The following is a 61,848-nucleotide window of genomic DNA, read 5'->3' as shown; positions in this document are numbered from 1 at the left end:
ACTCTTTTGTTTTTAAATAATTATGAAAAAAAAACAACATAAAATACCATTCGCGTCAACTTCTGACTGATTGACTAGACAAACATTGATGATCTCAGAGAGAGACTATTTCCCAGATGTGCACGGATTTTTCATGCAATACAAAATGTCATGTCCTAATTGCTGACAAATATGTTTACAGGTTCGTAGCAAGTTGGGCATTATGTTTTATCAATAGAAGCAAATAAATTGTGACAAATAATGTCGTGTTCTTTATTCTAACTATTTTTATCATACATACACGTTACAAACGATCTTCAAATCCGAAACCAATCTGGACTATGTAAAACAAAAGAAGCATGTAGGTAAGTCAGTTATCATTCTCGGAATAGGTCTGCATTGTGTTTATAGACCTGTGAGGAGATTTGAAAATCTCGCTCGCTACGCTCGCTCGGTTCACAAATCCTTCACAGGTCTATAAACACAATGCAGACCTATTCCTCGAACAATAACTTTTACTTACAGTGAGGATGGAAATATATACAAATACTGTATTCTGTAAGATCCAGAATATTTAAAAACAATCCAATTATTCTTTTCAGTATTAGGATAGCCATTAAGTAAAAATGTAAAATAACTTACCAACACACTTGAGAATCCTTTTCAGATACATATATGAGCAGAAATGTTGAAGTAGTAAATATATAGATACTTTAGATTACTAGGTATTTACTATTTTGACGTAAGAAAGTAGTATATACGGAAGTAAATGCGATTATCTTTTGACAAACATGGCTGACAGAAAGACGATGTATGTAGTTAATTTCCTTGTCTTTTTTCATGTTTTTATGTGAGTATGCAATGTTAGCGTAAAACTTTTGATAGTCATAATATCCTGTATTGATAACATGTTTTGTGTACTAAATATTTCAATCGAAATGTCACATTATGTGGCTGGAATTCATTAAAATGTACTCAAAAAAGTCTTCAAAATGAACATGTTTTATGTTTCTAACTGTTTTAAAGTACCAGAAATTGCAGTAAGACCTTAATTATTAAAAGTATTAGTTCCATAAATATCTCTTTGACAATATTTAACAGTATCAAAGTTTGAAATTGATTTTTATAGCTTAAAAATTGTATTGATTAGGAGGTGGTTTTAAATTTGCGGATAATTCCTAACTGGATTAGGAAACAGTGCTGGATAAATACGAACTTAGAATGGATAAACACCTAACCAAACGAAAACGGCTGTTCGTCTGTGCTTTGTTTTTTTATGGACTGTTGATGCTCAAAGTTCCTTGATCTACCCACCCCTGCAGGGATGTGGAATTCCTATGTCCAACTTATCCGACTCGTGATTTTTTTGCCGGCGGACAAGTGCATTTTTCATTCTGTGTGTCCGCGGACAAGCATACTTTTTCAGGTATAAAATAAGAAAACATAAAATATCATTTAGATTGTGTGTTGCTTCAAGTGTATGGAGGTGATACAGATAATGGGTTCTTTGACTAGGTCTCGCGCACACTGTAACTCGGTGACTATGATAAAATATCAGAGACGATTTAGATACAAGAAGATTTATCTAACGTCGGATAAGTATAAATATATAACACTAGCTTAAAGCTATTTTCCGGCAAACACATGTAAATAAGCTCAACATAAGTAAATCAGCTGTAATAAAATGCAAATATGTTAAAGCACATTAAAGCAAATAAAGCAACTGGCGCTAAGTAGATAAGAAACAAATCACAAATTATCACATACATGTTACAGCGCATTAAAACAAAATAGCACTTAGGTACTAGCAAATAAAAGGGAAAATTAATTTACCACATACAGATTAAGCACATTTAAAGCAACATAAAAAAAGATTAACTGACACTACACAAAAATAAGAAGAGTCACATTTTACAACATGCATTAAAAAAAACATAAAAGAAGAAATCATATACATGCTAAAGGGAACATAAGAACTACTTAAAGTAGCTGAAGAAAAATATTTGCATCATCAGCATATAGCATTCTGTAACTAAAATTAAAAAAGGAAAACAAGGGTTACACACAGAGAACTAAAAGGACATTTAAAGACATCAGAAACGTAAACAACTTTAAAAAAGTATTATGACAAGTTTGTAAGTAGAATTCCAACAGTTACTGCTGAGACGATAAGTCACTGTCAAAGGAAATATTTGAGCCAGTAGTCAGCCAAATTAAAATCAAAAGCACACAGAGATCGCAAGTATGACTAAAACAAGTCAGAACGTTTCAAGAATCTTTCTCTGAATTCATCTGGCTTTGCACCATTGTGTGGGCAGGCAGTGTTTCGGGCATGACCTCAAAAGATCCCGAACACTACTTACGCGATTTCAGACTTTTATAAACGTTAAAAGGCAAATATTTCAATAGCTTATTTTTACCACAGTTACTGTGATATGCTTTTCCTTTCATTGTCCTAAATAAAGAACTCGATCTCCAGTCTATTTGCGCTTTCATGAAGGTTTAATAGTACAAATCATAGCAAGTGAAATTTGGCTATGAACAAGTGGATTTTTAAGTTCCGTGGACAAGTGAAAAATGTAAGGATACCCACACCCCTGTCCCGTCAGTCCATGCATCACTCCCCCACCCCACCACACCACACCACACACATACACACACACTTTTCTTCCCTATTTACCGTCTGAAAAAAAATATCATATTTAATAATTAATCATAAGTCTAATCCCATTTAAACAATTTCAAAAATATTCCATTAGCACCTCTATAAAAATCTCTTACACTATACGATATACAAGATTTGAAACAAACACAATTCTTCTGTGTGTGTGTTGAGGGGGGGGGGGGGGGGAGAGAGGGTTGGGGACTACAGAACTTCGAACATCGGTGGTATTAAATAATTTCTTATATGAATATAATAATTTTGACTTTTATACTGAGTTATTTTTTTAGGTTTTATCCAGATTTTTCCAAACATTCCTATTTGCGTAATATTAAAATTATGAAAAAATATTTGACTGTAGTGGGCATACATATAACATCTTGTAAAATTAATGACAAAGTTTGAAGACAATACTGCTTATAAAGTAATGTTTACAATAATCACACCATGTACACCATGTCAACTCATTCATTTCTATAGAATACTAGTCAGTTAGGTGTTTATCCGTCACGCAATTTCGTGTAAGTTAGGTTTTTATCCATTCCTCGTGTAAACTGAGTTCGGTTTTTATCAACTCAAAGTTAGGTTTTTATCCCTTTTCTCGCTGTCAGTACATTTGAACATGTATTGTGTCAACATGAAGTGGGTTAACAACATAGTGTAAACGGGCCTATAAAGCAGCATATCTTTGCTTTCAAACAACAAAATAGTCGAGGCATCAAAAGCATAGAAGTATTTTTAAAGATTTTTTGTAAAAGTTTTCATTGAAAAAGTTGCCTTGTTCGTCGTTTTTCCACCTGAAAACACAAGGGTTGATATATTTAACATGATGCATTTTGAAATAAACATACACTTGATCAATGGAGATAGATATAACAACAGAAACATTCCTTTATACATCGTAATTACACAGAAAACAAAGTTGTATCGGCTTTACATCCGCCATGTTGACACAGAGTTAGGGTCGCTGAACAGAGTTAAGATTATCCGGGTACATGGCGTGGTAATGAACGTTATGATTTTACGTGTGAGTAACCGCGCAAATCTAAATGTTTTATCTTGTAAGTAAGTGGTTTTCGGCATTTTGTATTTTAACTAATAGCTAACGAAATATTTTTTCACGAATCTTGATCAGTTCATGTATTTTACGCTTTCAGATACCGGTATTGAAATGTTGTACGGAATATAGGGTAATGGTTGCTGGAACGACATGTTAATCATCACCGCCATTTTGAGATATATTGGGCAGTTTGATTGGTAATACCTACTAGTATTTTCCCTTTTTAATTGAAAATTTGTTATCTAAATACGAATAGCTTCGCTAAAAAAAGTCCATACTTCAGTAGAAAATAGTGATATCATGAACATAATTAATGTAACCATGGAAACGAACAATGCAATCTATATATCTAACTAATGATTCAAAGGCTTTGATAATGACCAATTTGTTATCAAGATTTCAGCTTAATAACTGTATTGCTAAGTACATTCCACTCAATTTTCCACATAAAAGTCATATGAGTATTGCTGTTAGTAATTTAAGGTTTGATATTTTTATACATAAATGAAATTAAAACATATATAAAATTACTTCAAAACTAAAATGTTTTGAAGTCGCATGATAAGTAAAAAATGAGTTTCTTTCTTTTAATATTACGTAAAAAAACAGATATAAAGTATATTTAATATGACTGTTGATACTGACACTTGTAACTTTAGATCAAAGTTTATCATGTGATTCCATGGTTCGTTCGGTCACCAAGCTTAAAAACGTGAATATCTCACATAGAAAATTTTAATTGCTGCAGACTGTTTCAAGGCGGTTCCCCTGTGTACTTTGTTCCGACTTTATAGTGTAGTGTTTGTTGCAGACTGTTCTATTGTGGTACCGCTTAGTTTTTTCTGCTTACTGTTCCATGGTGGAATCCCTGTAGTGTTTGTTGCAGGCTGTCCTATTGTGGTACCACATAGCTTTTTCTTCTTACTGTTCCATGGTGGTATCCCTGTAGTGTTTGTTGCAGGCTGTGCTATTGTGGAAACACATAGCTTTTTCTGCTTACTGTTCCATGGTGGTATCCCTGTAGTGTTTGTTGCAGGCTGTCCTATTGTTGTACCCCATAGCTTTTCTGCTTCCTGTGCCATGGTGGTATCCCTGTAGTGTTTGTTGCAGCTGTCCTATTGTGGTACCCCATAGCTTTTTCTGCTTACTGTTCCATGGTGGTATCCCTGTAGTGTTTGTTGCAGGCTGTCCTATTGTGGTACCACATAGCTTTTTCTGCTAACTGTTCCATGGTGGTATCCCTGTAGTGTTTATTGCAGGCTGTCCTATTGTGGTACCCCGTAGCTTTTTCTGCTTACTGTTCCATGGTGGTATCCCTGTAGTCTTTGTTTTAGGCTGTCCTGTTGTGGTACCCCGTAGCTTTTACTGCTTACTGTTCCATGGTGGTATCCCTGTAGTGTTTGTTGCAGGCTATCCGATTGTGGTACCCCATAGCTTTTACTGCTTACTGTTCCATGGTGGTATCACTGTAGTGTTTATTGCAGGCTGTCCGATTGTGGTACCCCGTAGCTTTTACTGCTTACTGTTCCATGGTGGTATCCCTGTAGGCTTTGTTTTAGGCTGTCCTATTGTGGTACACCGTAGCTTTTTCTGCTTACTGTTCCATGGTGGTATCCCTGTAGTCTTTGTTTTAGGCTGTCCTATTGTTGTACCCCATACCTTTTTCTGCTTACTGTTCCATGGTGGTAACCCTGTAGTGTTTGTTGCAGGCTGTCCGATTGTGGTACCCCGTAGCTTTTACTGCTTACTGTTCCATGGTGGTATCCCTGTAGTGTTTGTTGCAGGCTGTCCGATTGTTGTACCCCGTAGCTTTTTCTGCTTACTGTTCCATGGTGGTATCCCTGTAGTGTTTGTTGCAGGCTGTCCTATTGTGGTACCCCGTAGCTTTTTCTGCTTACTGTTCCATGGTGGTATCCCTGTAGTGTTTGTTGCAGGCTGTCCTATTGTGGTACCCCGTAGCTTTTTCTGCTTACTGTTCCATGGTGGTATACCTGTAGTGTTTGTTGCAGGCTGTCCTATTGTTGTACCCCATAGCTTTTCCTGCTTACTGTTGTTCCATGGTGGTATCCCTGTAGTGTTTGTTGCAGGCTGTCCTATTGTGGGTACCCCCATAGCTTTTTCTGCTTACTGTTCCATGGTGGTATCCCTGTAGTGTTTGTTGCAGGCTGTCCTATTGTGGTGCCCCATAGCTTTTTCTGCTTACTGTTCAATGGTGGTATCCCTGTAGTGTTTGTTTCAGGCTGTCCTATTGTGGTACCACATAGCTTTTTTTCTGCTTACTGTGCTATGGTGGTATCCTTGTAGTGTTTGTTGCAGGCTGTCCTATTGTGGTATCCCGTAGCTTTTTTTGCTTACTGTTCCATGGTGGTATCCCTGTAGTGTTTGTTGCAGGCTGTCCTATTGTGGGTACCCCGTAGCTTTTTCTGCTTACTGTTCCATGGTGGTATCCCTGTAGTGTTTGTTGCAGACAGTTCTATTGTTGTACCCTTTAGCTTACTGTTTCATGGAGGTATCCCTGTTATGTTTTTGCAGGTTGTCCTACTGTGGTACCCCATAGCTTTTTCTGCTTACTGTTCCATGGTGGTATCCCTGTAGTGTTTGTTGCAGGCTGTCCTATTGTGGGTACCCCGTAGCGTTTTCTGCTTACTTTTCCATGGTGGTATCCCTGTAGTGTTTGTTGCAGGCTGTCCTATAGTGGTACCCCGTAGCTTTTTCTGCTGACTGTTCCATGGTGGTATCCCTGTAGTGTTTGTTGCAGGCTGTCCTATTTTGGGTACCCCGTAGCTTTTTCTGCTTACTGTTCCATGGTGGTATCCCTGTAGTGTTTGTTGCAGACTGTTCTATTGTTGTACCCCTTAGCTTACTGTTTCATGGTGGTATCCCTGTTGTGTTTGTTGCAGGCTGTCCTATTGTGGTACCCCATAGCTTTTTTTGCTTACTGTTCCATGGTGGTATCCCTGTAGTGTTTGTTGCAGACTGTTCTATTGTTGTACCCCTTAGCTTACTGTTTCATGGTGGTATCCCTGTTGTGTTTTTTGCAGGCTGTCCTAATGTGGTACCCCGTAGCTTTTTCTGCTTACTGTTCCATGGTGGTATCCCTGTAGTGTTTGTTGCAGACTGTTCTATTGTTGTACCCCTTAGCTTACTGTTTCATGGTGGTATCCCTGTTGTGTTTGTTGCAGGCTTTCCTATTATGGTACCCCATAGCTTTTTCTGCTTACTGTTCCATAGTGGTATCCCTGTAGTGTTTGTTGCAGGCTGTCCTATTTTGGGTACCCCGTAGCTTTTTCTGCTTACTGTTCCATGGTGGTATCCCTGTAGTGTTTGTTGCAGACTGTTCTATTGTTGTACCCCGTAGCTTTTTCTGCTCACTGTGCCATGGTGGTATCCCTGTAGTGTTTGTTGCAGGCTGTCCTATTGTGGTACCCCGTAGCTTTTTTCTGCTTACTGTGCCATGGTGGTACCACTGTAGTGTTTGTTGCAGGCTGTCCTATTGTGGGTACCCCATACTTTTTTCTGCTTACTGTTCCATGGTTGTATCCCTGTAGTGTTTGTTGCAGGTTGTCCTATTGTGGGTACCCCGTAGCTTTTTCTGCTTACTGTTCCATGGTGGTATCCCTGTAATGTTTGTTGCAAACTGTTCTATTGTTGTATTTTCATAGCATTAGCCCTACTTACACTACCAGTCAACTCACTATGCTATGAAAATACTTCTATTGTGACTAATAAAAGTGTACAGGGACATAAACTGGCTGGACAGTGTATGCCTTGTTTAATTGTATGAGTGAAATATAATGGGCAGTGCAACGGTAATAATCAGATAAAAAGGAAATTTGTAGCCTTCCTGTTTAGCCTTAGGCGTTAAAAAATGTTTGTTTCCGGTATCCCGATCTACCCTAAATTTTTGGTCAGTGATGTTAGGAATCAATTTACTGGTGTTTTAAAGGCATAATTCCCTTAATTTTATTCATATTTGACACAAAAATAATTTCTGAAAAGTCTCACTTAATAAAGACCCCCCCCCCCGCCCCCCCCCCCCCGCCCCCTATCGGATATGTTTGCTGTTACTGGCGAAAAAGAATGCATTGGTGCACTTTTCGAGAACATTGGTAAAGTTTACTTCCACCATAACATAACTAAAATACTGTTGCAAAACGGCGCTATAATAAAACAAACAAATTGAGAAGACTACGTTCCAGTTGGTCTGAGGGAATGAAATGTGTAACTACCCGCGTGCACCATGTCACTGTCATGTGCAGAACTTATATAGTTGGACAGTAATGGACTCCATGATATCAAAGGACTAAAAGAAATAACAATAATGAGTGTATCTTAATATTTTGGTTGGTTGAGTGCTATGCTTTCAAAATATCCTCAAGTATTCTATTAAGTAGTAAAAAGCGACTCTTAATGGCCGCCACACGGTAATTTAACAGTCATTCTCTGTAACCACTGAGAAAATTTTGGCACGCATTGTCAAGCGTTTTCTTCAAACTCCTGCCGTGCAATGATAGGATAAATGTATTAAAAACAACCAAAAACATTTATAACCTCAATTTGATAGCTGGTTGCCATAGAAACGAACTGTAATTTTGTAGTTAGCATCAAATAATGACAATATGCAAGTTTTTAGGAAAATCGAAGGTCATGCCTGCCAAACTTCCTATATAGCTGGTTAAGTCATTACAGAGAATGACTGTTAAAATGGTTAATTAATCAGATTTTGGTCGACTAACAGATTTGTTCAAAACTTAAGCAACTGATCATTTATACTTATTTGTGTTCACCAAGTGCTAATTTTACGTCAGATGTTCTCTGGAAGTATTTTCAAACATCGATTTTCCTACCCGGGTTGACCAACCAAGATGGCGTTATCTAATATAAGTATAAATTAGATAAACATATTTTGCCTAAAGAATGATAATAATATAAGCACTACTGTATTAAAGTTGTCAAAGATTTGCATTAACAAATACATATTTTGCCAAAACTTATTAGAAATGCAAGTCTATAAAATCATCATTATCTCGCTGTGTCTATTTCGGTTGCGCAACCAGAATAACTTGAAAATACATGAATTCCAAAGCCGTATGCTGTTTTTAAACTTGACATAAGTTTCAGGTAGTTGAAATATCCCAATATTTATCAAATGCCAGGCGCCAGACGGATAGAAGTCGGTAACCATCGCTGTTCACGAACCGGCCTTTTCGGAACGAGTCCCATGACAAACATCCCCCGGACGAACGCTCCCCAAGGGGCTCGAACCTACGACCTCCCGATCCTGAGGCGGACGCCTTAACCACCGGACCACGGTGACCGGTTAAAATATGAAATAATGTAGAAATAACTGTTGCTTCGATATAATGCGAGTACGCCTTTGACTGTTACATGACCGACAAATTTGCTACAAGGTAAATGTTTATATTTTGCAAACAAATGAAAGAAATAAGCTGTTGCAAGTATGTTGAAATCCATGGGACGCATTATAGACGAACAATTGTTAATGTGCATTATCAAGAACTTATTGTGTATCGGAAGCAAATTTAAAGCAAAGCACATTTACCATTGGATAAACGACTTTTGCCTGGTAGGTTGAACTGAAGAGACTTCATAATCAAGTTTGAATTTCAGAAAGTCACAACCATACAGATGTTGCGATTTCATAATTGTACAGGTTCATGTACATGTATGATTTCAATCTTAATTTAATCACTATCTAGAACATTGCGATTTTGATAAAAAATCTTAATCGTGCATGTTTAACGTGTAAATGTAAAATAATCTGAAGCTCTATGTATGTATAAAAACAAGTTGTGAGTAGTTCGGACAATTTTAGAAAAGACTTATTCCATCCTTTAGAGTTCGACAAAAACATTCAAGTATTGAAAAGCTCTGTCCTACATGATAGCGGTTTAGTGAGCACATCACATATGTACGCTATCAACAATACATTACATTTTATTCAGCATGAATCATAACATATATGCTTATAGATAAGTTAAAGAATGAAAGAAAGACTTTATCGAAATTATCTAAATACCTTTATTACATATAACACAAAGGATTTTCTAAAGAACGAATAACAACTAATAACTATTAAAACACACAATGAACAATTCTATACCTTTTACGAAATGGACTTCTTTCCTTATAAAATGTTCGTACATATAAACAGAATACTTTTTGCAATAAAATCAAATTACCAGTTTATTGATTGTCACCAGTGAGAATTGCTGTCCTCAAGATATAGTATCAAATAATAATGGAAATTGTTAACTTACGCATTTAGGCACGTACACATCAAACATTGCGATTAAATTGATCGACATGTTGTGTACATTTTAAAAGAATGTTTTATAGTTTATTACGTTTTGCTTTAAATTTGTAAATGATTTATTTCGCCAGTCTTTATCAATATGTCGAAACATTTTGTATTCGCGGACAAAAACTCGAGAAACGAAGAAAGACTTTGAAGCAGCAAGGGGAAAACCGGACGCGTCTGCCTTAGGAAAAGAAATAGTAATAATAAGAAAGGAACAGAGTGACTTGGAAGACAGTATTCCCAAGACCTGAGAAACTTAACTGCTAAATGTTGGATTTATGATTTACCCTGGGCATTAGACTAGCTGTGAATCATACTTAATGTTATAATCAAATGATTGTGAAAGTCATCTTTGAAGATAAAGATTTTTATGCCAATCTTTGTCACGATTTTTCTTCCCTTCGGCAACACCTTTCGCTATGACAGGGCCATTCTCGTGAAGTCATAAAACTGGCCAAACTAAATAATCGACCAAGGGACCTGATCTTCTATACTTCGTATATAAATTCTTATCAAACTTGGAATCATCATCAGTCGGACATTTATGCAGAGCCATAGGAGGCGCCTGAATAACCATCATCCAGCCAACACGCAAACACTTCAAGACGAATGGCTTCAGATTACTTATGTATTCAATTCCCAGCGTTGCTTCACGAAATTCCTGGAAAAAATATGATATTCCCAATATAATTAAATGAAAACATTACTCTTATTATATATTTTTCCTATTTTTTTATCATTTTATTTTACTTAATTTGAAATATTTTAAATTGTACTGTAATCCTCCTAAGCACTAGTTTTTAATATAAGGCCTACATGCTCAAGCCATTTAACGTCTAGTAGTCTTCTATAATGTATCGTGAATATGGAAATACTGGATACAACCTTCTCTGCAAAAGAAGCTAAATTTGCCCAAAGTTTCTTCTTTATGGCCTCTAATGTTCTGTTTGTTTCATGGTCTGGTTTCTTTTTTCCTGGTACCTTACGAGCAAAATATAAATAATGACGTATTTAAGTTAAGAGTTAATAACTGCACACATTTAAGAAATAATTTATAGCAAAACAGTGCTTTATCACTATTTATACACGATGGGGGGGGGGTTATACCTCGGGCGTAATAATTTCACGATGGAACTGTTTCTTCGCGCAAGCATGGCGCCAATAGTATATCTTTGTTTATACACGCAAGGGCCGAAAATGGTAATACGTTCGGGCGAAAATTATTGCGAATTATTCAGCAAAGCGAAATAACTAACTCAGTATGTGTGTAAATTAATCAACACATTTGTGCAATGTGACATTTCGTTTAAAACATGTTGTTAAGTAAAATATTTCATGAAATTTGAAAGCGCTATTTACTGATGCGTACATGGCGCTAGATATCACGTTGACGTGACGTCAACATTACATCGTTGTGATGATTTAAGCATTGCTAGTCATATTTGAATGGTTAATCCAATTCCAGTTATACAATTATTTTGTATTTAAGTATTGTAATATGCAGTTTTCGAAATACATGAACAGAATTACGAAACTATTTGAGAATGTTGCTTTCCTATTTGGTGGTGCGATGACTAATAAAGTGTAAGACTCCATGATGCTTTTTTCCTAAATCCTACATATAACAAACGAAGGGAGTTGATTTTTGTCTTACAGTTTTCTTTCGTGCCCTTAAAAGTTAGGCTCTTGTTGCTCTGAATACAAACAAGAGTACTTTGGTGTAATTATACTTTAGATTTACCTTAATTTTATGTTTTGCTTTATTTATCTGTTATTTTTGCACTAATGTTAGAGCCTTTCTCAGCGGGGATTTTATTTACATTGTGTTGTCTTACTTGTTGAAGATAGGGTAAGTGCGAGGGTGGCATGCCCTAAACGCGTTTAAATCCCCAGTTTTCTTTATATAGGTTATTGACCGTTCCAAGGCGGTGCCCCTATTTTCAACTGGCCGTATTGTCTGTCTTGTATTGTCTGTCGCGTATATTTTCTTGTTCGTTGAAAGCGTTTTTTCCTCCTTCTCATTCCCCCTATTGCCAGTCCTTTCCCTTGCATTTACGCTACTTTTGCATCCCCTTCCCCCTTTACTCTGAGTAAGTTTTCGTGGCTTCACTTTGTTTTGGCAGTCGGAATCCTAAGACGGTACACAATTGGTTTTTTTTCTACTTGTGTGGGTGCGTTTGTATGCTTGTGAGTCTATAACGGTACCCTACTGTTTCCTTATGTGTTGCTTGTTTGTTTTTCTATGTTGTTCAGTTAGTCGTGGTTGTATTTTTATCTTTGGTACACGACTGTCTGCGCTACCGTGGTGTACGTTGTAGTGTGACTCTTATTAAGGACGTGGTATTCCCTTTGTATATTCGTCCTTGTTCAACCTTCCCCTTCGGGTTCCTTCACCCCCCCCCCCCCCCCCCCCCCCCCCCCCCCCCACCACCACCCCGCGACCCAATTTAGCCCCTTACCATTTCCTTCTCCTCCATCTACATTTAGCATAAATTAATATATACTTGTTGGATGTTTGAAGCAACCCGTCTGAAATATTTTTCCATTACAGCTTCTTTTTGTTGTGGGCCTGCTGTGCAGATGCGTGGCTCTTTGGCAGTGTTTTTGGTGCTCTGTGCTTCCGAGAAATCTACCCTTACCTCTTATCTTTTCTATACCAACATACGTAACAACTAAGTGACAATATTTGACATACGCAAACGTTTATGATAACCGGAAGACTTGCCTATCGTTATTCATTGCCAGGTAATATAAGGTCCACAACTTTTTAAGCAGACATGCCACCAGACTGATAATAGTATATTTCTACATTATTCAGATATTTTTGTCGAATTCAATTTCATAGAGACAGGAGCCAGTCTATTTTAGAGATTTTCACATAGGACTGATGTTAAGATATTGGACATAGGATATAGACTGGTTCGGTTCACTACATTAAATCATCATAATATATAAAGATATATCATAGACTAGGAGCTAGTCTACTCTTCAACGGCGTAATTTCAACACTTTATGAATAATCTAATTGTTTTCCGTTGCTTTTAAATCTCCCAGTGTACAATAGTTACATCAGAAACAGAAATGTAGCGATTAACGCCAATATTATAAGCACATTAATTCACATCTTCATTCTAAAAAAAATGACTTTCTATTTGATAATCCCTCAAAGACTGGTTGTATGAAGTTTATTTTTACCATATCACATGTTTCTATTCTCTCTTCCTCCTTCAGTCCTGTCTTTGCTTCTAATATCTGCACTAACTGAAATCAAAAATGAGCAAAAAAACTACAACCAAAAAGAAGGCCTAATCAAATGAAACTATTTAACTGCAAATTTATAGATGAACAAAATATAGTTAATATAACAAATGTGTTCTGATACTGACAAAGGAATACTCAATTAGGCTACGATCAAACCAAGTCTGCTATAAATTCGCTTGGTTGTGTTGTGTCCTTTTAAATGATCTTCTCATGGATGTCATAACAATGCATACTGAAATACTTTTGTAGGACAACTGCATGATTTTCCCGTTTCCTTCCATCTTCATATGTTTTAGTCATAGAACGTACAATAATTATTTTGACCTTTTTGTAATGAAATGTATACCCTTTCTGATGTCCTGTATTGTCCCAATATTCTTTGTAATTCGTCCATTGTTGTCCCTAAAAATGGTCTAACTTCATACTCACAGAACTTAACTACGTCCTACAAGAAATTTATATTTGACTGTAACGTCTCTAAACGTCTTTTTTATATTAATCAGTTTTCGACAGAATGGTTGGCATATATAACTTTATGTGGATATATGTTAATAATAATGTTAATGACATGTGGCTTTTAGGTACATGATTTTGATTGAAAGACTGTTGCGCGCTCTTTGTGAAAACGTTTAAAGTCACAGTTTCTTACGTAAGAACAATATTTTATAAAATATAGAAACTTAGGTTCTGAGTTTTGTCTAACCATGTTTTAAGTTCTAAGTCACTGTTACTGAACAAATAATTTTGACATACCATTTTTAAGTAGACTATTATATTATTTTTATTTGTATCTTTTCTTTAGTCTTAGACAGAATATGTGTTGTTGTTTTCTCCTTTTTTTCATTTATTTAACAATTATGCCTATTTTATGATTGGATAGAGATTTCTTTCTATAATACCTCAAACATAAATCGTAAAATTTCAACTGCTGCTTTATCTTTATGCCCATCCTTTATTAACGCTTCAAATGCATCGGTCCATTCATCGTCAAAAGTTTCGCCGTAAATTTCTCCAATCTTCATAGGTCGATTTGGGTCAGCAAGATAAGCCGTGACGGAGTTGCTGCCAACATGCCAGTTTCCAGCAACTGTACCGAGTCTACAATAAAGATCATATCAAAGAAATGAATATGAAAAAGTTTTGCTCGAACATTGCTAGTTGAAATGCGTAAAAGTAAACCAAAATGGAACATATGAGCCTACTCATAATTAAACAACAAAGTAACAAACACCATTCTGAATCAGAAAAAAATATGTACTTTAACAAACATTTACTTAAATGATAATGGTTCTACATCCTATCAAATAAACATAATTTTCCCATTACTTTTATTTTAGATTATACTTGTCAAAATTAAAATCAAACGATACTGCTACCATGTTGCTTGATTGCAATTTATGCTTTCAAAAGAAATTCTTTTAGAATTTAATATGTTCTACCGTTTCTTCATTTAGTTAATTTGAATTTTCCTTTGCATGCTTGCCACTGCTCTTTTAATTAAAACGTTCTCCAAACAGTAGAATTACTACATGATTCCTATAATAAATCATCGATCAATGTAGTTTTTTTTGTGCTAATGGTCAGTAAATAGTTCAACGCAGGTTTGTTTGGCTAAAGTCATAAACAAGAAAACCTTTTTGAAATTTGAAATGTGATGTCATGTATTCTTGCATAAAAACTACTTTTTTCACTGGATCCGCCTATGTATTAGCGGGACAAAAATCGTATGCAAACAAGGCGATTCGCGTGCTGTTAATACCTGATTTTTATTTTTGAAATGCTTTCCCAGGGACGTATATGTATTTCTACGCAGATTGACATCTGGTATTTGCGTCTTGTTTCTTTCATAAAAACCTCTTCTTTTAGCATAAAAGATGCAATCTGATAAAATCTGTAAAAAGATCCTTTGGAAGCAAAGAATGCCACCAAGAAGAAAAATAGCAGGCTTGGTTTGATTGAGTCTGTTCAAAACCATAGAATGTTTTGCTGTATTAGTTACCAACGCGAAATGCTCTGCCCCAACAATGTTCGTACTCGCTTCTTCCCTTGTTTAACACCGCCCCCCCCCCCCCCCCCCCCCCCCCCCCCCCATCCCTTTTTAGAACTCGGCGTCGTTTCAGTTTCAGTACATAACCGTGAAAATTTAAGAATCGCGTGTAACTTGTACGATTGTTTGTTTTTAGGAATCATGAAAACTTAGTTATCTTGAAAGATTCATTATTATTACAATCCATCAACACATAAAAGCTGAATTTTTATTTATTTTTATATCCAAATACTTCACTTATTTTGTTTTTATGTTAAATTCAAAATTACCGTTACGGTAGTTTACTACTCGACAATTAAACCGAAAGTGAGCCGGGACTGCTTTTTGTCTTTTATACTTTCGCAGAATGATGAGATCATAACAAGTTCGCTCAAATAATGGAGAGTATTATGTCAAGAGATTATCCAACATGGCGGCTTTAACTTCTTCCGTTATAGATTTAAGGTTATTTAAGCTTATTTCGATGATCATATGTTATGTAAATCCATTTTTAGTATCACATAATTATTACACAACATAAATAATGGTAAGATGATGATAATATACAAGTGAGATAAATTTTATATCTGAAATAACTAGGAATAAGTTACGCCTATGCATGGAAAAAGGTGGGTGGGAATGGATTTAGACTATTGATTTTGAAAAACCAGGTATTGTTGGAATCGTCTCTTTGCGTACCAAAACCTCGTGTAAATAATTGGTATTTCGTTTATATGCCATAGATTTCAGAAAAAGAAATAGGAAATTCAACTAAATTTTAGAAAACGTATGTATATTATAATACAATGACTTGAAATAACTAATTATATTTGTTTATCTAAACAGGGAGCAGTATATAATAAAAGAACTGCAGCAAGAACTGAATAGTTTTGAACAAGTTCTGAAAGATGAAAGAGATGCCAAAGCTAATGCCATATCAAATATTAGTAATCTGAAACAACAACTGGCAAAAACACGGAGAAAAATGCCTTGAAAATGAGGTTAAAGTATCAGATATCAAATTTCACCATTTTTAATATTTTAAATGAAAATATTTCCTCTAAATATTCCTGTGCATAGGAACAAAACCGCCACTATGTAGCCCAAATTTAACTTAATTGTCCAAGAGCTAAATGAAAAATATTAGTGACTAATGACAACCAAGGTCAACAAAATGGACTCCTCTATACAGGTACCAACAAAAACCGTCTCAGTCTTAAATCACCGCCTTCCGGATACACCGTCGTTCAAAGTTTTACCGTCATCCAACTCCCTTCCTCTCATGCTGAATACCAATAGCACCGTATCCGTGGATGGTACGAAACCGTAAGGTCCTACGATTTTTTTCGAGCATTTCATAGATACTGTTAAACATATTTGCATAATCGTTGCGTGTAAATAATGTTTTATTATCAAATAACTTTGACTAGAATATAAGCTTGAAAATACTTCCCTTGTGACAGTGGTTTGGAATAATAAAACATTTTTGGCGCTACAAAATCACCTGAGGATCAAAATATTTGCATATTCATGCATGAACAGTGAAAAATGATGTGTGACAGAGAAGAGTTTGTCTTTTCCTTATTAGCATGTAGTTAAATGTTTAGGAATTAAACTTACCTTCATAGGAAAATGGATTCGTGTTATATACAATTTTGATGTAATCAGTTTACGCTGATTGCCAAAACAGACTTTCTGTCACATATATTTATTTATTTTGCTGGGCTTAACGTCGCAACGACAAAATTATAGCATTTTGCGACTTTCTAGCTTTGATGTGGAGGAGGACCCCAGGTGCCCTTCTGTGCATTATTTCCTCACAAGCGGGCAGCTAGGTAGAACCACCTACCAACTGTTAGCCAGCTGGATTGCTTGCTCGCATGAAGAATTCAATGCCCCGAGAAAGGCTCGAACCGGCAAATAATTTGAAGTCAGCGACCTTAATCACTCAGCCCTTGAGGCTCTCCTGTCACATATAGTGAACATAAAAAACATGAAATAAAAAATCACAAACTCTAACATCTTGATTATCAGTCTGAAGAGTATTTCCGGTATCCGTTTTGACTGAGCTTGCTTTGGCATCTTTGCTATTAAAAAGACATATGGTACATAGATTCAAGAAGAAGAAAAAAACATGTTAACACTTACTGAATATAAAATGTGATTATGACAAGTATTCACTCTATGTATTCATCTTATTTAGATTTTCAAAATCCCATACGATAAGATATATAGTCATCAAAATTTGTAGTCATAATGGATCCCCGTTCAACCAGTCAATCTCAAAACTTCTTATTTTTACTGTAAATGGTATATTATTGGGGGGGGGATATAATGAAATACAACTCTTAACATTGTCAGTTATGTTCAGCAATCATACCGTGAATATTCCTTTTGCTTTTCTTGCAATCTTTCTGTGGTTTTCTTTATTTCAGCCAGTTCCATTTGGGTCTTTTGCATGTCCGTAATTAAAGTTTGATTGTCTTTCTTCAACCGATTTATTTCAGTTTCTGCTCTCCGATGTACTTCTCGGCAACAACGTTCTAATTGTGTAGTATCTCTATTCGTTGCAAACTGACCTCTGGGTACTTCCAGTAACGACTGTAAATTGACATGTTGAAATTAACACTGTCAATAAAAAGTAACTGTTAAAAATTTCAATTAAAATAAGTTTGCATACTAGTTTCATAGCAGCACGTGCTTTATACTAGATGAATACTTAGCAATGCAAAATTATACTATCTTTTTTTAATTTTTTGTTGGATCGTCTTAAAGATTGACCTGTGACGGCTGTAAAATACAAAGTACTTAGACTTTGATGCTGTCTGGTTCTTTGTAATCATGGATTTCTTCTAATGTTTCTATGTAAAGAGATTCCAGTACAACAGCTCAGTTTTCCCCAAGCCAGATTTTCCCTTGGAAAACATTCAGCTGGTTGGTTCCGCTCGTGAGTCCCTCTACCCCTTAAATCGTGTATATAAAAATAGACAGAAAAAACATTTCTCCTATCTGGTAAGATCACCTAATCTGGCACCACCCTTTGCTTCCCTCCTCCTACCCGTTAATGCCCCGTCCTCCCTAGGCTTTTTCTTTGTACATAACAAGGGAGAAAAATAGCAAGTTGATTGTTTTATCAAATCCTGGCTTGTCTTTATATACAAACTAGGGACAAAACTGTCTAGATCAAATTGATGTTTTTCACAAAAAGTTTCCCTATTTAGTTTTCCCCTGTAGTTTTTGTATACCAAACAAGGAGAAAAAAAAATGACCAGATAATTCGTTTTCTGTCGCTGTCTTTGCCTAGTTTCCCCCCATTATAGTTTTTGACATAAAAGGGAGAATAAGACCAGTTGTGCCCCTCTTCCTACAACATCGTCTCCCTCATCCCACCCGGTTATAGCCTCCCCCGCCGCTTAGATGGGTGTATCAACTTATTATTTTTCTCTTTTTGTGTACAGACACTTAGAATGAAGTATGGTGCGTTTGTAAAACACTAATGCTTAACCAGCCCCACCCCTTATGGCCTCCTGTGATCATTATGACTTCTGTCCTTTGAGCAACTGAAAAAAAAATACTACTTACCACAGGTAATCATCCTACGCAGTTTGAGGCATGCAGGCCAAAGCGTTCTTCAGTTATCTTGGGGAAAACATTTTCAATCTCAAGGTTTCAGTGACCTAGCTCTTAGACTTCCAAACAGATAGGGTCATGAACTGTACACAGGGAATCATCTTATGAATTTGTCGCTTGTACAATCAAAGCTTTTTTCAGTTATCGATCGGAAACGGTTATAATCGATTTCAATGTCACTGCGACCTTGACCTTTGACCAACTTACACAACAACAATAAAGATCATCTATTGACCAAAGGTAATCATCTTATATGTCTTGACTCCTATATCTTTGACTGTAGGCAAAAAGCGTTCTTCAGTTATCGATCGGAAATCATTTTCAGTTTCAAGGTCACTGCTACCTTGCCTTTTGCCCTACTAATCCCAAGTGAAATAGGGGTCATCTATTTGCCACAGGCAATCACCATATAAAATTTGACGCCTGTAGACCTTAGTTTTCTTCAGTTATCAATCCGAAACGGACAAACAGATGGACAGACGGTCCGGCTACTATATGCATTCCCGTTTGGGAGAGTCGGGATGGGGGCGCATAAAAACTACTAGGGTATTTGGCGTGTTTGATCTAATTTAAAAATAGTACACCTGGTAATAAGTGTGTTTTCCCATTTTGTGCAGGAGAAATAACCGTGGAGAGGTATTGTTTTGAACCAGCTGGGGATTGAACTGGTTGGAAACAACCAGGGGAAGGAAACAACTAGTTCATTATCCCCGTGGAAAAATCTGACTAGGGATAACTGACCATTATACCGGTGCTACAGGGTTTTTTGTATATTTAGTTACCTCCATTGAACATGATACTTAATCAAACCGATTGTACTTTGCATTCCGTGCCTCTAAATGCTCTATTTATTGATTTTATTAAGTCGAGTTATATATAGGTTACATTAGTTTTAGATTACCATGTACTTGATAAGATGGTATCTCTTATCATCATGTCTGTTTATTTACCACTTAGAATAAATAGTTATATATAACTTCCACTGAACATATATATATTTCAATCGTTCAAAACATAACTTATAATACATTACACACTATCATAGACTTAACATTCGCCAATCGCGTCTCTGTTTCTTCCATCTCATGTCTCAGATAACCAGGTACCCAACTGCTCCTTTGTTTCTTCAAAGCTTCCTTGAGGTTTTTGATATTAGCCTCCCATGTTTTCACTTCTTCCTCTAAAAACGTTCACGATATCTTCTATGGTCGTCTCCTGTGTAGACTGCGTACCACCCATGTTCAAAACAGATTCCTGATTGTAAAGGGAAATATATGTCAAACACCGGATAAAAGGTAAACACCTCATCATGTAATTCTTTGATTTGATTTTTTTTTATTGATAAACATTTTTCGATTGAAATGTATCCTGGAAGCACAGAAAACATCAAACGTTTATTTTTGGAGACGTGCATGGATTAATTCCATGATTTTTCAGTGTTGACTAGAAACGATTAGGATTGTTACAATAAGATAGAATATGTTTGTTTACTTGTTTGTTTGTTTGTTTGTTTGTTTGTTTGTAAGTTTATTATAGTCGCAACCGGAAACCCATATGGGCAACTCCTCTAGAGACAGCATTTTTTTGGGGGGGGTGTAGATAGTGCGAAATACAGAAGATTCCATTTTTCTGTAACGTGCCTTTACACAGGACTCTTATCAAGATTTTAATAAGTTTAGTTAGAGGAGAGAGGGCTCCAACTCACGACCCTTGGTTTCGTAGCCGGACAGTGTTACCACTGGACCACTGCGACCGCTTTAAAAACAGAATATTCCGATCTGACCTTTCTTTAGATCGGTTATTAAATAACCAAAGATATAAACATTTAATGACCACATACCAATCAAAAGTTTCGTGGTTAACACAAGTTGTCGAAAAACGGCTTTTAACGTTGAAGTGAATGAAAAATGAATGAAACTAATGAAACTATTTTCTGTTTCTTTCTCATAGCTTGTGGTCTATATTTTTTTAAAAGCACACATTAGAAACGAAACCGAGAGAGTCGAAATGATAAACAAAGGAAATCGCCATAGCATAATTGTTATTCTACCAGCGAATAACCTACATTCATGTAGAGCAAAATCTATCTCGGGTTATTCTGCAATAAACCACTCGCGTGCAATGACGTCATCCGATCCAGGTGCGTAGCACGGTCGTAAAATGTAGTTACCACTTTTTCTAACACTGTTGATACTAGTATGTCGTGTTAGAATCGAAATAACAAGTTCCCAAGTGTGATTTATCATAGAATAACCCTAGTTTTTCGTTCTTATGCGAAACAATATATCGCTCAGGCCTGTATTTTTACGCATAAGAACTCAGAACTCTGGTTATTCTACGATAAACCACGTTTGGGAACTTATTATTTCTTAATTTAAGAAAATTGTAATGTAAAATGTAAGCAGAAATTGTATAATAATAGAAAACTAAACCTGTGTGAATTTCCTTTGAGCAGTAAATCTTTCCTCACATAATTATAAGATTACATATAACTTCCTATCCTATTCAACGTCCGATTTGTAATCCAGAGCTGGTTTAAAACAATCAATACACGCTATAGGTCGTAAATTCTATTATGATATAATTTTATACTATTTCACCGTCCCAGTTCGCATAATACAAATATTTGATTTAAAGGGTAATAATGCCTTTGTTTTAATATGACTACCACATTTTGGTTGTGAAATTAAGATGTATTAATTTCTTGTTAAATCCTGCTTTTGATAATTGTTTTACATACTTTTATTATTACAGATTTCATTATATAGGTATCAAAGTTGATTTAGCGTAATTATTATTAGTGTTTTCTAAACACGTAAGATATGATAAAATCAGAAATTCAAATTGTTTATTATGGGGACATGTATATTCACATTAAATAGCAACCAAAAACATCAATACAAACAAGAGCTTCCGTAAGACAGCGTGCTCTGCTATTCGGCGATCTGGCAGAAAAATGAATATATGTCTCAATTAGAGACCTCTACTTTAAAAGGAAGATACACCAAGGGTCATACGTCTGTTAAGAAAACAAATTAGAGTTATTGGGATTGTTACCATGCAAGCAAATGATGATGGTAAAGATATATTTTGAATTTCAAGTCATTATCTTATATAGTACCAAAAATATGTGCAGAAAACAAAGTTTGTCAGCAGTTTAAGTATAAAAGGGGCAAAATTTGGTCAAAAATACAAACCCGAGTTTTGGATATTGTTACCACAGAAGCAGATGATGATGATAAAGATACATTTTAAGTTTCAAGTCTTTATTTTATATTGTACGAAAGTTATATCCAGAAAGCGAAGATTGACAAAAAACGTTTAGTATAAAGAGGCATAATTCTGTCAAAAATACAATAAGAGTTATGGGATGTAACCACATATACAGATGATGATTATAAAGAAATATTTCTAATTTCAAATGATTATCTTTTAAAGTACAAAATTTAACATGAAAATAATTCCAAGTATAACAATTTTATGACCTTGACCTTGAGTAAAATGGACCTAGTCCCCATACATATTTTGTTTGCATGCTGGACAATGTTTATGTGAAGTTACAGTAAGAGATATGCAATAGTAACAAAGACATGACAGAAAAACTAAGGTTACCGAAAAGTTTTAACCATTTAAAAAAAACCTAAGTATAACACCTTGGTGACCTTGGCCTTGGGTATAATGGTCCCAGCCTCCTGCACATACTTTGTTTGTATGCTGAACAAAGATTATGATAAGTTACAGTAAGATTTGATCAAAAGTAACAAAGATTCGACAGAAAAACAAAGGTTGCCGAAAAAGTTTAACCTTAAAAATAACCTAAGTATAACAGCTTTTAAGTCACCTTTACTTCAACAATGAATTATAAAATGTACTTTTGGCAGGCATGCACTGCATGTTTAGAATACGAAAGACCCGTGGTGACATTTCAACTTCATTGTTTGACGCTTTCTGCTTCATGATTTTAACGATTTCCACTTCATAAATTCACGAATTCACGATTTTTACTTCTCAATTTCACGATTTCCACTTCATGAATTCACGATTTCACGACTAATCTTCAGGATTTCACGATTTCTTGATTTCACGATTTACACTTAACGAATTAACGATTTTACGATTTCTTGATTTCACGATTTCCACTTCACGATTTCACGATTAAAACTATGATTTCACGATTTCTTTATTTCACGACTTCCGCTTCACGAATTCACGATTTCACGATTTCAAATTGAAGAATGGAGGGGCATTTTCAGAAGAGGGAGGCGGGGTGCAGAACATGTTCAGATGTGGGAAAGAAGCAGAATTATAGTCAGTGTGGCTAAATACTAGAGATACTTTTTTGTAATTTTGGAAGTTGTCAGGTAATGAATATCATTAAAATGGACCTGGAGGTAAAATTATCCAGACAGCTTTAAACATTTTCACACCTTCTTCTGTTTTGTAATTAAGCTCTCTAGTTTGGCACGATGGTGCAGTGTTAATGCATAGGACTAGCAATCTGGTGATGCGGGTTCTAATCAAGCCTATGCCAGATATTTCTGGGATGCTTTTCAGTGTAGCCCGGATCCCCAAGGTACTGATGTACTTAATGAATATGTCATGCACTAAAAAAACTTAACTGCACAAAAAAAGAAGTCCTGTTCTTCACCAATATCTAATCTTTGATTTTATCACAAATTAACATCTAGACACTTTTGAAAAATTAAGTCTATTAATGTCTACAAAAAAGGCCTTATTTTGTACCCGGGTACCCGTTGAACAATTACCCAGGGGTACCCGGGCTAATACTGAAAATACGAGATATGTTTCTAATAATCATTGACTGTCGTCTTTATTTATACGAGGATATTTGGAGCAGGCAGCCATGTTTGGGAGTAGTTTATATTTCTTCCAAACAAACACCAAAAAATGTCAACTTAGATGGCATAAAATTATTCTGTACAGGAGAAAGCAGGATGCAGACCTCGTCCATATAAATTAATCAGCCATAAAAACGAACATATTGTCATGTTTTTACCAGTTACAATATCAAGAATACCATTATTACAAATGTATACATCGGGTAACGGGTAATGAATATGTACCCGGGTACTGAGGATTTTCTACCCAACCCACGGGTACACGGGTACTCGTTTCAGTCCAACATGATAAAAACTGTGAAATCGTGAAGTTTAATAGTGAAATCGTGAATTCGTGAAATCGTGAATTCGTAAAGTAGAAATCGTGGAATAAAAATATCGTGAAGTTTAATCGTGAAATTATGAATTCGTGAAGTGGAACTCGTGAAATCGTGAAGTTTAATCGTGATATCGTGAATTCATGAAATGGAAATCGTGGAATCAAATACCGTGAAATCGTGAAGTTTAATCGTGAAATCGAAAATTCGTGAAGTGGAAATCTTGGAATCAAAAAATCGTGAATTCGTGAATTGGAAATATTTTATAGTGAAATCAAGAAATCGTGAAGTTTAATCGTAAAATCGTGAATTCGTGAAATCGTGAATTCATGAAGTGGAAACGTGAAATGAGGAAACAGAAATCGTGAATTCGTAAATTCATGAAGTGAAGGTCGTGAAATCACGAAGCAGAAAGCGTGAAATAATGAAGTTGAAAAGTCACCATGGGTCTTTATAAGAAAGACTAGTGGTGACATACTATATACATATAGAAAACTGTCAGATGTGTCTTTAATGTAGATTAAAACAATTCGTTTTTAAAGTAAATAAAATGTTCATGTTATTTGCATTTATCTAAACAAATTACAAAGTTCAAAGTACTGATCATGTTTTTACCAGTTACATTATCAAGAATACCATAATTACAAATGTATACATCGGGTAACGGGTAATGAATATGTACCCGGGTATTGAGGATTTTCTACCCTACCCGCGGGTACACGGGTACTCTTTTCAGTCCTACATGATAAAAACTGTGAAATCGTGAAGTTTAATAGTGAAATCGTGAATTCGTGAAATCGTGAATTCGTAAAGTAGAAATCGTGAAATAAAAATATTGTGAAGTTTAATCGTGAAATTATGAATTCGTGAAGTGGAACTCGTGGAATCGTGAAATCGTGAAGTTTAATCTAGATATCGTGAATTTATGAAGTGGAAATCGTGGAATCAAATACCGTGAAATCGTGAAGTTTAATCGTGAAATCGTAAATTCGTGAAGTGGAAATCTTAGAATCAAAAAATCGTGAATTCGTGAATTGGAAATAGTGAAATCAAGAAATCGTGAAGTTTAATCGTAAAATCGTGTATTCGTGAAATCGTGAATTCATGAAGTGGAAACGTGAAATCAGGAAACAGAAATCGTGAATTCGTAAATTCATGAAGTGGAAATCGTGAAATCACGAAGCAGAAAGCGTGAAATAATGAAGTTGAAAAGTCACCATGGGTCTTTATAAGAAAGACTAGTGGTGACATACTATATACATATAGAAAACTGTCAGATGTGTCTTTAATGTAGATTAAAACAATTCGTTTTTAAAGTAAATAAAATGTTCATGTTATTTGCATTTATCTAAACAAATTTCTAAGTTCAAAGTACTGATCATGTTTTTACTAGTTACATTATCAAGAATACTATTATTACAAATGTATACATCGGGTAACGGGTAATGAATATGTACCCGGGTATTGAGGATTTTCTACCCTACCCGCGGGTACACGGGTACTCGTTTCAGTCCTACATCATAAAAACTGTGAAATCGTGAAGTTTAATAGTGAAATCGTGAATTCGTGAAATCGTGAATTCGTAAAGTAGAAATCGTGGAATAAAAATATTGTGAAGTTTAATCGTGAAATTATGAATTTGTGAAGTGGAACTCGTGGAATCGTGAAATCGTGAAGTTTAATCTAGATATAGTGAATTCATGAAGTGGAAATCGTGGAATCAAATACCGTGAAATCGTGAAGTTTAGTCGTGAAATCGTAAATTCGTGAAGTGGAAATCTTGGAATCAAAAATCGTGAATTCGTGAATTGGAAATAGTGAAATCAAGAAATCGTGAAGTTTAATCGTAAAATCGTGAATTCGTGAAATCGTGAATTCATGAAGTGGAAACGTGATATCAGGAAACAGAAATCGTGAATTCGTAAATTCATGAAGTGGAAATCGTGAAATCACGAAGCAGAAAGCGTGAAATAATGAAGTTGAAATGTCACCACGGGTCTTTATAAGAAAGACTAGTGGTGACATACTATATACATATAGAAAACTGTCAGATGTGTCTTTAATGTAGATTAAAACAATTCGTTTTTAAAGTAAATAAAATGTTCATGTTATTTGCATTTATCTAAACAAATTACAAAGTTCAAAGTACTGAAAGCAGTACCCCTCGTCTGACATTTTGTGGAAAAGTCATTGTGCTTGCAATTATTGTTCCACTGGTTCTTTTAAAATGAAGATAAAAAGCTGTAGCTGTGTTCCTTAAATGGACCAGTGTCAACGCCTTTGATCTTGTATTTTATCCTTCTATCTCTTTCTCTAAGATTCTATCTTGACCGACAGGTCATAAAGACAAACATTCTGACCAATGTCCAAGTTTCAAACTTACACTGTGGACTTTAGAGTGTTAACAAGATTGTCCTTTGATCTGGCCTACTGACCTTGTTTTGACCCCATATGACCCAGTTTTTAAGTTCAGCTAGAAATCATCAAGACAAATATTTTTAGCATGTTTCATAAAGATCGGGTTACAAATGTGGCCTCTTGTGTGTTAAGAATGCAAATGTAGACGAACGCCGGACGACACATGACGCACGAGGGACGAAGACGGACGATGGACAATAACCGATAACCATAGCTCACCTTGAGCACTTCGTACTTGTGATATTCTGTGGAGGTTTTGTATAAACATGATCTATTAGTGTAATTGTAACCCAAGATTTTCTAGCAGGCTGTTCAACAAATTGTTCAAGTCCCAGTGAGACAGTATAACTTAACCATATATTACAAATGCTAGAATTTAGTAAATTGCGATTGAAGTCTCAAAGAATTGAAAATTATTTTTCTTCCTTATTAATGATATCTATGAAGTTTTCAAATCTGCGTTTTACTTTTATTCTAATTCGTCATTAATATGTACCAGACCCCCGCCACCACACCATTCAGAAATACCGAAAGTATCAATTATGTCTTTCGGTGATGTTGACATCCACTGAATTCTACTAAACTTATCGATACTGTTTAAAGATTGTACTGCACTTATAGAAGTATGACCATCACTACTATAACTTCAGTTTTGTTTTTATTACTATTGTCTGAAATGGTATCTGTTCTTACAGTTTTACTATTATTATTATTATTATTATTGTTGTTGTTGTTGTTTTTGTTGTTGTTGTTGTTTTTGTAATTGTTGCTGTTAGTAGTAGTACTGTAAGTGATGGCATTAGTATCAAAACATAGCACTTTGCTTCTATTGTCATCAGCGAACATTCATTGTAACACATATTTTCTGAAATACATGTAGTATATTTTTTCTACAATAACATTGTCACTGCGTTGAGCATCTGACACAATACCATTTCTATGAATTACACTATTATAGCACTCACAATTTATATTATAAATGTTTTCTGAAGCATTAAAGTTTATGCCGACCTTGAACTTTTCATTTTTAACGTTCATATATACGACACAGTGTTAGAACAGGAAAAGTAAGTTTTTTTAACAATAGTTTTCATGGATATAGTCATGCCTGGATTGCTTTTCTTCTTGATCTATATGTTTTATAATTAATTCTAACACGACCAGCAAATAACCTACATACATGTAGAGCAAAATCTATCTCAGGTTATTCTGCAATAAACCACTCGCGTGCAATGACGTCATCCGATCCAGGTGCGTAGCACGGCCGTAAAAAGTAGTTACCATTTTTTCTAACACTGTTGATAAAAGTATCTCGTGTTAGAATCGAAATGTATCGTTCTAATGCGAAACAATATATCACTCAGGCCTACGGCCTTCGTGATATATTTTTACGCATAAAAACTCAAGACTCCGGTTATTCTACGATAAACCACGTTTGGGAACTTATTATTTCTTAATTTACAGTGTTTTTAGTTACTTTGAAGAAAAATGCCAGTTTGAAGAAAAATATCAAACTTTAATCATATAGTTATTGGAATTGTAGAATTGGTTATTATTAGAATAAATTACCCTCCAAATGCTTATATTTCAGCTTCAGTAAGGTCTGTTGGGCAAATAACTGAAATACAAGAGTTGGTTTGAAAGACAATCTTAAATGCACAGCTGTGTTCTAAAATATGTGTTTAGATTTTTCCATGAACTAAAATCGTGTAAAAATAACATAAAACGGCGTATTAGAAACTCAAGAACTCATTGATTCATTTTTTTCTCTTTATTTTTAATTACTTAAAATGAAAGTGCATTATAAATTCCAAAAGAATGACAAAGACCTGGTGTGTTTCTTCGAGAAATGTATATTCTAAATTTACGTAACACACTTACTACACTTTCTGCATAGATAAGAAAAGAGAAACAAAAACAGACAATAATTGCATTTGCTGACTACAGTTTAATATATTACAATCGGCTATTGTTCTTAAAACATTTAAATACGTTCATTATATGCTTCTAGCATTATTCATGATATAAAATTTTGCCAAAGACTGACAATTTGCACAGGAACGTAAACTACTTACGAATGACATACTCTAAATGCGGAAATAATATTCCAGACGTTCCTTTTCAAACCATAATTGAATATTTCTACTAATTTGATGTATTTAAATGATGAAAACAATCATAAGATCCAAAAGACAGCCACAGCAGTCTACCAAAAGAGTATGCAATGAACATGTACATACGCATACATAGACGAAATCAAGTTGAGAATGAAACACAAACATATAGTGGGGCTTCACCTAGGAATAGTCAGTAGCAAAAGCACCTCTGGTTGGTTTAAGCCTGCTAAATTTGCAAGAAATGTCTAAATGTTTATCCCTGCTCCAAAGGGTCAGGGCTATGTCAATAAAAATTATATATTAGCCAAATCCTTAACAAACGCAATGGTAGCGAATGTCAATAGATGTTAACCACATAAATACTTAAGTGTTATATATTACAAGATGTATATAAACAAAAACAAACTTACGGACTAGATATGTATGTCACAGTACGGATTTGGTCACGTTAGGGGAGAAGCTGTGTCAGGCAGCCGGTTAGCTCAGTCGGTAGAGCACTCGCCCTGTAAGCGAGGGGTCCCGGGTTCGAGCCCCGGACTGACTGCACATTTTTCTCACCCTGTGACATGTATGAAACCCTTGACATTGTTAAAGAACTACCATTGAGTGTCCGGCATAACAAAAGAGTCGACAAATTTGAAAATACGAAAGACCAGGTGTTCTTTTCAACCATCTTTCAAACTTGTCTGTCACTGAGTTTTCCACTTGTGTCTTTAGAAGTTTAGATAAAAGCAAAGAGGAAAACTATCAAATTGTAAAATTGAGGGGGAGGGTGGTTATTTCCTGAAAATTAACGCATATAGTGTTCATGATAAAAGACAGAGATGAAAATATTTTGAAATGACAGAAAAAAAACTATCAAATTTGCCTGCTTTACATTTGCTTAGAGTACGATAATTCTTAGAAAGTTCTAGATTCGGTATGTAAGATGTCTAAAATAATACTTATGCAATGAGATGAGTTCAAGAGTTTAAACAAAAACGTTGAATATAACTGTTTATTGGATTAAAACTCAAACGAATGTAAATGATATCTGAGCCTTCAGCTCTCGTTCTTCAAAATTAATTATGGAAATTATTATGAAGCACAAAGGCATGAAATATATGTTATGAAAATCGGTTTAGAACATGAAGAGAATTATGTTCCACTGTTGGCTTTCAACACCACATTGTATGAAGATATTGTAAAAACATGGCCTGAAGATCAAGATTTTAACACAAAATAAAATTAAAACTGATAAACAAAAAATAATACAAAGTCGTGTATAGTTATGATGATTGTTTTGAATTCCTTCGGAAAACGTACGATCCGAATTCTTCATAAGACACGACAAGTTCATTTTCCTCATCACACTGGCCATATTGCGTTTCATTTAATCAGCTAAAAATTTATAATTTTTAAGTATGATAAACACGAAAACATAAAATGTAGTGGTTATATAAAAGACACTTCGCAGATCACCAATATTGTGTTAGCTATGTCATTTTCACAAGTCATGCATCTGTTTATCAGCACTACACCTAAACATCTAGTTTTAGGGTTTCTGCCCTTCTGCCACGCCTTTGCAGATGACAGGTCCATTTTCCTCTAACAACAACGCTGGCCAAACTACGTAACTGACTAGAGGTCCGGATGCGGTGTATTCTTTGTACATGGTTTTATCAAATTTTATCTCTTTTTCGGTGGGAAATTCATGTAGGACCAGCGGTGGCGTCTGGACCACCATCATCCAGCCTAGGTAAAGGCACTTCATAATGTATGGGTTTAGTTCTTCTATGCATCTGTTTGTCCACCTTGCTCCAATGTACCACTTAAAAGGTAAAGACAAAATTTACATTTTGCCTTCTAAATTTACTTCTCTCTATTCAAAGTGGTTATCTCCTATGATTGCATTATTACACATTCAAACTTTCTGCCAACAGATTGTATAACAGATGTTTCATTATGACCATTTACGTTCTTTTACTGGAAAAGAAACACAGCAAATAATAACTACACGTACATACAAAATTCTCAAAACATACCTTTTGCACAATAGGCACCATTGATGATGCCATATCTTTTCGCAGCTGCTTCAATTTAGTATCAGCGTTCAGTTTTGAGTGTTCTTCTTTCAGTACCTTAAGAATATAGATAATCTCAAAGAATGACAAAGACCTGGTGTGTTTCTTCGAGATATGTATATTCTAAATTTACGTAAAACACTTACTACACTTTCTGCATAGATAAGAAAAGAAAAACAAAAAGAGACAATAATTGCATTTGCTGACTACAGTTTAATATATTACAATCGGCTATTGTTCTTAAAACATTTAGATACGTTCATTATATGCTTCTAACATTATTCATGATATAAAATTTTGCCAAAGACTGACAATTTGCACAGGAACGTAAACTACTTACGAATGACATACTCTAAATGCGGAAATAATATTCCAGACGTTCCTTTTCAAACCATAATTGAATATTTCTACTAATTTGATGTATTTAAATGATGAAAACAATCATAAGACCCAAAAGACAGCCACAGCAGTCTACCAAAAGAGTATGCAATGAACATGTACATACGCATACATAGACGAAATCAAGCTGAGAATGAAACACAAACATATAGTGGGGCTTCACCTAGGAATAGTCAGTAGCAAAAGCACCTCTGGTTGGTTTAAGCCTGCTAAATTTGCAAGAAATGTCTAAATGTTTATCCCTGCTCCAAAGGGTCAGGGCTATGTCAATAAAAATTATATCCGCCAAATCCTTAACAAACGCAATGGTAGCGAATGTCAATAGATGTTAACCACATAAATACTTAAGTGTTATATATTACAAGAAGTATATAAACAAAAACAAACTTACGGACTAGATATATATGTCACAGTACGGATTTGGTCACGTTAGGGGAGAAGCTGTGTCAGGCAGCCGGTTAGCTCAGTCGGTAGAGCACTCGCCCTGTAAGCGAGGGGTCTCGGGTTCGAGCCCCGGACTGACTGCACATTTTTCTCACCCTGTGACATGTATGAAACCCTTGACATTGTTAAAGAACTACCATTGAGTGTCCGGCATAACAAAAGAGTCGACAAATTTGAAAATACGAAAGACCAGGTGTTCTTTTCAACCATCTTTCAAACTTGTCTGTCACTGAGTTTTCCACTTGTGTCTTTAGAAGTTTAGATAAAAGCAAAGAGGAAAACTATCAAATTGTAAAATCGAGGGGGAGGGTGGTTATTTCCTGAAAATTAACGCATATAGTGTTCATGATAAAAGACAGAGATGAAAATATTTTGAAATGACAGAAAAAACTATCAAATTTGCCTGCTTTACATTTGCTTAGAGTACGATAATTCTTAGAAAGTTCTAGATTCGGTATGTAAGATGTCTAAAATAATACTTATGCAGTGAGATGAGTTCAAGAGTTTAAACAAAAACGTTGAATATAACTGTTTATTGGATTAAAACTCAAACGAATGAAAATGATATCTGAGCCTTCAGCTCTCGTTCTTCAAAATTAATTATGGAAATTATTATGAAGCACAAAGGCATGAAATATATGTTATGAAAATCGGTTTAGAACATGAAGAGAATTATGTCCCACTGTTGGCTTTCAACACCACATTGTATGAAGATATTGTAAAAACATGGCCTGAAGATCAAGATTTTAACACAAAATAAAATTAAAACTGATAAACAAAAAATAATACAAAGTCGTGTATAGTTATGATGATTGTTTTGAATTCCTTCGGAAAACGTACGATCCGAATTCTTCATAAGACACGACAAGTTCATTTTCCTCATCACACTGGCCATATTGCGTTTCATTTAATCAGCTAAAAATTTATAATTTTTAAGTATGATAAACACGAAAACATAAAATGTAGTGGTTATATAAAAGACACTTCGCAGATCACCAATATTGTGTTAGCTATGTCATTTTCACAAGTCATGCATCTGTTTATCAGCACTACACCTAAACATCTAGTTTTAGGGTTTCTGCCCTTCTGCCACGCCTTTGCAGATGACAGGTCCATTTTCCTCTAACAACAACGCTGGCCAAACTACGTAACTGACTAGAGGTCCGGATGCGGTGTATTCTTTGTACATGGTTTTATCAAATTTTATCTCTTTTTCGGTGGGAAATTCATGTAGGACCAGCGGTGGCGTCTGGACCACCATCATCCAGCCTAGGTAAAGGCACTTCATAATGTATGGGTTTAGTTCTTCTATGCATCTGTTTGTCCACCTTGCTCCAATGTACCACTTAAAAGGTAAAGACAAAATTTACATTTTGCCTTCTAAATTTACTTCTCTCTATTCAAAGTGGTTATCTCCTATGATTGCATTATTACACATTCAAACTTTCTGCCAACAGATTGTATAACAGATGTTTCATTATGACCATTTACGTTCTTTTACTGGAAAAGAAACACAGCAAATAATAACTACACGTACATACAAAATTCTCAAAACATACCTTTTGCACAATAGGCACCATTGATGATGCCATATCTTTTCGCAGCTGCTTCAATTTAGTATCAGCGTTCAGTTTTGAGTGTTCTTCTTTCAGTACCTTAAGAATATAGATAATCTCAAGTTTGAAATATCGATCAATGAATAAACAAACTAGCAATGTATCATAGGTAATATGCGTCGTGCTCATAGCTTAATCTAAATACCGAAAATGGTTGTCTGTGTCTTTCAAATTTCTACCTGTATCACAAAAAGACATTTTTTAAAAACAGAAATGATCTTTAAAATGCAAACATGAAAAATATTTATTACAATGTACAGTAACTGATTCACTTTTACCGTATTAAAGAAAGTAATAATTACTTTTTCGGAACTCGTTTTAGCATCTCCGTTGGTTCTATTAAGTTTAGCTTCCCATCTGCGCTGTAGTTTTATATCTACTAACGAAGACTTCTCACCTCGGAGAAACTGTGCGACATTTCGCGCCTGAAAATATGTATTTGTACTGTTGCATTCTTACAGTTTTATTTAACTAAACTTAATTTGAGACACAAAATGTCATGATATACAATGTCATGTAGCCTAAAAGAATTAAATGTGGCCGGTAACATTCAAACAACATTTTATGACGTTTCTTACTTTACTTATATTATGTTAGAGACTTATTTTGATACTGGTCAATGAATTCTTCTTTAATAGGAATAGTTCATAGTTAACCTTTATTTTAATATAATTCAACCTTTATATTTACAGTTCAAAGATATTGAAAATAGTTCAACGCATTTTAAAACTGCGTGTAGATTCAGAATTTAATAATTGCCAAACGAGACAAAGGGAGGTAATAATAATATTACAAACTTGCGTTTCAAATTAATGTCGTCTTCATATTTCATCATGATAGAAATTCTTTAAAGATATTATAAAATAGTTCTAACATTCATATCACTCCTTAGGCAAAATAAGTCAATCAAATTTGAACTTACCTTAAAATAAGTCTATCATGGTAGGAAAAAAAATATATATATATAATCAAAGTGTTATAATAACTACTGAAAACTTTTTTGTGGTTAAGTTTAACGTCGCACCGACACATTTTAGGTCATATGACGACTTTCCAGCTTTGATAGTGGAGGAAGACCCCAGGTGCCCCTCCGTGCATTATTTCATCACGAGCGGGCACCTGGGTAGAGCCACCGACCTTCCTTAAGCCAGCTGGATGGCTTCCTCACATGAAGAATTCAACGCCCCGAGTGAGGCTCGAACCCACATCGATGAGGGGCAAGTGATCTCAAGTCAGCGACCTTAGTCATCCGGCAAACTGAAAACTGACATGTCTTATGTATTCGCTCAGTAAAAATATGAATAAATGTAATGTTTCGGTAAAATTTATGACTTCACAAAGCACAAAGACCATATTAACCACCTTTAAAACGTAAACTAAGTTGAAATTTTGTGCAATTTCTAATACTGTGGTCACAACAAAGCAAGGAATACGCTTTTGTTTTCGTCAATTCTTTTTATGAGAAATATTTAATTTTTACCTTTGAACGCATCATTAAACTGGACAAAGAAAGATTGTCATAAAAAGCATTTAAAACAAAGAAACTGATATGTTGTTTCGGATGAAGCTGTAAATAATCAATAATATCGATTCTGTTTCATGATGGTTTTACTAACCTGTCGTTTTGGCATTGCGAAATGATATGGCTTCCATGTTCTCTGAAATAATGCATATAAACTGTATTAATAATTAATAACATAACATAATGAATCGTAGGATAGACAAGGTAATTTCAGCTTCTGTTGAGCTACTGGAAGTTTCGCCGTGGGGCACATAAGAAAAATAACGAAGCATACTTTTCCTACATTTTTTCTTATTCATTCATTTGACATGTTCAGTGTAATTGTGTACAGTAAATCGTACACATTATTTCGATATATACTTTTGATTATCACAAGTTTTTATTACATTGCTATGTATCATGACCTAGTTATACTGTGTAGCAAGGGAAGAGTACTGTTTTAAACATATCGCTTACAATTTCCATAACAGATTGTCGATACTCTTCAAACAGTAGATTTACAGCATCTGAAGCTTTTTGTAACAAAAGATCAGCTTTGCCCTCACAGAATTGTATCACGTTCTACATAAAGAGAAAAACCAAGAACGAAAGTCCAATAGGAAAAGTCACATTCAAAGGACGCAGCCACCTATACAGTACTAAAACATATAAATTTCATATGTAAACAAGGCACAGTCAAAATATTAGCTTTCTATATACTGTAATTAAATAGTTCCACACTTAACAGTTGTATAAACCATTTTTTATTCCGAATAATACTTAATCTTACTAAAGATATTTTCGAATGCGCGGATTCTTTTACTCTGATCATGACAGTTAAACAAACGAGCAACGTGTTATATTCCCTAAAACAACTTTATTTTTCTGTTGGTTGTCTCGTATTAAGTATGTGCATGGGATTTTTGAAGGGAACGTAGTTGGAAGGTAGTCATAATTTACGGTAAGTAAATCAAATATAATTAAAACGTTTAATAGCAGGTAAATTTTAAAAGACCACGAATTAACAGCTTTATCAAATGCAAAATATAAAGCTAACCAACAGCGTCAGTCTTAATGTTTCAATCGCTGTTATTTCATCGTAGTCACCACTAACTAACGCCTCAAAAGCATCGGTCCATTCATTGTCGTATATCTCACTGTAAAACTCTCCAAGCTTTGTAGGCCGGTTTGGATCGCTCAGGTCGGTAATTGCAGTATTGTTATCAACATGTTTGTCTCCGGCTAATTTACTGAGCCTGTTAAAAATATATTTAGTAGTATACATTCTATCTAAAACAGTCTGATGGATATACGTATCTTATGTTCAAGCAATTATAACGCTAAGGCAGACTTCATCGTGGTTCACTGGCTATACAAGTAAATATAAAATCAAATTTAGATTTGAATACTAGCATTCACTTCACCCACAGAATGCTTACACGAAGTTAAGTCAGTTTAAAATAACATTGCCAAGATTTAAAGGAAATATTAATGAATGAGACGTTAGCTGCTTTAAGAGCTTGTAAAATCATGATTGATCATTTTAAAAGGTACATAAGAAATTATAATCTATTTTATAAAAATCACATAAAAATCAATAAATTTTGTATTTTGTTTAGTTTCAAGTAGTGTCAACAAGGTTTAGGAAATATTGCGACTTCCCATCCTTCATCGTTGTTGGAGACCCCAGACGCCCCTCTTGATATTATTTCAGGCACGGGCATGCACCTGGACCTTCACTTGAAAGAATTTGACTTCTGATAAGGCTTGAACATACAGCGAAGCGAGGCGTCTGATGATCTTTGATCATCGGAGCAGGTATGACTCCTATATTACTTTCTTATTTACATAAATATTTGACATGATACCGAAGCAATAATTGATCTTTTTCTTCTTTAAGTTGGTTGGAATATGTCTGTAACGAATAATTATGTGTTTTCAATATTTCCCTCTCGTCGAGGAGTTCTTTATTGTCTTTTTCCATTTGTTGGCATTGCTTTCTCAATGATTCTATCGGGTTATCTCTCCCAGTCTGCTTTCCATGTGTGGTTTTTACTTGCTGACTTTGTTTCTGAAATAGAAAGAAATTATGCTGTTTCATTTGCTGATCTATAGAATGTATATTATTCAAGAAATAATATATCTCACTTCGTGATTTGTCGTTGAATAAAATCATTGTTTGGAGTTCAGATGCGAAGAAATTATATCTCGAGGGTGCAGCCCGAGTGATATAATAATACGCATCTGAACGATGAAAATGAGATATATTATTTCGATTCTAACACGTTTCCAAGGATTTTTAAGTACGTCTTTGACCACATCCATAAAATATAGAGGATATTTGTTTGTTTGCAGTGTGATATCGAAATATATCTTCACCGATAAGGGAGACAAATGAATATTTTCACGAAGGCGGAGCCTGAGTGGAAATATCAGAATTGTTTTTATTTTATGCTAACTGGTGAAGATCAACGACTTTTCTGTTTATTAAATGCTAACATGTTCAAAGAAAACCAATATTTCATGATGATATTAGGATTTATTTAAGCTACCGTGTTACATATGACGCATCCGCTAAATTACCATGGACACTCAGGCACATTGATATCGAATATTGGTGATTAGGTCCGTGAAATCAACACGACGCCATTTTGTTTTTGAAAACAAAAACTACATTTAAAATATTTTGTTAGTAAATGCACAATCCGCGGCTAACAGACAATAGTTAAGTAAGCATATTTAAAACTTTTCGGTCAATGCCATCAGTTCGTTAAATAACCGGAAGCTTGCTTTGTTTACAAACGCTGAAGGTCAGATTAAAAAACAACACGAAAAACGTAAACAACTGGGGAATATCCGAAAGTCTTTGGAAAATCAAGCTGCAGAATTAAATATCATCATGGATTTAATGGAAATATTGGTCTAGGAGCTGTTTAGCATAACGAATAAGGATGGAATCTGGAACACAACTGGCTGGGTGGGGAAGAATTTCGACGAAAATGCTGGCATATTACGTAAGGTTGTGTTGATGTCTTGTGATAATAAACTAAGACAACAACCAACTAAATGTGCTGTCGCCAGTAAAATCTACCATACGATAGTGAGGAACCAATGAAAAGTGGAGGAAAGACATATATATAGCTACATTAAGTTAACGACAAGGCCAAGCAACCACTTTTGAAGGTACATTTCTAGAGCTAGAGCATTAGATCTATAATATTATTTCTTCTGCAAATTTTATTATAGCTAGCTTGTCCTATATAGGATTGTCTAGCTGTACATGTCTCCTGTATGGCTTGAATGTTAGGATAATAATAGATTACCAGCAATTATTAAAGGCAACAAAGGGAGTTAATTAAAGAATATTTTCAAGGGAGATAATTTTATCTGAAAAAAAGAAGTTCGGCACTGTGAGTGCTGTAGAGAAATATCTCACTGCTATTTTTCAGTATTTCACCAGTTAGCATAAAATAAATTTGTCTCTTTTCCGTAGGTTTATTTTCCAGCGCGCCGCTATGCCGTTTGACGGTATGACGTGACTAGAGCTGTGCAGGAGCAGGAGTGACGAATTATACCCCCACACTACGGCCTTGTCACAGAAGTAAGACAATGTCAAAGTCGAACTTGTCGTATATATGATGATGTAACACCCATGTATCAAAAATGATTTAAATCTGTTAACCCTGCAATAAAAGTTCTACTGTTCTGGGTCAGTGTGACCTTGACCTTTGACCTACTGGCCTCAAAATCAATCATCTGCTGGTCATGATCAACCTCCCTATTAAGTTTCGTGATCCTAGGCCCAAGCGTTCTAAAGTTATCGTCCGGAAACGGTTTAACTCTTCCGGGTCATTGTAACCTTGACCTTTAACCTACTTATTTCAAAATCAAAAAGGATCATCCTCTGATCATGAACAACCTTGCAACTTTCATGATCCTAGGTCAAAGCGTTCTCAAGTTTTCCTCCGGAAACCGTTAAATGTTCTCCGGGTCCTGTTGAACTTGACCTGTATTTTATGATGTTGCACCTGTGTACCAAAATTCATGACCCTATGCCCAAGCATTCTCAAGTTATCACCGGAAACCGTTTAACTGTTCCGGGTCATTGACCTTTGACCTATTGACCTCAAAGTCAAACTTGACCTTTATTTTATGATGTTACACCTGTGTACCAAAATTTATGGTCCTAGGCCCAAGCGTTCTTAGGTTATCGTCCGGAAACGGTTTAACTGTTCCAGGTCACTGTGACATTGACCTTTAATCTACTGATCTCAAAATAAATAGGGGTCATTTGCTTGTCATGACCATCCTTTCTATTCACTATCATGATCCTACACCCAAGCGTTCTCAGGTTATCGTCCGGAACAGTTTAACTGTTTTGGGTCACTGTGAACTTGACCTTAAATCTACTGACCTCAAAATGATTAGGGGTCATTTGCTGATGACCATCCTCCCTATCAACTTTCATGATCCTAAGCCCAAGCGTTCTCAAGTTGTCATCCGGAAACCGTTTAACTTTTCCGGGTCAATGTGACCTTGACCTTTGACCTACTAACCTCAAAGTTGAAACTAACCTGTAATGTATGATATTACACCTGTATACCAAAATTTATTATCCTAGGTCCAAGCCTTCTCAAGTTATCATCCGGAAACCGTTTAAATGTTTCGGGTCATTGTGACCTTGACCTACTGACCTCAAAGTCAAACTTGACCTGTATTTTATGATGTTACACCTGTGTACCAAAAATTATTTAAATCTGTCAAGCCTTTCATGAGTTATTGTCCGGAAACTATGAAAACCAACGGACTGACTAACCGACCAAAAAGCTCACTCCTATATACCCCCCCCCCCCCACCCCCCTCACCCCCAAACTTCGTTTGTGGGGTGTGATAATTGTGATGTCAGAAAAGTGAATTGTTGTATAATAACACACACTTTTCAGCCTTCTTTGTTTAACAGGAAAATGACAGGGGTCGTATTAGAATAGGTATTTTAATCCTACAATTCGAAAATGGTTAAAGTCCATATTTCACAATAGTTTATATATATTAAAAAATATTGCGTTTACTGATATACCTTTAATGGTTCCACGTTATGTTGCTTCGGGCGTTCCGTTTCAGCTTTGGCAGTTTGTTCTGAATCGCTTTTGTTTCTGTATATAGACAAATGTTAATTATTATTATTGCTGCTTAAAGACCAATGGAAATTATCTTATTTTATAATCTTGTGATTTCTTCCTTTCGGATGACAAAATAAAATATATCCTAGAAAACGCGACATTTTTGTGAAATATTCTTACATTTATGACAAAATATACAAAAAGAAAGTCCTTTACGTACGAATATTGCGGTTAAATTGATCTACACATAGTGTACTGTTTATGAAATATACAATAATGATTTTTATTGTTTATGACTTTTGGCTTTGCTTATGTAAATGATTAATTTGGTCTGTCCTTAAATGTGCAGACAAATTTTCGAAGTGGAGCATAAATGTATGGCTATATATAACAGTTATAACCGTTTCGTGAGTATATATCTCCGCGAATATGTACAGTTTGCAAAATTTGACAAAGCGAAATAAGTCCATCATCAAAATTTGTGATTCATATTTATTTTACTTGCAATGTACCTACATTTTCATATGTGAGTAGCACACCTGTCTACATCATACGCCTATGTTATATGTTACTTACATATTTTATATTAGGCATGACTTTGCTCAAAAACATTTAACTTAAATACGAAAATGTAAAAAAAAAATGATATCTTGGTTAGTAATAGTTGTGAATAAGTAGAGATCAAACGACTTTGTTTAAAATTATCAAATGATCCAAAATAATGATAATTTACATTTAAATCCGTTTCATGCCAAATGCAAGTTATATGTCGCCGACGAATTAATTTGTAAGGATATGTTTCTTTTGTGTCTATCTGAAAGTTATCTTTCTTACTAGTGTTGTAGATGAATCAATCGGTTATGCATCTATTTTACCTGTCCAGCGAATCAGAAATAGTTTTTTCTAGACGTTCGACACGTTCTTCTTTTTTTCTCTGCGGCCAATTTCTCATTCACCCTTGTCCAGAAATCCATAATCAACAGCTCGACCTAACCGATGCTGTGGATACATTGGGACACGACTGGTTTGAATATTTAGTGTAACCTGGACTGGCGTATGCATGACTTATATAGTCTAAGTAGATAATTAACCTTGTGGAATATGACAGAATATTTGCATCATTGAACAATACGAATGTCACAGTAAGCTATCTAAACATCGTATTTTCTTTGCAGCCAAAATGTACATATGTAATTGTTCAAAGTAAATATGATTTGTTATTCAATAAATTGTGATTTTTTTGTTTGTTTGGTTGGTTTTTTTATTGTTTCTTGTTTTTGTTTGTTTGTTTTTTTTGTTTTTGTTTTTGTTTGTTTTTTGTTTTTTTTTTTTTTTTGTTTTTTCTTTTTTTTTGTTTTTTATCTATAAGGTCATGTTAAACTACATAACAGTTTTTCTACAAATAAAACATATCTAATTAATTTCATAATTTGAACCTGAGATATACCTCTTTACAGTTTTATTATTGAAACCTTAAACGTGTATATATCTACTTAAAACAAACCTTTAACGCCATGTTACCAGTTTTAACGTTTCCCTCAATGTGTGGTTTTGACGGAAAAAGTTTGCTAAAATGTAAAATAATGTTTCGCATTACAAGAACTTAAACCACAATTTACGAGGAAGCACACATAATTATTCAGTAACGTGTAATACTAAGGCATTCTATATACATATATTTACATTCGCCCTTTTCTTTTCCATTGAAACTTTTGACGTTCATTTCGTATGAACAGCAAAAGAAAAGGCACGAAAGTTACGTCATCGCTGCTTAGTGATAACCGACCGCTGTTTTGACGGCGTCCGTGTATAGTCAGGGAGAACGTTCCTTAGATGACGTCGCAGTTGTTCCGTCTGGTAAACAGAATTGACGGGAAGTTGATTTAATGCTAAATGCTAACAAGAGGGCCATGATGGTCCTATATCGCTCACCAGAGTTGTTCTGGCCTACTGGCCTAGTTTTTGACGTAAATAACTCAGATTAGAACTTGAACTAGAGGTCATCAAGACAAACATTCTGACCAATGCTCGTGAGTTTCAAACTTTAACTGTGGACTCTAGAATGTTAACAAGATTTTCCTTGGATTTGCCCTAGTGACCTTATTTTTGACCACACATAACCAAGATTTGAACTTGACATAGAAATCATCAAGACAAACATTCTGACCAAGTTTCATAAAGATTGGGTCACAAATGTGGCCTCTAAAATGTTAAAAAGCTTTATTTCATCTGTAGAACCACCGATCTTCCGTAAGCCAGCTGGAGTTCTTCCCTACATTGATATTAAACATCCCAAACAAGAAAGTTTCTAACTTGCAGCGGTAAGAGACAAGTGATTCGAAGGATGTGACATTTAACCCTCCAACGATTTGTCTTTGTGTTTAGTTAAAATATAGCTTTGCATTGGCACTAAATATTTGTAATAATATTTTGCAATTGTTCGGAACTGTAAACTTTGTGCAAGACGATTGTTTAATACCAAGAACGCAGTGCAAAAAGTAGTAACATTTTTGTGTATTTCAATAGGTAGATTATACAAAGTCTGTTTGAAAACAATATATCCTCGTTTTTGCCGCAACACTTTTTTTGGTAAAATCATCTTTCAGCCATTATGTTAGAAATTGATGTGAATAACATGAAATGCTAAAAGCTACAAGAAATATTTCAATGACATCTTTCAAATTTTAAAGATATTTTAACGTAATTTGGAATTTTAACATTTTAGAAAAATGGGTCATATTATATGATATCGCGTCCGTCCGTCCGTCCGTCTGTCCGTCCGTCTTTCTTAGTTCGTAGTATTAGACTTCGGACAGTTGGGCAGCCTGCCTGCAGCCCTGCAGCTATATCACGTGATTATGACGTCATCACGTGGGGCGGGGCTAACGGGGGAAAAACCCATGACGTCACTGCCGCACCCAACATTCCAAACTAACAATAGAGACTAGGTGAGTCAATCGGAAATTACAATGGGGAGGGTATCCTATGACCGCGCACGAACAATGGAAGGGTACCGTATGACTGCCTGCAGCCCCGGTCTATTGTTGCGCTGCTCCCTATTATTACGTAAAGGGTATCATATTATAAGACCGCACCCAGCATTCCAAAGAACAAAAGAGTGTAGGTGAGTCAATAGGAAATTACCATGACGTCAAAGCCTCACCCAACATTCCGTTACTACCCGGCTTATCTATTTTTAGTCAATAGAGGGTATTATATAAGGTTATTCTTTTTATTGTCAACCTATTTTAATTTTTCATTGTTTTATCCGTCTAGAACGGTGATTTAGGGTCAAATTTGGCATTATGGGTTTTTAACATTTTAGAAAGGTTGAGAGGTAAACATTACGAAAATCATACTCGGACCGGAAATGACGTCATCAAAATTCAAGGTCGTCGTAGAGGCATATTTTGGTACCATTGGAAAGGTCTCGTCGAGCACGTTCAGAAAATATATACTTTTATGGGTCTAAATCATTCATGCGTTACCACCCTGGTTTTTTCTTTCGTTATTGTAGGGAACCTAGGCATGTAGGGTATCTAAAGAAAGGTCTCGATGAGAACTATTTGATGATCACGTCTAATCGAGGCTAAAATCACTCGCGCGTAAAAACCACTTTGAACTCCGAGGGTGGGTTCAAACCTTGAAGACATCCACTGATCTGTTACATTTTATGGTGCGCAAAACGCGATATTACATTGCTATTTGATAATAGCCATAATTACAACAATCGTAGGGACTTTTAACAATTTTATTGACACAATTGCCAACATGCTATATAAATATATACATTGAAATCAATTAAAGCAAGTTATTTACAAATAGGTACATACGCAAAGTTAAGTAAGTTGTTTTAAACCAAGGCAAGTCAGAAATTGTTGGTACCGTTGGAAAGGTCTCGTCGAGCACGTTCAGAAAATATATGCTTTTATGGGTCTATCTAGTACGGTTCTTGAGATATTGATATTTTAAGCGAAATCATTCATGCGTTACCACCCTGGTTTTCTCTTTTGTTATCGTAGAGAACCTAGTCATGTAGGGTATCTAACGAAAGGTCTCGATGAGAACTATTCGATGACCACGTCTAATGGAGACTAAAATCACTCATGCGTTAAAATCACTTTGGACTCCGAGGGTGGGTTCGAACCTTAACAAGAGGGATACCCCTAAAAAGCTATCGTCAAGACAAGTCAGAAAATATATACTTTTACGGGTCTTTCTAGTACGATTCGTGAGATATCGGGATTTAAAGCGAAATCATTCATGCGTTACCACCCTGGTTTTTTCTTTCGTTATTGTAGGGAACCTAGGCATGTAGGGTATCTAACGAAAGGTCTCGATGAGAACTATTCGATGACCACGTCTAATCGAGGCTAAAATCACTCGCGCGTAAAAACCACTTTGAACTCCGAGGGTGGGTTCAAACCTTGAAGATATCCACTGATCTGTTACATTTTATGGTGCGCAAAACGCGATATTACTTTACTATTTGATAATAGCCAGAATTACAACAATCGTAGGGACTTTTAACAATTTTATTGACACAATTGCCAACATGCTACATAAATATATACATTGAAATCAATTAAAGCAAGTTATTTACAAATAGGTACATACGCAAAGTTAAGTAAGTTGTTTTAAACGATGCAGACAACATAAATCACTGAAAATCAAATGTAATCAAATCTATTCAATTTAGCCCATTAATTAATATATCAATAGCCAGAGCTCAAATAACGACGAACGGTTATAATATGTATACCTTTTCACAATTGACTACTTCAATCGGTGTAACATACCCTCTCCAGTATATATAAACATTAAGTTACATTCAGAATATCACTTCAATTCAAACTTTTGAGGAAGATAAACGTACGTGTGTTAACAAATATGGCTTATAACTCGCATAAGAATAGCGTTATTCGAGCTAGATATTACCAACCAACAGGAAAAGTCCTTTACTCCGATGCCAGCTTAAACAATTACATCTTTAACGCGTTCTGTCAACCCGTAGGACAAGCTAGGGATTTGGTGCACCCTAACATTCCGTTCGTATATAGACGAGAACCGTACTGGGATAACCCCGAACAACTAAATGAGTCGGAGAAGTCTACCCAATCCACAATCGGTCCCTGTTTTTGATCTAAATAAAAAGAGCGCGAGGAAGGAAAGATCACCATCACCACCATCGCCGCCGCCGCCGCCACCACCGCCGCCGCAACCAAAGCCACCACATTTGCTCGCCTCATGATGTAAAAGTAATATAAATTTTAATGCAGATTTACGGACCTTTCATTCATTCTTTGACATCCGTGGAAGCAACATGAACAAGTGTCCGGATTGTAAGAGAGACTTTTCAAGAAAAGACGTTATGCTTAGACACCGCAGAAACAAACACGGAGAAACTATCCCGTCACAAAATGGTGAAGGGTATCAGCCTGCTCTTCCATTGTCAAAACCGATCAAAATACCACCTCCACCTGGAATACCAACGTCTCCATTTTTACTGCCACAAAAAGATCAATCGGGAGGATCAATGCTAACACCGTTTACAGAGCGTATGTCCGGCATGGTTTTTCAACATCCATTTACTATGATGGTTTCGGGTCCAACGGCTTGCGGGAAGACAACGCTGGTCAAGGAATTATTACGAAATAACGGAGCTAAAATCAGTCCTCGGATACAGAGAATCGTTTGGCTGTACAAGAGATGGCAGTCAGTCATTTCCATTAACCAGAATTTATACGGGAATAAAGACCCTACACAAAGGCGCAATTTTTGTTACTATATAGCGCTTTTTAATAATCCTGTGGATAAACAGTCTGTGTTGACATTGGCCCGACAAATGTATCCGAACAAAACGGACGTATTAATGAAAACCTTCGAAAAAGCTACGAAAGATCCGTACGGATATCTTATAATAGATCTGAAACCCTTTGTGGCAGAAAACGACCGATTAAAATACCATATAAGGCGAAATGTTGGAATCTCTTCTACGGATAAAACTGAGATGACCAAGCCTATGACAAACTTTCATAATGAGTCAACAAATCATGGCTAAGCATCACCACAGACAGCTATAAGAGAGTATGAGGAGGTGGGACCCTATCATTCCTTAGAAGGAAGTCCATCCATGCACATCCAAGAACAGTCGCTTGACAAAATGGCTAACAAAGCAGAAGCTTGCTTCGACTGTGGGCTCCTTTTCGAGAATCCTTATGACGTACAGAGGCACGAAAAAAGTGGTTGGTGTTCTGCGTACAATGAGCCACCTTCTAAACGTGTCAGAATGGACAAAACAAGTGACAGCGAGTTGGACGATAATGTCGAGGACAATCAGGGATATATTTCGCTGAGGAAAAGGGCTAGGGTATGTACCTGCGATAAATATGACAAATTCTATGATCAGTTTATACAAAATGGGGAAGACCAAGAGGAGGCTCTAGAAATGGCAGAAGATAGACTTCAGCCGCAACTCAAACGCAAATTCTTCGTATTATACGAACAATTATTGGATTCTTTCATCCTTCCCCTACGAAGCAGTGCACTACATAAGAAAATATTAGAGGATATCAATTCGCTGGAACAAAAGGGATTGTCCACTGTCTCAGCAGTAAAACGTTCGTTAAGAAAGCATAAATCAGAATTTAGAGATCTGTTAGAGGTGGAAGAGCCTGAGGATGAAACTGAAACAGAGAGCGAGGAAAGCGACGATGAATCTGAAGAAGGAGAGGAAATGGACTCTGAGAACATCCGAGTGATCAAATCTTATAACCAATAAAGCTATGTGTAAGTCTTTAAAGTAATCATAATACTCTAGACAGTTGGAGTGAGTAGATCAGATTTATTGACAGACAAAGTCAACATGATGAGTAACATATACATATATTTACAAAGTGACGAAAGCGATGCCTATTTTGTAAACAATGATACTAGCCATTTCAAAATACGATTGAATGAGCCTTTATATTTAGAAGGTATATGGAAAGTGGCTTTAATCGAGTTTCATGCTAGGGAAAAAGTGAAATCGAAATCTAGTAATGGGCTTTACGTATATTCAGATATTTGTGATGAAAGTATCGTGAAAGGCGAAGCTCGTCCTTTGCTGCGACGACTTGAGAAAAACAAGACAAGTGGGTGGGATAACACACTTGAAGCACCTTACTACCTACCTGTGAGAAGCAAAGAAATTCGGGAATTGGAAATACACATAAAGCAGGAAGATGACACAAACGCGCCGCATTTAGTGAAACCTGTGCGCCTGACACTTCATTTGAAACGATATCCATTTTTTAACTAAAACTCATGAAGTTGTTGGTGTCTAATCTGTCAAAAAAATGAAAGTTTATAGCAGAACAGAGCATTATTGATCATCATTAGCAGCAGTAAGAATACTGGAAGTTGCAGAAAATGGACTTCAGTTCAGCTATTACAATTAACATAATTACAAAGACAAAAGGAAAAGAAAATAACGTACAATATTGTAGAAATACTATCCTAAAAGTTTAACTGCTGAGTAAAAAGACAGTGATTTATGTTGTCTGCATCGTTGAAAACACCTTACTTAACTTTGCGTATGTACCTATTTGTAAATAACTTGCTTTAATTGATTTCAATGTATATATATATGTAGCATGTTGGCAATTGTGTCAATAAAATTATAAAAAGTCTCTACGATTGTTGTAATTCTGGCTATTATCAAATAGTAAAGTAATATCGCGTTTTGCGCACCATAAAATGTAACAGATCAGTGGATATCTTCAAGGTTTGAACCCACCCTCGGAGTTCAAAGTGGTTTTTACGCGCGAGTGATTTTAGCCTCGATTAGACGTGGTCATCGAATAGTTCTCATCGAGACCTTTCGTTAGATACCCTACATGCCTAGGTTCCCTACAATAACGAAAGAAAAAACCAGGGTGGTAACGCATGAATGATTTCGCTTTAAATCCCGATATCTCACGAATCGTACTAGAAAGACCCATAAAAGTATATATTTTCTGACTTGTCTTGACGATAGCTTTTCAGGGGTATCCCTCTTGTTAAGGTTCGAACCCACCCTCGGAGTCCAAAGTGATTTTTACGCATGAGTGATTTTAGTCTCCATTAGACGTGGTCATCGAATAGTTCTCATCGAGACCTTTCATTAGATACCCTACATGACTAGGTTCCCTACGATAACAAAAGAGAAAACCAGGGTGGTAACGCATGAATGATTTCGCTTAAAATCTCAATATCTCAAGAACCGTACTAGATAGACCCATAAAAGTATATATTTTCTGAACGTGATCGACGAGACCTTTCCAACGGTACCAGCAATATGCCTCTACGACGGCCTTGAATTTTGATGACGTCATTTCCGGTCCGAGTATGGATTTTCATAATGTTTACCTCTCGACCTTTCCAAAAATGTTAAAAACCCATAATGTCAAATTTGACCCTAAATCACCGTTCTAGACGGATAAAACAATGAAAAATTAAGATAGGTTGACAATAAAAGGAATAACCTTATATAATACCCTCTACTGACTAAAAATAGATAAGCCGGGTAGTAACGGAATGTTGGGTGAGGTTTTGACGTCATGGTAATTTCCTATTGACTCACCTACACTCTTTTGTTCTTTGGAATGCTGGGTGCGGTCTTATAATATGATACCCTTTACGTAACAATAGGGAGCAGCGCAACAATAGACCGGGGCTGCAGGCAGTCATACGATACCCTTCCATTGTTCGTGCGCGGTCGTAGGATACCCTCCCCATTGTAATTTCCGATTGACTCACCTAGTCTCTATTGTTAGTTTGGAATGTTGGGTGCGGCAGTGACGTCATGGGTTTTCCCCCCGTTAGCCCCGCCCCACGCGATGACGTCATAGTCACGTGATATAGCTGCAGGGCTGCAGGCAGGCTGCCCAACTGTCCGAAGTCTACTACTGTTCGTATCCAGAGCATAACATTATATCCATTAAAGAGATTGACTTTAAATTGAGCATATAGGTAGTAGATGATAATGGTACGATAGGCTGAAGTCTTAAACCTCTTTAGCTCAAAGGTTAAGGCCACTAATTGAGCTATAAGGTAAAAAGTGTCCATCATATTTCGCATAACAAAATAAGCATCCAAGGTACTTCAAACTTGAATAGCTTACTCTTCACATAGTGTCTGCGTAGTAGACATTTGCGAATTAAGTCTACGTGAACTGTGGACACCTAAGACGATTGATTTTTCAAGGGTACCGTCTCAATATAATTTGATTATATTATGTAGAAAAAATAGTTTATAACGGCAATAGGGTTTCGAGTAGGTGATATGAATTTGGATGTGCCTGTTTTTAGCTCGACTTTTCGAAGAAATAGTAGAGCTATTGCACTCGCTCCGGTGTCGGCGTCGCCGTTAGTTAAAGTTTTTGATAAAGTCAAATATCTCTGTAACTATCAAAGCTACTGACTTGAAACTTTAATTACTTATTTACTCTCAACGTCTATACTAGCAGAAACAATCCCTAAAACTCTGATATGAATTTTACAGAATTATGCCCCTTTTAACTTAGAATAGTTTGTTAAAGTTCTTGATGAAGTCAAATATCTCGGCTACTATCAAAGCTATTGACTTGAAACTTAAAATACCTATTTACTATCAAAACCTACACCGGGAGAAACAATCCCCATAATAATAAGAGTTGAATTTTGACAGAATAATACCCTCTTTTAAATAAGAATTGCTGGTTAAAGTTTTTGATCAAGTCAAATATCTCTGTACTATCAAAGCTATTGACTTGAAACTTTAAATAGTTATTTACTATCGAAGTCTTCACCAGGAAAACAATCGCCATAACTCTGATTTGAATTTTGACAGAATTATGTCCCTTTTTGAATTTTTGGTTAAAGTTTTTGATAAAGTCAATTATCAGAGGATAGGAGCAAAATTTAAAGAACTTTACTGATGAAGCCCTAAGGAAAAGGACAGCAAAGGGAAGAAATTCCCCGAAAAACTCTAAGTCCACTTAAATCATTACCAGGTACAGATATGTCAAAAAACACCATAACTTTGCAGGTACCCTCCATGTTGTACCAAAGAAAAGTGGTCTCGGTTTTTACCTACGGCCAATAATAAAAAAGTTACAAAATAACATATTTATAGTAACATAAAAGGGAAGTTATTCAATAAAAAATATTGTAAAAGTGAACAAAAATGGAATTTGCCAAATACAAACAAGAGCACAGCAATGCAAAGGAACAATAACAAACAATAAAATCACGTGACCTTTAACCTCTAAGTGTGACCTTTACCTTGAAGCGAGCCATTTGCTGTGCACGTCGTCTCAATGTGGTGAACATTTGTGCCATTTTTTTTTAAATCCTTCAAGCAGTTCAAGTGTTACAGATCGCACTCGAAACAAAGTTATATGACCTTTGACCCCAAAGTGTGACATTGACCTTGTAGTCAGCCATCCAAAACATGCGCTCTGATGGACATTTGTGCAATGATTCTGTAAAATCCTTCAAACAGATCAAGAGTTACAGAGCAGACACGAAACAAAGTAATATGACCTCGACCCCTTAGTGTTACCTTTACCTTAAAGCGAGCCACCTGATACAGGCGCTCTGAACGTCGTCTTGATGTGGAGAGCATTTGTATCAAGTTTGTTTAAAATCCTTCAAGGGTTCACGAGTTACAGAGCGGAGTCGACACGAAATTGCTAATGGACAGACGGACACACAGACAGACAGACGGTCAGATGAGCACCTGGGGTTTCCCAAAATACGTTCCTTCGGGCGTATAAAACAACAAAGGAATGGAGACGCAAGATATTACGTTTTCTACAGTTTTCACAATGTTTTACCTGCTGACCTACATTTTGATCCCAGCTGACCCAGTTTAAATTTTTTGTTTTTCATTTCGGACGACGACGACGATGGAATACGGATGCATTGCGATCAGATTAGCTTATCTTTTCAACTTTGTCGCGGATGCGCAACTTATTATATTAAAGAATATTTCAGGAAAGTGTTATGACGCTAGATCAAATACTTTTGGCGATATGCATAACCAAAACATTTCTCTGGCGGACAGACGGACGGACAGACAAATCCAAATCTTATCATGTGCGGTGACATAATTAGCCAGACCATACCGTCATTATAGGAATGTTTTCCTACTACACATAAATTAAAATTATCATGTTGAGACGATCCCCTTGAAAAGTCGATCGTCTTAGGTGTTCACAGTCCACGTAGACTTAATCCGCAAATGTCTATTACCTACACAAGGAGTGCCACGAGTTCGACTGGGCCCGGCTTGTTGTAGGTTAAGCTTAGGAATTTATTACGAATGTTCCCGTAATTCTGGAAACTATAAGCTGGTCAACTATATTTCATATAAGTATATGAAACAGTGGTGGCATTTTGCCTTTCGGTGGTAAATTATCTTAAAAATCACAAATCACAATGGGTTTGTCGCTTTAAGCAACATACCAGATAGTGTGAATCTCCCTAATATTGATTATTCCTAAAATTGTGTGTCGAATCCCGCTATTTGTATAACATATATTTCGTGAAGGGTGGGGTAGGAATTAGTCATATTTTGGCATATTACACCAAATAAACATATGCATAAGTGCATTATATATCTAAACACTATAGAAAGTCTATACACTAATAAAAAATAATAAGTAGCTAACGGAGCATACAAAAAAAACTTATTAAACCGAAATATAAAATTTAAATTACTGGCTCGTTAGACTTGTAGGTATATGGCAATGAGTCTCTGCACATAAACCGGGTCTGTAGGTTAAATGTCACGGTCACAATTTAGCCGATATGCAAAATGCATAAAGCAGTGTGGTAGGTCAAAGGTCAAGGTCACAGCAAGGTCAAATATGCCCGTCATATTTGGTGTCCAGAACATAATTTGAAACTTTGGTGATGAGACTATGTGCAGACTGCACCATACTACATTACAAAGGCCCCAGTCCACCATAAAAAAAAATTAACACTTTTTTCATTTAGTTTCTTGCCCATCCTTTGCCCTTATTTGCTATTCACTGCTACTGCTCACACACCCTGCTTCCACCCCCTCCAACACACTCCCGCTCACACCACCCACCAAAAAATCTTTAAACGTTGCCTTTTCTTTAAATTTGCTTGTCATTCTCTGATATAACGTTTCGGACGTATGTGGCCCCGCTTGGCGGAATTCTTGTTTATTTAGAACATTACAATCAATTAAGAACAGAGTCGATGATTTACATAACGTCTCAGGAAAATGACTTCAAAGAAAACAACTACAAATCATTTTATTTTTTCTGAAGTAGGTTGCTTAGCGTAGAGTTACGAAATACCCGAGTGCATTTATCGGACGCTTAGTAATATTGAAGTTTCCCTTTAGTTTCGTATAATAAAAGTTCATCTAGCTTACGCAACTTTTACCTCTTACCTATGTGTTTCTTGAAGCAATTTATTTAAACGTATATTCTCCATTTGCAATTTGTTGTTTTTATCACTCTGTCTGTTCACTTCTTGTTTAAGACTTTGTATTTTGTAATCTTGTTGTTTCCTATCTTGTGAGTAGCTTTTTCCAGCCTTGAAAATCAAATAAAAGTTGGTCAATTGTATTGTGAAGCAATCGTTTGCGTAAATGTTCCTTTGGAAAAATAAAATTGTCAAATTATTGTTTTACAGTGCGTTACACATTTATCTTTATATCGCAAGCATCCACTCTTATTTATTGTAATAACAAAGTTAAATAACACAGAATAACACAAATAAACCCATTCATAATTCCGAATAAGACTTTTGAAAATTTTACCATGTCTTGATTGAAGATATATAGCTTCTGCTCTAAGTCCCTCATTAGTTGACAAACAATTTCTCTCGCACGGTCATCGAATTTTCTTGTTCTTTGCATGCTTTCAATAGTAGCTAAGTTCTGACAAAGTTCATTCCCTACTAAGGTTAGTAATTCATCGGTCGGCAAAGAACAAAAGGACTGCTGTTTCCCTCCAAGTTGCAGTGGTGGTTGCAATGGCTGTCCCATTTTATTGCCCATGGTTCTATGCTGTAGTTGAAAAATAATGATATCATTATTAGTATAAATTAAACTAATATTTCTCCTAATGATATTGTAATAGCTTAAAGATAATTTGGTCATTAATCCGCAAGGAATTAGATAAGTTGTTTTGTGAAAGAGGGGGTTAGACTTTGAAGTATATTTATTTCTAGATATACACAAGTTATGTATAAAAGGACCGTCAAACAGTATGTTGTTTGCTATTATTTGTACAAAATGAAGGGAAAAACTCTGCTCTGTAGTAATCAATAAGTTTCTTGAGGATCCATTTATGGATAACATGTATATTGTTTTGTGCGAACTATTGAATTTTTGAAACAAATAATGCACAAAATTTCTAAAGAGATTCTGAAGAAGGTTAGCTTGCATCATCGCCCCATAGTGATCTATATTTATGTATAATTTCATGAAGTCGCTTTGTTATGTTGGACCTTATCGAATGTAAAATAATTAAAGGGCAATAACTCTGCTTAATGAACAAATCTTGACACCTTGTAGTAATCTATATAAAAATTAGTGTAAAGTTTCATGAAGATTCATGAATACGTTATTTAGATATTGTCGATTGTCCCTATGTTTTACCAAATCTCAATCAAGGCAATACTCTGCTTTTACTGCATAAATGTGGATTCGTGTGAGCAAAGATCATGTGCTAATTAATAATTATTTGAGGTTTGGTGATTGTATCTTAATTACGTTTTTGAATTTTAACCAGTTTCATTCTTTTTTTTCACAAAAGCAACGGGAAAACTCTGTTTTAATGAGTAAAAAGGGTTAATTCTGCGTGTGAGCAAAAAGCATTTACTAAGTAATAATTATGCTAGGGTTGGTGATTCTAGTTGAAAAACATTTTGAATTATAAGGATTTTCATTTCTATTGCATACAAATTAAATGGAAAGGATCTGCTTTTTACTGGGTCAAGGGGAATAATATTGTTTGTGAGCAAAGATCATGTACTAATTAATATCTACATGAAGTTTGGTTATCCTAGCTGAAATACCAGGATATTTTTTTAATAATAAGAATTTTCTTTCAAACAAAAACTCTGTTTTTCTTGGTCAAGGAGAATAATTCTACGAATGAGCAAAGGTCGTGTGTTCATATATAATTGTTAGAGGTTTGGTGATTCTAGCTGAAACATAGTTTGGTTAATTTTTGGGTTCATAAGCATTTTCAGTTTCTGACAACCGGACGCACAGACGCACGGACGAACGAACATCTGAACGGACAACGCCAAAACAATACCCCTTCGCCTTCGACAGGGGGTAATAAGACAAACCTCTCGTAATTATGGACAGGTATTTTCGTCTGCTCAGGATATGATTTAAATCTTGAGATGCCACCCCCCCCCCCCCCACCCCCACACCTCCACTTAAAATATAGATCGTCCTAAGTGTCCACAGTCCACTTCGTGTTAATTTGAAAATGTCTAATACCGATCTATTGCTGACTGGCGATTTAAATGCTAGAAAAGTTCTATAGAATTTGATGCATATCGTGATATTTTTGAAGATGATGTTACCGTCCCACGTGTTTCGTGTGATAGAAGTGTTAATTCAGGCGCGTAGCTGGGGCATTTTTCATAGAACGCAGAGGAAATGTGAGGGTCGGGGTATCCTCCTGATATTCTTTAAGCAAAAATTTTGCATAAATAACTTATTTTTCTCATTTATTTTTTATGAAATGTATTGTTTTACTTTGTATTCGTGTAATATTACACGTGTACATACATGGGTGCAAGTACTTATTCAAAACAGATGTTTCGTGATAACAAACTTTCGAAATTTTAATTCATTCGAGGGATATGTCTATAAGTAAATATATAATAGTAAAATGAATTTTACCGTAACTCTAGCTTTGCTTTTGTGATCCCGCACTTCATATATCGCCTGCCTAGTGAAATGACGATGGCGAAGAGCTAGATTACGATGGCAAAGGCGAAGAGCTAGATCACGATGGCAAAGTGCAAACTCTTGATTTCACGCTTAGCTATCGTGATCTAGTTTGAAGTCACGACGGCAAATTGAGAGATCGCTAAATTCCGTGCTTTCGCCATTGTATGTTAGATCACAATGGCAAAGTGCGAATTTGAGAAAATTTCGCAATTTTGCACTTGTGATCTCGCGCTTTGCCGTCACGGATCATGATCCAACACTTTGCTCATCACCTGCGCATGATGGAGTAGCACAAAACGCAATATTACGATTGCGAAGCGCGGAATTGCAATTGTGAAGAGCGAAATTCCGAAAAAATCGCTATTTCGCGCTCCGCCATTGTGATTTCGTGCTTCGTCATTGTGATTTCACGCTAGCGAAATAATGTAAATAGTTAATTTCAAATATAACGAACACTGTTATAATGAATTTTCGGTACAATGTAATTGAAAATGTTCATTTTCTAGCTCTTATTTGATCTATGTAAACAAACATGGTTTGTAAGGAACATATTTCCATGCCCCAGTGTTAAAATATATATACATAGAAATAACACATATTAAGATATAGCGAACCAAAAAAGTCTTTTTCAGAAGTTTTATACGAGGCTTTAACATTAGCATTGGGTAGACATTGTAATAACATTTATTCGTAAAACAAATATTGAAATCATAGCGTGATAGTTGATATATCTGAACAACATCTAAAACCAAGTATTACACTGAAATCTTGATCTGAATGCAGTTTAAGGTCTTCTGAAATACAATACATACAATTTAATTAGAAAAGGGCCATTAAAAATATATAATAACCAATTATAAAAGAAAGAAGATATTTATCTCACTGTGAACTGGATGTCACAGTAGTATCCTACGATTTGTGGGGCAATAGCGTAAGATTTAATCGGGCGTAATTATTTGATTTCTATAGGATTTTATTTTCTACAACAATGTGATCATTCAAAATTCCTTTTAGACTTGAAGGCCAAAACGTGATTCATTTTTTTTTTGACATTGTGTTATAATTTTTTTTTATAGAAGTTCGCCTCTTTAAACAGTAAGCATAGACGGCGTATGGTTTTAATATTTCACATGTTTAGGATTATTGCAAAATAAGTAATCAAATAGAAGAATAATGAAATAAATTTCAAACCAATACATAAATTGTTGTAAAACTACAAAGACTATTGGTGAATTTAAATGCATGTTAAATCAACTTATTATAAATCAGTTTGCTATACAAATAATTCCTACTGGTAAGAAACATCTCATATACGTTTAACGGTCACATTTTGCATGTCCCAATGAGTTTGCTATTTGTGTATGCTTGCCAGATTTTCATTGCGCAGCTGCGTATCTGTGTAAAGGCAGCTACGCGCCTGTAATTCGTTCGGTGCTGAGTTATTAGATTTTCGTAAAGTTTATATTTTGAAAGTAGCAAATGGTCGTTTATTTTGGAACAAAGGTAAAGGTAATTTTACATAATATATAAATCATACGGGATGCAGAGTTATAGAGTATATGTTGTTCTTTAGCGGAAGAATATCGCGCTCCTAAAGTCGGGCAATCTATTCCCGCTGCAAAACTCGTGCATAGCTTATTACCTATAATTACAGTGGTGCTTTTAGATAAGAACACCACCGCATTACTCTAACACTGAAGTTAACTTGAGAGGGCGCCGGTGCTGATGATAAAAAGGCAATGGTATATAGCTACGTCTTCCCGTGGTTTATATGTTGTTATGAACAAACCTGTGTTCATGACGAAAAGTTTGATTTTCTGAGCTAACTGACGTTGGATTTCATAGTTTACAACAAAGAGTGTCCTGTACGCGAACAGAGAGGGATCCGTTTTCTCATTTATCACAGAGAGGGATCCGATATGCATACACACCGTTTTTTATTATTTTATTTTGTTATCTTAAATAAATTATGAAAACTTTAAGATTTTCATTGTCTTTATATCCATATTTCTCTGTTAAAACAAATTAAAGTAGTTCGATACATTTTGTGCGCATGCGCGAATGATCTCGGTTTACGTAAAGTCGAAAAATTTAAGTGTGTTGAATTTTACTTATTTCTTGCTTGCTTTCCAAGAGAATCTTCAATAATCGGCGTCTTAATGGAAAAGGTAAAAGGAAACTATTTGTTGAGGCTTTAAATCTATGTTTATCGCGGGATTTTTAACGACATTCACCGGTTTCGTAAAGAGGTCGTTTGTTTTGGCGCAATGCGGAAGTGTCGTCTTGATGCAGTTTTTTGCTGAAAAGTTGACGAATTCTTCGTCTCACTACGTCTGTCATTTGTTTTACGTTTGCCATCAGTTTTAGGCAGTAACTGTTAGCTGTCGAGAGTACCGGAACAGACTGTGAAGTATTTCTATAGATCTAAATATGGTTCGTAAAAAAGGACAGTTTGTCTGGCATTCAGAATTCCTACACTAGTGATCCATGAGGACTTTATCCATACATGCCATATCTCCCGTCGGGAGACTTTTTCTCCCGTATTTTCAGTATATCTCCTGGTCTCCCGCCGGGACATGAAAACCTCCCGTAGAAAAAATAAATTCTGAAAAAAAGTCCTCTGTCGAAAAATCGTATCTCGGACCCAATGTAGACTTTTAGAAAATACTTGAAATTCAATATCGAGTGGCCCGGAAATACTCTTCAAACATAATTTTGATAGTTGTCTATAATCCCTAGCTTGTTTATCGAGAGATACACGTCTGAGGCATTAATTATCTTACCACCTACTGTCACCATCTGCGAACAATTAACCATTTAATCTTACCCGTAGGCAATTGTAAATATGTGCATGCGAGATTTTAGACTGATTCAGTAACATCAAAGTCACTGACCTGTAGTTTTCAAAACAATATGTAAACCAGCCTTAAAATTACGTCATTTTACCGCCACCTGCCAAAGTGTACTTTCGTTTTCGCTGACCTATTTTTATATTTATCGAGCCATCAAAGGATGAGACAGGTTAGTGTTAACACCGAGTTTATGCTTCTCAATTTAAATACTTGCAAAACATGCAAAAAATCAACTACGATTTAACAAAAATTGGCAAGTAAATGTCAGACTACACAGAATTTCGGACAAACATGAATTCGGATAAGTGAATTTTATGAAATGAGTTGCAATTCATACTGCCCGAAGAATTGACTGCCATTCCTTTGTGATATTGTCATGTTGCAATAATTAACAGGAGAAGAATTCCCAGTTTAAATACATGTAGTTTTAATCTAAATATGGACAATCCAGCAAAAGAATGGCTTAAATTTCTTTTTTTGTTTTAACAACTTCATTTCTGAAAAAAAAATGACTGCCCTTAAAAGACTGTTTTGACATGATATCTCCGCAATCTTTTGAGAATTGTATGCTTAAACATGTCAAAAAGATCACTCTCTTCAGGTGCAGAAGCATCAACACATAAAGCAAAATGAAAGTTCCTGGTTCAATCTTTCATGGAATTCTGAATTTCCTTGGAATAAGTAAAGTGCTATAAGTAATGATCATGCATTCTGTACACAATTGTTGGCTCCACTCATCAATTCAATATAGAAAACTTAATGATTTTTTCATGAAAACGGCTATTTAGCGCATAAAAAATGAGCGAATAAAAGTCTCCCTTATTTTTACCCAAATCTCCCTTAAAAAAAGCCCTGTTGAGGCATATCTCCCTTATTGACCGTCTGAAAATATGGCATGTATGTTTATCCAGTTTCCAGAATGGCAGGAAAAAAGGACTTATTGAATTGGACCACTTGTCAAGGCAGCTTACAAAAGTCAGAAATTTAAAAGCACCCCAACCCCGGCGACAGAAAGCTTGTTACTTTTTTCCTTTAAAAATTTCCCCAAAATAAATACAAAAAAAAACAGGGAAAATTTACAAGACTAAAACAAAAAAATAGCACGGGCCCCAAATGAATGGGGAAAGTTGTCACAAGTTGTTCCTGTTATTTTTGTTCCCGTTTCCAAAAGTCTGGGGATTTCATGTAAAATTTATTTTTTGGGCATTTGATAGAAGTTTCATACTGTTAATTTTTTTGGAGCCGTGTGTCAAAGGGCATGACGTGTTTTTCTGAAATTAATTGTTTTAATTTCTTAAAATAAAAATAAAAAGATATTAAAAATTGTTTTTTGTTTTTAATTTTAAATCGGAAACCCCTTTAAGATTCATTTTGTAACAATTTCACCAATTATTCTTTACAAAATCCGAAACATTTTTTCCCATCCTAAAACCCCTATACTTGAAATAAAAAAATTACCGAAATCCTTTTTCCCCCCGGTTTCCCCCAAACCAAATTTGTATTTAATCTTTAATTTGTCTTTTGTATTCCCTAATCGGAGCAAGTGTAAAGGTTTCACTGCCTTGCCTTCTTGGTTTTAAATGCATTAAGAGATTTTTACTAAGAAAAATTTAAATTTTTTAATCTAAGAAAATTATTGCTTTGTTTCATTTGATTGTTTGGGAAAAAAATTTTGTAACCCAGGGTGTAGTTCCCAAGACGAACCCACATTCCCGGGTAAACTATAAAGTTTGGCAAAGGGTTGAGCTGGGCCTTCGGGCACGAAAAGGGAAAAAGCCCTTCGTCAATGGCGCCCAAAAAATGGTTGGGGTTTTGCATTAGAACTACACAGATCACTTGAGAAAATAATTTTTCTTTTTTTGGGTTTTGGGAAATTTTTTCCCCTTGAGTTCCCTGAGAAATATTTTTTTCCCTTTGTGAGGGTCACCCCGTTTATAAATCAATTCTTTGGATATTTTTTTCCACTTTGGTAAAAAAACCATCTGTTTTTTTCTATCGACCGTGCCCCCAGGGGTTTTTGAAAAGGGTTTGACAGTTACGAATTTTGGGGCCCCTTTAAAACATCTTTTAGCTGTCAGCATTTTCGGATTTTTTTCTGGTGTCGTCGTGCCGCTTTGGGTTGCCCGGGGATTTTTGGAAAAATAAAAAATGTTTTGACTTTCCCAAAAATTTTTGCTGTGCGTTGACATTGGGTTAAATTTAGTGCTTAGGTATAGTGGGGGTTAGTGCGGGAAAATTAAGTTTTTCCCAAAATTTATTTGGAATTAGGTATTTTTTGGGGGGGAAAGTTTTTTATTTTTTTTGGGCTTATTTTTAAAAATTTAGCTGTGTTTGGGAAATTTTTTTTTAAAGCGAGTTATACATGTATTTTTGCCCTTTGGTTATTGAAGGTTTGTTGATTTTATAAACTCTTTTTAGTAATTTTTCGATATAAGTTGAAAAATTTTTTTCCCCTTTAAAAAGTTGATTTAAAGGGATAATCTTTAACCCCTGTCCCGCTCCAACCCGTTAAAACCCAAATTTTCCCAAATTTGTATACCATTTTAAACCCTAAAAAAAATTACTAAAATTTTCCCAAATTTCCCTTTGGATAGCTCCCCGGTGCGTTGGAGGGTTATGAAAAATTTTTGCTGTTTTTTTCCCCGGGGGTTTCGAAAAGGCAAAATTTTCCCTTTTTTTTTTCCCCTTAAAAGTGCCGTCTTTTTTTAAAAAGTCATTTAATATGGGCTTTCTTTTCCCTTATTTTTTTTGCAAAATGTAAGAAGTTTTTTTTGGGTTTCTTTGCTTTTCGGTGTTTTTTTTTGGGAAATAATAAAAAAGGGAAAAAAATGGGTTTTTAGCTTAAAAAAATCCTTGCAAGGTGTTGAAAAAAACTTTAAAAAACCCCAAACCGTATTATCATTTGGGAAAAGTTTTATCTTCATTTTGTTTTATTTGAAGTGTTTATTCTTACACCCCAAATTTAAAATTTTCGCAAAACTTAAAAAAACGTGCCGATTCGGCAATGAAACCGGGGGCAGCGCATAATTCGTTTACGGTAAAAACATAAAAAACTTTTATAGGGTTACGCAAAATTTAGTCGGTAGGGAGGCTTTGGGAAATTGAGATTTTTAAAAGTTGGGGTTCGAACCCCGAAAAGGGACTTAAGTTTTTTTTCTTTCTAAAAAAAAAAAAAAGAATAAACTGAACAGTCATTTTTTATTTTTTTTTTTTTTAAATAAAATGAAACATGTGAATGAGATTTATAAAATTGAAGTGTTTAAAGTTTTAAAAACATTTTTAAGCTATTATAATTATATTTTGCGGGTAGGCTTTTTTAATTACGGGAAAATAAAAAAAAGTGAATAGAGTAAATTGCAAATTTGAAAAGTGTATTCAGTGTTTAAAAAAGGAAAAAGAAATTTTAGTGAAAAGTGAAAAAATAAGTAAAAAGTAAAAAATTAGTGAAAAGTAAAGTAAGAAAAATTTTTACACGGAACGCTAAGAGGGGGAGATAGATTTTGAAGGAAGAACTAATATTTTTAGTGAAAATTTTAAGGGAAAGGGTAAATTTGGGAAATAGTAAAAAATTGTAAAATTTAGTGAAAACTGAAAGATCAGATACACATATGGGAAAAAAAATTGTGCTTTAGAAGTAATTTAGTAAACGGGGTTTAGCAATAACAAAACCCGTAAAGAACCGTAAAAAATTGTGTAATCATTGGGAAAACAGTGAAGAAACGTGAGAGTAAAGGGGGAAAGTAAAAGGGTTTAAATTTGAACAAAAATTTAAATTAGTAAAGTGAAAATTTCGGAAAACTATTGGGCATTTTTAAAGTGAAGAAAAGGGGAAGTAGTAAATATTAGCGAAAAGGGAAATTAAGGATTTATAGCGAAATATATTGAAAAAAGGGGAACCCAAAGTAGAAAAAGAGTCAAAAGGTGAAATATGTAGGAAAAGTAAAAGTGATAGAAGGTATTTTTATGTGAAAGAAAATTGAAGTAAAAAGATTTAAAATTTTAAAAAATTTGTGTTTGAAGGTGAGTTTTTTTTGTAAATAATGGAAGTTTCAAAAACAGTTTAGAGATATCAGAATGAGACAGCGAGATGCTAGCGACGGGAAAACAGGAAGATTGGGGAAAAACCCCCAAAAGGGAAAAGGGAGTAGTTTGGGAGAAAAGGGATTTAGTGAAATAAAAAAGGGAAAAGGCAAAAGATTGTTTTTCAGAGAAAAAATTTCCAACAGGGGCGTTTAGAAATGATT

The 61,848-nt window shown here is 35.3% G+C and overlaps 2 protein-coding genes and 1 non-coding gene across 4 annotated transcripts; 1 reads left to right on the top strand and 2 right to left on the bottom strand.

Annotated features, from left to right (window-relative positions):
• Window positions 1-9,729: 9,729 nt before the first annotated feature.
• On the bottom strand, window positions 9,730-21,486 carry LOC128552788 (uncharacterized). Its single transcript, XM_053533853.1, has 8 exons — window positions 21,373-21,486; window positions 19,978-20,194; window positions 17,691-17,911; window positions 14,184-14,382; window positions 13,631-13,729; window positions 13,219-13,284; window positions 10,909-11,004; window positions 9,730-10,684 (listed from the first exon to the last, which is right to left on the bottom strand). The coding sequence occupies exons 2-8, from the start codon at window positions 20,020-20,022 to the stop codon at window positions 10,466-10,468; spliced, it is 945 nt and encodes a 314-aa protein (XP_053389828.1). The 5' UTR covers window positions 20,023-20,194; window positions 21,373-21,486; the 3' UTR covers window positions 9,730-10,465.
• Window positions 21,487-28,367: 6,881 nt separating this feature from the next.
• On the bottom strand, window positions 28,368-52,879 carry LOC128552789 (uncharacterized). 2 transcript variants are annotated; one of them, XM_053533854.1, is made up of 11 exons: window positions 52,596-52,879; window positions 52,224-52,369; window positions 39,752-39,827; window positions 36,543-36,745; window positions 35,732-35,930; window positions 35,152-35,256; window positions 34,790-34,831; window positions 33,476-33,598; window positions 33,117-33,212; window positions 30,676-30,771; window positions 28,368-30,461 (listed from the first exon to the last, which is right to left on the bottom strand). In XM_053533854.1, the coding sequence occupies exons 1-11, from the start codon at window positions 52,833-52,835 to the stop codon at window positions 30,186-30,188; spliced, it is 1,602 nt and encodes a 533-aa protein (XP_053389829.1). In that variant the 5' UTR covers window positions 52,836-52,879; the 3' UTR covers window positions 28,368-30,185. The 2 variants fall into 2 exon arrangements, with proteins under 2 accessions (XP_053389829.1, XP_053389830.1); XM_053533855.1 differs by lacking the exons at window positions 28,368-30,461; window positions 30,676-30,771 and adding an exon at window positions 32,076-32,902 and having other exon boundaries at window positions 52,596-52,878.
• Window positions 29,123-29,195, top strand: Trnat-ugu (transfer RNA threonine (anticodon UGU)). The gene has a single exon. It is a non-coding gene; the product is annotated as a tRNA-Thr (tRNA).
• Window positions 52,880-61,848: the final 8,969 nt, after the last annotated feature.

This window comes from Mercenaria mercenaria, unplaced genomic scaffold, assembly GCF_021730395.1.
Source record: "Mercenaria mercenaria strain notata unplaced genomic scaffold, MADL_Memer_1 contig_3154, whole genome shotgun sequence".
Classification (NCBI taxonomy): domain Eukaryota; kingdom Metazoa; phylum Mollusca; class Bivalvia; order Venerida; family Veneridae; genus Mercenaria; species Mercenaria mercenaria.
This window is presented reverse-complemented; position numbering and strand designations above follow the sequence as displayed.

Excerpts from the sequence above, each read along its gene's own strand:
- LOC128552788 (XM_053533853.1), bottom strand. The coding sequence starts at position 20,022 with ATGGAAGAAACAGAGACGCGATTGGCGAATGTTAAGTCTATGATA. Across the intron at positions 14,383-17,690 it reads AAGCAAAAGGAATATTCACG|ACTCGGTACAGTTGCTGGAA; the intron begins GTATGATTGCTG and ends TCTTTATTGTAG. Across the intron at positions 13,730-14,183 it reads TTTTACGATTTATGTTTGAG|GACGTAGTTAAGTTCTGTGA; the intron begins GTATTATAGAAA and ends AATTTCTTGTAG.
- LOC128552789 (XM_053533854.1), bottom strand. The coding sequence starts at position 52,835 with ATGGGCAATAAAATGGGACAGCCATTGCAACCACCACTGCAACTTGGA. Across the intron at positions 36,746-39,751 it reads ATAACGTGGAACCATTAAAG|AAACAAAGTCAGCAAGTAAA; the intron begins GTATATCAGTAA and ends TTTCTATTTCAG. Across the intron at positions 33,213-33,475 it reads CTAAAACGAGTTCCGAAAAA|GTACTGAAAGAAGAACACTC; the intron begins GTAATTATTACT and ends TATATTCTTAAG.